This window comes from Haliotis rufescens, unplaced genomic scaffold (genome assembly GCF_023055435.1).
Source record: "Haliotis rufescens isolate VD_foot unplaced genomic scaffold, xgHalRufe1.0.p SCAF_6, whole genome shotgun sequence".
NCBI classification, from domain to species: domain Eukaryota; kingdom Metazoa; phylum Mollusca; class Gastropoda; order Lepetellida; family Haliotidae; genus Haliotis; species Haliotis rufescens.
Window position 1 is genome coordinate 31,209,228 of NW_025964334.1, and position 60,948 is coordinate 31,270,175.

Here is a 60,948-nt window from a genome sequence, read left to right on the forward strand (position 1 = left end):
TGTGTGTACATGTGTCACTTTATATAGCTACGTTGTATACTAACATCCTAGGTGTACATGTGTCACTATGTATAGCTACGTTGAATACTGACATCCTGTGTGTACATGTGTCACTATATATAGCTATGTTGTATACTGACATCCTGTGTGTACATATACCACTACATACAGCTACGTTCTTACTGACATCGTAGGTGTACATGTTTCAATATGTATAGCTACGTTGCATACTGACATCCTGTGTGTACATGTGTCACTATATATAGGTACGTTGTATACTGACATCCTAGGTGTATATGTGTCACTATATATAACTCCGTTGTATACTGACATCCTGGGTGTATATGTGTCACTATATATAGCTACGTTGTATACTGACATACTGGGTGTACATGTGTCACTCTATATAGCTACATTGTATAATGACATCCTAGGTGTGCATGTGTCACTATATATAGCTACGTTGAAAACTGACATCTTGGGTGTGCATGTGTCACTATATATAGCTACGTTGTGTACTCCCATCCTGGGAGTGCATGTGTCACTATATATAGCTACGTTGTAAAATAACATCCTGGGTGTACGTGTGTCACTATATATAGCTACGTTGCATACTGACATCCTGCGTGTACATGTGTCACTTTATATAGCAACGTTGTATACTGACATCCTAGGTGTACATTGGTCACTATGTATAGCTACGTTGAATACTGACATCCTGCGTGTACATGTGTCACTTTATATAGCTACGTCGTATACTGACATACTGCGTGTACATGTGTCACTATATATAGCTATGTTGTATACTGACATCCTGTGTGTACATATACCACTACATACAGCTACGTTCTTACTGACATCGTAGGTGTACATGAGTCACTATGTATAGCTACGTTGCATACTGACATCCTGTGTGTACATGTGTCACTATATATAGGTACGTTGTATACTGACATCCTAGGTGTATATGTGTCACTATATATAGCTCCGTTGTATACTGACATCCTGGGTGTACATGTGTCACTATATACAGCTACGTTGTATACTGACATACTGGGTGTACATGTGTCACTATATATAGCTACGTTGTAAAATAACATCCTGGGTGTACGTGTGTCACTATATATAGCTATGTTGCATACTGACATCCTGTGTGTACATGTGTCACTTTATATAGCTACGTTGTATACTGACATCCTAGGTGTACATGTGTCACTATGTATAGATACGTTGTATACTAACAACCTGGGTGTGCATGTGTCACCATAGATAGCTACGCTGTATACTTACATCCCGGGTGTACCTTTGTCACTATATATAGCTACGTTGTATACTAACATCTTCGGTCTACATGTATCACTATATATAGCTACGTTGTATACTGACATCTTAGGTGTGCATATGTCACTATTTATAGCTACGTTGTGTACTGACATTCTTGGTGTGCATGTATTACTTTATATAACTGCGTTGTAAACTGACTTCCTGGGTGTGCATGTATCACTATGTATAGCTACACTACTGCCTTGAAGTTCATTCTCCTTACACGCATGGGAAACGCGTTACGCAACCCGTGTGCACCCCGTTGGTCACTCGAACCCGTCCGCGACGTGTGTGATACCCGTTTGCAACGCGTGACACACTCATTAGAGGGAGAACAAACTTTTGTCCAAAGTATACGTAGGATCCATGTCTAGCTGAACCTGGACGTTCTCTAGAGTTTATTTCCTCCAAGTTTCAGGCCATAGGCCCATATAACATACGTGATATCAATAAAGTGTATGCATAAATACATGAAATTAATATAATACATAAATAATATGTCAGTGAATTGTGAGTGACTCGCGTAATCTTAAAGCGTGGTAGATATATTTAGCAAGTTGTGTAATAGTGTATTTACATTTAGAAGACATAAGATTTACAAATGTTTCATATGATGGATTAGTGTGAAAATATGTATCAATAAAATGTAAACGTAATGTTGAATATGAAGTACGAATAAGGAGGAAATGATATTCATTTTCAATGTAGTTGAAGTCCAATTTTTGACATTGTGGGCAAAATCTTTTGTTTTCTTCTATATTGGTATGACGTCCAGTTTCGATCATAAGTTTATGGCAGCTGCATCGGAATCTTGTAGAGGTTTCTTTATAGATCTTCTTGTTTACTTCCTGAAGGTACATTTCTATTGTTAATACCGATTTGAAAGTTAAATATGTTTTAAGTTTTGATTTTTGAGATAGGTTTTCAGTCCAACGTTGTTGACCACAGTCCACGATACGTTGTTTGAATTGTGAAATGAATATTTGCGGATCTCCAACATCTTGAATTATCCAGGCGTAGCCAAATCCATACTTGAAAAGAATGTTTTGTATATATGTTGCCCATGATATACGGCCAGCTTCATCTAATTTGTACATCATTAAATACGTTTGCTTCGGTAGACGATCAGTGTTCATAGAGATTAATTTTGTCCAATATTTAATACATTTACTAATATAATACACATATAATCGTTGTCTTCCAGTTTCACCAAGAACAGCGTCATTGCTTGCATTATTTGGTAGGTAAAGAATCCGTTTGTAATATTTAGTCTGTACCATCTCTATAGTTTCGTAGTATTGGAAACCCCAAACTTCAGAGCCATATGTTAATATTGGTAAAACCATGGATTCGAACATCTTGATTGCAGTAGTGATTGATAATCCTCCACATAGTTATTTTATAGATATAATGACATACTTTTTCTGCTTGTTGTGAAAGTGTTCGCGTCGCGTTCGAGATTATTGCATTTACATAGCTACGTGTATGCACGTGTGTGTGTGTGTGCGTGCGTGCGTGCGTGCGTGCGTGCGTGCGTGCGTGCGTGCGTGCGTGCGTGTGTGTGTGTTTGTATGTGTGTGTGCTAGACCATGCCGCAGTTTAACATGAATACCCCACTCAGACACAGTATACTAACTCCGAGCCGACCAGTCCTTGTTATAGTCCCTTCAATGCCAAGCGCCAGACAGGGTAACAACAAGTACCATCTTTTAACGTCTTTTGGTATGACGCGGCCAGGAATCGAACCCCCGACCTTCCGCTCTCATGGCGGACGTTGGATTACTAGACCACATGCAAATTGAGGCGACATGACGTCACAGTGTAAATGCCATCGGTTCACAAAGCGACCGTGGTGATCAAAACTGCCGTAACAGTTTACGATAGTCGTCGCGCAACGCAGGCCTACCTACCAAATAATATTCGTTTTCTGAATACATCATCAATCCGACTCAACCCATCCAACAGTTTTAGTGTGCAAAATCTACTCCTATTTCTGCCAGTCGATATTTTATTGTGCAAAATACACATTTCTGTTTTTGAACACACGTTATTTTTTTCTGCTTGGTAGGCCTGGTACTGTGGCGTTGGGATTAAGCGCCCGCCGCGTGATTTCAGCGGGGTTGTTGAGTACGTCGATACACGCTGACACTAAACGTGAAAAAAATGGAAAATCGATAATCTGCAACATATCTGCACACGTATAAATCTTGTTGCTACCAGAAAACCTGGACTTATTTGAACTGATAATTATATTCTGTCAAATAATACTATGTTATTTATGATTAAATAAAGTCTGTGACGTTACATTCCTGTTTGAACGATTCTTTATTTTACATAAGTGAACAGTTTGGTTGTCATTTCGTCATGCCTACACGATCTTGAACCCGTTAGTGTGCGTGCGTGCGTGCGTGCGTGCGTGCGTGCGTGCGTTTATATCTGTTATCGAAGGTGTTTTATCTTGTTTTTAAACAAAATATTTGTTTTGAAGGATCGTTATGTCTGTTGTGGAGGGTGTCAAATTCTGTTATGAAAGGGTCACAGCTGATGGTTTGTGTTTGGTGTCTGATATAGGGTGTTTGTTACGAAAGGTGTTTATATCTGTTACGAAGGGTGTTTATATCTGTTACGAAGGGTGTTTATGTCTGTAACGAAGGAAGTTTATATCGGTTACGAAGGAAGTTTATATCGGTTACGAAGGAAGGTTATATCGGTTACGAAGGAAGTTTATATCGGTTACGAAGGTGTTTATATCTGTTACGAAGGTGTTTTTGTCTGTTACGAAGGGTATTTATATCTGTTTCGAAGGAAGTTTATATCGGTTACGAAGGAAGTTTATTCGGTTACGAAGGAAGTTTATATCGGTTACGAAGGAAGTTTATATCGGTTACGAAGGTGTTTATGTCTGTTACGAAGATGTTTTTGTCTGTTACGAAGGGTGTTTATATCTGTTACGAAGGGTGTGTGTAGCTGTTACGAAGGTGTTTATATCTTTATTGGGGTGATCTAATCTGTTGGACAGTGGATATATCTGTTATGCGATGTTAACATATGTTTTGAATGCTTGTAGGTGTTTACTCACTCACTCACTCACTCACTCACTCACTCACTCACCCACCCACCCACCCACCCACCCACCCACCCACTCACTCACTCACTCACTCACTCACTCACTCACTCACTCACTCACTCACTCACTCACTCACTCACTCACTCACTCACTCACTACGCAAGCAGAGAGTCTACACTCTCCTACACCCACCACATCCAGCCGTTGCTTTTGTCCATAGCAATTTAGCAGTGACAAATAGTCCCAAATATTTATAAGATGAAACAGTCTCTATCTTTTCTTCTCTGTAAGTCCAATTTTCATAGTTCCTTAAACGTCCACCATTTCTAAAAACGATTATCTTTGATTTGTTCATATTTAGAGACAGTCCCCATTTTTTTTACAAAATTCACTTATACATTTGATCTGTTGTTGTAATCTTCCAGTGGTATCGGCAGTGTTGGCAACATCATCGGCGTATAATAAAGAACAAATATTTGGTGCTTCTTCTGAGATGAATATTCCACGAGAGTCAGATTGATTTAGTTCGTTGACCAATTCATTTATAAACAGGCAAAAGAGTGTCGGGCTGATCATGCATCCTTGTCGTGTTCCAATAAAACAGTTAAAATTATTCAGTTAAACCATTATCAGTTCTCACACAAGCTTTTAGTTTCGAATACATATCTCGTAGAATTTTTAGAACGTTTCCATGGATACCATATTTCATAAGCCGATACCAAAGCCAGTTATGGTGAACAGTCAAACGCTTTACTGAAGTCAATGAAGAGACAATAAAATCTTCCACCGGTTGAGTTTGAGAGGTATTTCTGTATCATTCAATACATTGTGAAAATACTGTCGACTGTTTAGCGTCCTTTTCTAAAACCAAACTGGTTTTCATATAATATATTATTGTCATCACACCATAGCTGCAGGCGTTCGTTGATCATTTTTGTGAATATTTTCCCCAAAACGGGTAATAATGAAATGCCTCTATATATAATTATTCACACTGTTCGTATCTCCATCTTTATACATCGGACATATAACTGCTCTGCACCATGATTCCGGATAAACACCTGATTTCATTATCTCGTTAAACAGATGCACACATATAGGAACAATAATATCCAAAGAATTCAGAAATAGTTCAGAAGAGATCCCATCACATCCTGGTGCTTTATTTGATTTCATGTTGCTAATGGCTGTCTTCACTTCATCACTTGATATCTCTCTGTTTACGTCTTCGGGCGATCCACGTTCACAAGCCTCACATACATCATTGTCATGCTGTGATATGTCTGATTTTACTAAATCTTCAATAGATGACTTCGAACGGGGAGAATTTAATAGATTCTGGAATATGAAAACCATCCCCAAGAACTGATACTGTTTGTTTTCCTGCAACATTTTATTTTCTTGATTTCCTTCCACAGTTTGTTGTTATCACTTTTTATCTCATTAAATCTATCTCTGAGTGAACGCTGAAATTCATCTTGTTTCTGTTTGCATAATTCTTTAAAGGTTCGAATGTGCTGTTTATATACTTATAGTAATCTTCATCTCTATCCGTGTCTCTGAATCTATCCAGTTCAAAATACTTCTCCGACTTCAGTCTATCACACTCTGCGTCCCACCATGCAGGCTAAACCTAGACGTGGTAACAAGGCGATAACGTTTTGATTTCCTGACGAAAAATGTTAACACACATTTTATTTTATGTACTTGCTGATGTCTCATTTTAAGATGTGATTTTGTTGGAAAATATGAGGAGTACTGTTGTGGCTTCTACATGATGTTTTCCGATGGTGTTAAGAGAATACATGATCCTGTTAAATGTTATTGCTATTCAAATGTTTTTTTTGTGTGATTTGACATTAAAAGTCTGTTGTACGACTTTCAGTGATCATGTTTATGAGGTTTGGTGGAGCATTGTTTTCATTGGACCCTAATTATTTTATGATGGTTGGGTCTCTTTGTCTCAGCTCCATAGCCGTGACGCTGGGAAAGGGCAGCATTTAATTAATGAGAGTAGGTTATATCATGGAGGATACACTTGAGGGAGAGGGTTCTACTAATTACCGTACCACAGGAAGAGACCTGTAGACGTGAGCACGGGGTTGTGTGTAAGATGGCCGTTGCATAATGGCCGCCAGGAGTGCTAAACATTGAGCTAAAGCAGTGTTGTTTTCACAGGCCTGTTGAATAAATTCCCGGCGCTGCTGTCCATATATTTTCTACTTGATCCTGGATACATCATTTTGGCATTTTCAACGTACATTAATGGTTTACTAGTTATATCTTTTAGAGTATTTGTCAATTGTGTCGAACGTACAAGCAATAATTGTAATTTGTAGTGACATATAAATATAAAACGTCTCTTTAAAAACATGAAGTAAGTACGATGGTAAATAATAATATTCAAATCGCATTGAAATACAATGATAACAAGATTCATATGTAACCCTAAAGCCTGTGTTCCACATTCATAGCCAGGAGGACAGCTGCTGACTAAACAAAGGGAAGAAGCTTGCCTTTATATATACTGAACCAAATTATAAACTTCACAATCCTAAAATTTTAACATTTTGACCAGTTATCATTGTGGGCCCTTATTGTGTATTTAAACAGTAATGGCAACGTATTGTCTTCAGATAACACCCGTTTTTGTGCAGGTGAATCGATCAAAATCATGTGCACAGCACTATAGTGGCAAAAGTGGTTTTCCACGTGCAACTGGTCACGTGGCCATAATACTGCACGTGTTTTCAGCCATACTTGTTAGCAGTCATTAATAAAACAAAGAAAACCACACAAAAAAAGAGTCTTTACGGCCATTTGTCATGCCACGTCTTTCAAATGTGCAACGTGAACGTGCCATCGGCATGTTGAAGACGGGAACGTCCGTAGCTGAAGTCGCAAGGACGATGGGTTGTAGTCGACGGACTGTTTGTGATTTACAGACGCGTCTACAGCAAACGGGTACCACCGCTGAGGGCCAGGTCGACCACGTGTGACGTCACATGCAGAGGATCGATAGATTGTCTTTACGTCACCTCCGTAGCCGATTTTGGACGGCTACATCAACCAGAAATGAACTGTTGAGGGGTAGACTGAGTGCGCAAACTGTTCGAAACCGTCTGAGAACTGTTCACCTTCAAGCACGACGGCCATACTGCGGGCCGATTCTGACTCAATTACACAGACGTCAACGTCAATTGTGGGCATAGCGACACTTACGATAGACTCAGAGGAATTGGAATCAAGTCGTCTTCAGTGGAGAATCCCGATTTAATCTTCGATTTGCTGTTGGTAGGGCGAGGGTGTGGAGGCGACGTCATGAACGTTACGCCCAGTGTTGTGTGCAGGAAGTTGACAGATTTCGAGGCGGAAGTGTCATGTTGTGGGGTGCTTTCTGTGGCAATGCACGTTCCAGGCTTCTTGTCATTCGTGGCAACATCAACGCTGCTGCTTACCGGGACCATGTACTGGCACCAAAACTTCTGCCTTGTATGGCAAACCCGTGAATATTCCGGGGTAGAATAGGTCTTCAGCAACCCATGTTTGCCGTAAAAGGTGACTATGCTTGTCGTAAAAGGCGACTTACGGGATCGGGTGGTCAGGATCGCTGAATTGGTTGATGCATGTCATCGATCCCAATTGCCTGGATCGATGCTCATGACATTAATCACTGGATTGTCAGGTCCAGACTCGATTATTTACAGACCGCCGTCATATAGCTGGAATATTGCTGATTGCGGCGTTAAACAACAAACCAACCAACCAACCAACCTTTTATGACAGCACATGTACATGGACCCGGTTTGATCTTCCAACACGACAATGCCAGACCCCACACAGCAATTTTGACAAGGAATTTCCTTCAGAATGCGGGAGTCAACGTCATGGACTGGCAGTCATGGTCTCCCGACCTCAATCCCATCGAACACGTCTGGGATGTTCTTGGCAGAAATCTGCGCACTCTCCAGAACCAACCACAGAATTTGCAAGATCTTGGCACCATTTTGCAGCAACAATGGCGTCGTCTTCCCAATCATGTGTTCACGAGCATCACAAGGTCCATGCGGAGGCGTTGTGTGGCAGTTTTCAACGCACATGGTGGCCATACACGCTACTGAACTTGTGTGCCATCAGATTCTCGTGCTTGGGACTTATGATTTAAACTGTTGATGTTATTACCGAATACTGTAGGTGCTTGGAACAAATTATGGTTACCACCGTTAATTAAAATCCTTCTTTGGACATTAATGATTAAACATTACCTTCTCTGATACATTTGTCCGTTGTATATCATATATGGGATTACTTTTAAAAATGTGAAGTTTTTAATTTGACTCAGTATATATGTAGGGACATCATCTGAATATGACTATATATGCAAATGTTACGATACTGTATCTATCTTCACGAATTATTAAAAAATGGGCATAAAGCTCACGGAGACGAAGGCTATAGATACAATACCACATTTGATTTTTTAGATGATAAAGTACATTTGATAATAAATTCAGTTATTGATATCTAAAAACCGATTTGCCATATTGATAAACATTTCATGATAAAACAAAATCAAAGGTGTGATATAAATTCATTCTTTAGTATCCATATATGAATTATTGATATCATATAACGAATAAATAGTAAAAAGGCGCCCTATATATTGTTCTTTGTGGACTGTATTAAGTAACGCATTTGCATCACGGCTATAGTGTTAATTGCTAGTCTGTTTTTCTGCACCATCATTTCTTTCATCTTATGAAAAACTGTTTAAAAAATGGCAACTTATAATTAACCAAGGTAATAATACTTACCCGACCTGCGTTTATTTATCTCTCTGTCATTATTATCGTTAACATGTGTCTACTTTTAAGTGTATATACTTATGCCATACATCGTACTGGTTAAGGAATGACACATCATCGTGAGATATATGTACTCCATACACATGAGCACAACGGTACTTTGATTCTATAGCACAGAAATTGTTTCCCCGAGTTACTGTGTAAAGGTTCACACCTTGTTTTCAGGCGTCTCATTCAGACAAATAAGTCATGATCAGGTGTGACAGTTATCACAATAAAAAGATTTTATACCTGGCGACTGACACTCTTGATGGGTCAGTGATTAAGACAACAGATCAATACACACGCTTCCTATTCAGCATGTACGTATGATTACATGGCTGTGTGTACGCATGGTATGTATGGCTGTATGTATGATTAAATGTATATATATTATGTATGAATGTAAATGTATGTAAGCCTAGATTACAAAATAAATGCTTTGGTCGTTTGAAGCCAGAAGGCAGAGGTATTCCCGCGAAAGAAGCCAACTCTCGGAGTTGGTCCCTAGAGCTGAAACTTCTCTCAATCTTTTTGAATAAGGCGAATGGACCAGAGTAAGCTTAGGGATTATGTGTGAAAACAATACTTTAGAAAGAACGACGTCCTGTCCCAATGAACAAACCTACAGATTACGGATTGAACGTCAAAAGTGTCTGTCAGGTTTCTTAATGCTTAATTACTTTTCCTGGAGAATAAGTTTCTTATACAAGCGCTATCAAACATGTTAACATACAAATATATCAATGTTGAAGCTAGGCTTCACTTCAGTTTATATTACTATATCCTGCTGTGCTTTACACCTATCAAAGCTATACATTACTAATACATATGTGCTTAATTTTATCTATATTGCAAACTTTTATACATCATTTATAATTAATAGTCAACATATATACCTATAAATCTTTACTATACTCAATAATGTAACGTAATGTAATAAATTTAACCCCCCTTTCTTTCTCTGTGTGTAATTCTGATGGAAAGAAGTCACTCAACCAGTTCATGCATTCCATGGTAAAAAAAGATCAGACTTGGTTAGAATCCGTGTTTATCTCCGACAACTTCCCACTGGTGACATTATAGTGAAATTGGATAGTGGTGATGACTTTTTATATTTATATTATTATAATCTGCCAAACTGTATTTAAATGTGTGTGTGTTAAATCATAAAATTCAAAGGGACTGTTCCCTACACCCATCAATATCATAATGAATGAACATTAGTTTATTGTATGGATTATAGAAAGCTCTCACTAAGTATATGTTTTACATGCATGAAAGATGGGATTAAGGGAGAAAGGAAATATTTTCCTGAACGTTTCCAATAACTAGTGGAGGAAATTGGAAATGGCTGAACCTGTAGATAGCGTCAAATCCGTGAAGGATTTGACAGATCTCACAGGGTAACATTCAACAGGCTCATTACCTTCGGATCGTGTTAACATTTTTTCTTAACAGTTTAGCAAAAGAGAAGAAATTTGAAGTGAACTACATTGGAAAATGAGAGAAGAAATTTATTGTCAATGTTTTTATCATAAAAACTCTCTGTTCAGTAAACAACAGTTGTTATTTTAGTACTTTCAAGAGGAATCCCAAACCTTCTCTTACTGTTATGAATGTCTAAGTGAAAGCAAAAAACATTAAAGTGCAACAAAGCATTTTCCATGGACTTGTTTATTTGTAATTTGATATACATGTGTTCAGACTGATTGAAAAATATACAATATCAACTATAAATTTCTTCCGTGAGTGAATGCGTGTAATACTTGCATATTGGCTCCCCAGTTCTCATAATGCTTCATATGAAAGCAAAATTGTGTGTTATATTAACAGTATCTCTTATGTCAGTGACTGATTTCAAACCGCGTGTCTTGGTGTTACACAGCCAGTGTCCCAACTCTCGTGTATCTACATTAATGTTTCGCCCTCGCGATCTAACGTTATAACATTTCAGGTCATAGACATCCTCTTATACATAGCAGATGCGTTCTGGACATATTACCTTTCGGCTCCATAGTCTGTACTGTCTTAAAATTGACTTTATTAGTCTTCGGATGTTACGTCTAGTACACACAAACAAGACCGTTTAACCTATATAAGGAATGTAGCAGACAGTGGATCTTCCAGTTGGCTAACTTTCTGTTGGTAATATCCGTTTTCTTTTAGCAAATAAGAGGTTAGTTAGTAACAAAGACATACAACGCATATTTTCACAACTATCACAAAACCATTCGACACTGACACCGCATCAAACCCCGCGGTAGACTGGACACAGTTATGTGCTCACCGATTAGATATACCCTACCGACAGGGTGGGGATTGTGGTTCGAAGCTAAACAGACAACCCTGTCTGTTGCCTAATAAATGCTGGGCGGCGCCTTTGATCTTGCCTCTAACCATGCATGAAGTAGGAGTAAACGATGATCAGGATGGCCTGGAAATAAACAAGATTATTTCTTGTTGAATATCAAGGTACCAATTCGGTTCATTCGCGTTACGCCGACTTTCAGAAATAAATTATTCGCGTTACTCCGACCAGCGTTTTTTCTTTGATAATATGTGCGTGTTATGTTAACACAGGTGGTTGTTACAAGCACGCAATGAATGGTGTTTTTTTATGGTGATCAGGACACATTCTAACAGTAGAAACATATAACAGATTTATGATACATGCCTTAAAGAGAGTTTAAACATGTCAAAAGTGATTGACCCTACAATATAGGGTCATTTACTCCAAAGTTCTAACTGTCAATCGTCTTAATAGGACCATAACGTTTGTTATATATCGACTGCCTGTCTCTATGTCTTAAGTTGTTAATCGGTAACTGCGGTCCAGATTTATTTAATTTATTCATCTATTGTTGCAATCTTGACTGATTTGTATACACAATAAAAATTATAATTGATCATGCACTACTGAGGCAGTCAAGCACCAGTATAAGAAATATAAAAGCAGCCATGTTACATGTAGTCCCAAAAGCTGGCAATTATTTCGCCGCAATATAACTGAAAAAAATGCTGATGTGACGTGACATATACCCACAGACAATACATTTTTCCAATGAGTGTAGCACAATTTTATCAAAGTTTTATTTACAATTTGAAAAACTATAATAATATGAATATTAAAATTCGTCATCACTTTTCAAGTTTACTAAAATGTCCCCAGTTGGAAGATGTCACAGATAAACAAGGATTCTAACTAAGTTTGATCGTCACAGGTTTATCCCCAATTTGCCAGCACAATGCAGAGGATTAACAGTTACTGTGAGTGAGCATGGTTTTACGCCGCTTTTAGCAGTTACTGTGTTTATACAAGCACAAAAGTCATGCAAAAATCGCTCACAGTAGTTAGTGAGTAAACTCAACTGAGGATTTTATAAGTATCCATCACAACCTTTGAAAGCTAACATGTGAATAAACTCAGTTCACTGAAACTAAAATAATTAAGGCACTTGCAGTGACCAGTTAACAAGTAATCAGTGAGATAGTATATAAATACTGGGAACGCCAAACAACTTCATTGTAAATAGACAAATGCACCTGTGAATGGTCAAGGTTTTACATACCGAGTGAAACAAAGACGAGGTGCCAGCCTACACTGGAAATGCTGTATGCTGCATGTCCAGCCTCCATCAACACCTCTAGTGATCTTTTCTTGATTCCGAGCCTTGCGCATAACCATTGTCATGACCTGGTTGAGTGACTTCCTTCCATCAACGTGAAAGGATTACCCACAGAGAAAGAAAGGATTAAAATCCTAAAGATATCCTATCCAAATGGTATAAGTACTCACAACCAATTTCCTCTAATAGTTAACTGTCACCTTTGGTATCCCCAACAATCCTCACCATGGTCATTGGGCAAATGTAAAAATCACAAACCTTAACGAGATTCTGCCTACATGGTCACACCCGGTCATTGTGAAGATCTAAAATTCTATCAACAGTGAGACAACATGGCTGTTCATAATCATTTCCAATATCCTCTTAGAATTAGTGATAAATATGTTAAGTCCCACACTAAACATTCTCTTAATAATTCTTACAAAATACCAAACAGAAAGTGGGGTGTGGGAAAATGGGACATATTCCTACGTGAAATAATAAGACATAAGTAGTGATGACTGTTCTATCATAATTGTACTATCTAAAGCATGAATTTGGCGAACGAAAAACATTATATTCATAGTCACCCTCAATGACTAACGTGGGCAAAACTTAAAACGAATATGTCCGCAATTCACAAACAATCACTTCACTAATGGCGAGCATTTACCAACCCGCGACAATCGTGTCAACTCGGGGATTCCCCTAGCAATAAACTCGCTTCTAAACTCACTGCTGTTCTACTGTCGGGTAGCCACAATGGCTAGACTGGACCCTTCTGGAATGGTTCATGCCATAAAAGTCCAACAACGGAACACTAATTGTTAAGCCGACCTTGTGTTCATGGTCTGGTGAACACAGGTCAATGGGGGCTCGTTAACTCAAGATTCACATCTCACTATTTTGATTTATCTCACAATTCTTTTAATATATTTTCCAACTTCAACTGAAACCCGGTCCCGTGTTACACGCATGGCACACGCGTGTGCAACGAGTGACTCACGCGTGCTCAACGGGTTGCACACGCGCTGCACACCCGTTGCACACCAGTGTCATATGCGTGTTACACGCGTTCTCGACGCGTGTTAGGGGAATGAACTTTTAGGCAGTAGTGTATGTCGTCTTCTTCGGCGTCCGCAGTAGTATATGGATTCAGAAAACTAGAAATAACCCGCGATCTATTGTGTGTTTTCATCTAGGGGCCGAAAACGTGTTTATCGGCTGAAATGTTTGGACAGATTTATCATCAACTGACAGTCAAGAGCCAGAGATCCGACTTTGTCCAATTGTGTGCTGTGTTTGTACACTGTAAATATCCAGATCATACGAAAACTCCAGACTTGTAGGTCTAAAGGGTTAAGGATAATAATTAAAAAACCCTTTATTTAATACAACATAGCCTACCCTGCTCTTCGTTTCTTGTTCCTTGACATATATATCGATCAGATCGTCTTGACTGGGCGCCGCCATTTTGTTTGAAGCAAATGCAAGTGATATGAGAAGTCGAATCTGACTGGTCAGTAGAAGGGACATAACTCGTAATAACCACGGTTGGGCCCGGAAATTCCAGCCCAGTTCGGCAAGGGTAGAAACTGGACCTTCACAGTCAGTTAACTCCCTTGCCTCGAGAAGATTAATGAAGCAATGATCTGGTGAGATTTGATTTGAGTTTTTAAAAGTCCATTACATTGTAAACATATATCTTTTTGTTGACAAAGACGAAGTAACAATTAAATTCAAATACCATTACTAACTTTGTGACATTTTTCACCCAGTGCCTTGGAATTTACAATCATGCTGACTATGCTTTTGCTTTGAGGTTTATGTGTTTTTTCCGAGACAGGACGTTCTATACATAAAGCCAGAAGCATTAATACCTATATAAATTGAGCTACACTGATAAAACTTTCAATTGAAAAGTGTTAGGCAAGCAGACGGAAGTGGAAGTGACATCATCCAAACTAGAAGTACTTATAACTAAATTAGAAAGGAAGCTACGACCATAAGCTATTTTCTTGTTTGTAGTTCTAATGTAGTCAGCATCTGCTTTCTGTATGTTGTTATGATTATTCAACAGCATGAGCTAGTCAAAATCTATTATAGTCAATGTGTAAAATAACAGAAATTTTCACTTTGGCCATTTACAAAACGCCAAAATATTTCAGTCATTTTACAAAAAGATTTTACATCAGATTGGCTAAAAGTTATTAAAAAGTTCAAAAGGACTTAAAGCATCACAATAATTCACTGAAACATTCATACATCCGATCTTATCAAGCATCCGTACATCTGATCTTATTAAGCATTCACACATCTGATCTGATTTTAAGATATTTTTTAGAGTCTGGACAGACGATGATACCATTCTTTCTTTTCTGCTTGGAGGTTTACCTGAACAACTTGAAGATGCATTAGACTACAATGTATTGGCAGAAAGCATGATAAATATTGGCGGTGCAGTTAAAAAGTGGGATGAAGTCATCCGAAGCTGCTTATACTAAACAATGTATATATTGTAAGCAAGTGTACACTTGTGAATAACACATGCTAATTGTCCATTTAATTACACCAAAAATCAGTATGATACATGTGTATAAGAACTTCTTTCGATATATATCATGTAATATACACGTGTGTGTGTGTTTGTGTTCTCAACTTATGTTTGTTTGTCGTTTAACGCCGCGCCCAGCTTTATTCCAGATTATGATGGCGGCCTGTAAATAACATGTGTCTGAACCAGACACGCCATCGATTGGTATTTTGAGCAACGATCCACATAATTGATGTCATCCAACGTTGACTGCATTAAAAAACCACTTCGCTATATAGGTGCATTAATCATGAACGCGACCCCTTTTCACTTCACCCATCTCGTTATGGCGGAATAGCACTGATAAATAGAAATTGATTTGGTTTCCATATGTTACATCCCAACGAGGTCTCATTAATTTACAGGAAGGCAGAGTTTGATCCACACCATGAATAGTGCTGCTTTATAACAAGGAACAATCCAACTAGGTACATTATTTATTGCTCTTTCAAACGTTATTTTCATCTCGTTGAAACACGACTGCCACAATATCGATTATGGTGTTTTAACACTAACACAATTGTTTTATTTTACTATTTCATTTGTCATGATGATACTGCCTACAGGCGTCACAAACTCCGTTACAATGATTTATGAGTACAAAAAGCGCAGTGACTGTTGTCGCGTAATTCAATTCTCGCAAATCTTGCTGAATTGGATAAGAAATCTGTCATTGTTCACACTGACAAAGCGTCAAGCAGCATCACATTTATTTCTCAGTTTGTTTGTTGTTTAACGCCGCACTCAGCAATATTCCAGCTATCCAGCGGTCTTTAAATAATCGAGCTGGACCTGGCAATCCAGTGATTGACATCATGAGCATCGATCCACGCAATTGGGATATGATGACATGCATCAACCAAGTCAGCGCGCCTGACCACCCGATCCCGTTAGTCGCCTCTTACGGCAGGCATGGGTTGCTTGACACCAATTCTAATCCGGATCTTCACGGGTCCATTTGGAAGTAACATTGTGTGAACTGTATATTCAGAGAACTTGGCTTTGGGGGATATCTAACAATACAACATGCAAAGTCAGGTGTTTGTGACAGTCATGCGTTATGTCTATCTGCTCGTGGAACGTTTGTAATATCTGAGAATGAATCAATTCGTTATTCGAGATATCGTTCAATAATGGTCACATATCAAATTCCCTTCCACTAATTTACCAAACTGAGCTGGAAATAAAAGAGACCAGTGTAACCGCTTGGTCTGTTTCATATTAAGATCTATGTATAAAGATTCAGAGGGATAAAATACCCACAAGACTGTATGACAGGAGGGATGACTTCAACTTTCCATTTGTCGGCTTTCCCCTTGTGTCGAGCATTATATTCCTAAGCTTGATAACGAGGTGAAGGTGAGGTGAAATTGGGTTTAACGTCGCGTCCAAGATTATTGTACAAAATATGTGTGTGTGTGTGTGTGTGGCTGCTTGTACCAGTCCGGACTGATGCCGATTTATAGTGCTAGCGCACTGAGATACCTTGCCGCAGTTTAACATGAATACCCCACTCAGACACAGTATACTGACTCCGAGCCGACCAGTCCTTGTTTTAGCCCCTTCATACCGATCGCTAGACAGGGTAACAACAAGTTCCATCTTTTAACGTCTTTTGGTATGACGCGGCCGGGGATCGAACCCCTGACCTTCCGCTCTCCGGGCGGACGCTCTACCACTAGACCACGGAGGCGGTCGCTTGATAACGATCCATATTGAGAAAGATACATCGCAGGGTCCAGCATTTGTTTCATAAATTCCCTGTCAAACCTGCTGACAATAATTCTGACAACAATCAGGCAAGTTCTAACTAAATGCTGTCAGAGAATATAGGAGACAAGTAATCAAACGTTGTACATTCTCCACAGACTGCCAACCGAGACAACTGCCACAAACCAGACAATCATAAATAGACATGATGCAATATCTGTAGCAGTGGCGCAGTGCATACCCAGGGAATCAGGCTGCAATAACTGTTACAACCCAGGTGGCAAAATACATTTGCCTTCATGCGATCAGAAAATGTTACACGTTACACCTGTGCACCTCTAACCGTGATGTAAATTGGCGTACCCTGCAAATTTGTCCATATGGGCATTTGCGTACCTGCCACCCCTCGCCCCTTATACACACCTGCGCGAAAAAAACCATACAAGAGTTATTATACTAATATATGTACAAATACGTACAAATTGCAAAATTACAATTTTTGTGCTTTATTTTATACAAATGATTTCAACAAATCTTTTCATAAAAATACAAAAAATGCTATTCAAAATTTTAGTATACATGAGGGGCGGTGGGGTAGCCTAGTGGTTAAAGCATTCACTTGTCACGCCGAAGGTCCGACATTTGTACAATGTGTGAAGCCCATTTCTGGTATCCACCGCCGTGCTATTGCTGGGACATTGCTAAAAGCGGCGTAAAACCATACTCAATCAATCAGTATACATGCATGTATGAAATTAGTTTCTTCTAGTATTTATAATACACGGGTGTACACAATTCAGCATGCAAGGACTCGCCATAACACGTAACAAATAATAACAAAGTCGTTATCTATACAAGTTTCATGTCTTCGTGTTTTCCAATGTTTAACTGGTTATAAAAGACTTAATTGTGGAGTCGTGTGAACATGTATGATGGCAAACATGTTTCTAAGTCTCGCCGGCCTCGATTATCTAGATTCCATTGGGCGTATAAAGGAAAATAGTTCAATGATATCAGTTGATCAAATCAATGATGACACAAGGTGTACCGTCAAAGGGTAAGCATGTCCTGCCCCACCGGTAGCACCTGCCATTTGTTAGTGTCTGTTAACATGATATTTACGCAGAATATAATGCACTCATGCAATCAGTCGCCTATGTGCTTCTACTAAAAGGCCACATCCCCATAGTACACAATACATTTCAATGGCGTGGTTGATGTTGATTAATTACATTTAGTTCTGTTTAACACTGTATGGTGGAAAATATTGAAACGTATTGTAGTTTGTAGACATTAATGTTAATTTACAAACGGGGTTGCAAGGTAGACACAATTTTATGGATAACAACTTCTTTAATACTGTAAAAAGCGACGTTTCGGTATAGATCCTTATACCATAGTCTAGCTTGACTACAGTATAAGTATCTATACCGAAACGGCGCTTTTTACAGTATTAAAGAAGTTGTTATCCATAAAAGTGGGTCTACCTTGTCATCCGTCAACTTCTAAGTAATGTCTATCAAACAATTTACAAACGGGGTTCACAAAGAATTATTGCTCGATATATTTATGATTGTGAGTTTAGTATTTGGGACAAATCAGAAAACCAGAAATGTGTTTTCAAATGTGTTCCCAATTCAAACACTTGTTTTCACTATGTAAGAAATTTTGTATTGAAGAATAAAATATTGAAGCAAAACATCATACCGATTACCTCGTTCTTTATGCTGATTCAGATTGCATACGCTGTGCACCAGAATCCAATGATCACAGTTTTTCATGATAGGTTAGAAAAGGTTACCACGTTCGTTTAATCATTCTACAACGTGCATTCAGAAATAAATATGATCAATACCGATGTCTTGTTGTGCAATGTGCAACCTTATACCTAACCTTCAGCAGTTGTCACCGTCCACCTTTTGTGAAAGGTGAACAGGACGCTCGATCCTCCAACAATCATATCTGCGTCTAATCTGGCATGTCTGCGTATACTCATTTTGTATTTGTGGATGTGTTGTTAAAAGTCTGCAAACATTTTGCTAAAATACTCCAATTATTAACATTGCGTTAGGTTTTCTTGAAGAATCGATGCCGCCTGTGTGTTATACAACCTCATTGCCTGGTTACAGCACGGGGTTAAGATGAACATATGAAGTTTGAGATGATTTCAACAATCCCTGCAGGTCAATGAAACGTTTTGGGACCATGCATGTATGTTGACTTCTGTTACCAAGGCAACGATCGAAAGGGCCAGCGTCGCCAATAACAACCCAAACAGTGCACGGGTGCTTTTGCCTTTTACGTCCAATGAAATCTGTTTCGGCGGACAGTTTAGACTGGTTCTTTCTGGCTTCGACGTCATATAATGACGTGTTTTGTATTTATGCACAATATATGACGGACCCGTGATCAATGGGTGTTAAAACAGAAATGTCTTATTTTAGTTATATAGCACAATATTCTTTTAATGAGGACTGGTGTAAAAGGCTTGAAATGTAGATGAACCACAGACGTAGGTATTCCGTCTCAGAACTGGTCCCCAGTAATCTTGTGTGAGGCGGCTAACACATGGGGTAGTCAGTGCGGTCATCGTGCCCCGAAGGCGCATTACGTCGCTTTTATTTGGTTGGTTTTGTCTGGACTCGATTATTTGCAGGCCGTTGTCATGTAGTTAAATATTCCCGTGTCTTCATAATATCAACCACTGGCTTATCTGGTCTATACTCGATGAAGTACAGGCTGTCGTCAGATACCTCGACAATTCCCGGGTGCGGCGTTGAAACGGAACATCGATCCATCGATTATGAATGTAAACTTACTTGAAAGATGGGTTACATACCTCTCAAATAGTTCAAGTTTCCTTGATCAGTTCAAGTGTCGAAACTTTTCGTTGAGAGAGAGCGCATTAATGTTTAGGCACGGACCAAAGCTGGTACTGGCTCGCCATGTTTACATAAACTTGGCTACGTCTGTACTTGTAATTCGTGCTAAATCATTCGCAGCGCTGTCTTATGGTCGAACCATCACAGAGTATAACCTCTAGTACACGCACGCCCCTGGTGGATTAGTACGGCTGTACTCGCCATTGGGATACGATACCATGCAATCAACCTAGTCACCGAGCCTGACCACTCAATCCATTTAGTCGCCTCTTAAGAGATTGCTGAAGGCCAATATTCTTCCTGGGAATACCCACCTGAAGATGGCCTTTTGTGAAATCAAGAGTTGTCTTTATATCTTTCCGTTGCTACTTTAATAATGCTCGACCGAATGACAAACAGTCAAACACGGTTGTGTCGAACTTTGATGTGTCGAACTTAAGGTTGTCTCGAAATTAAAAGCTTTGCCCCTGCGTATTCCTCCTTTATTCATCATGTTTCGGTTGTGTCGAACTGCGGATAACTCGAAGTATTAACGTAGGTCCCTTCTACTTCGACACAACGATGTTTGACTGCAATTTTGTTTGTTCGAATATGTCACCTTCTATACCACGCGGCCTGATATTTGTGCAGCCCGTCATGATAAAGTTAACATTAGGAAACTACCGAGGCGAAGAAAGATTGGGAAGTTATATCGATAATATTGATCTGTGATTATGTAATATGTGTGGAGCCAAATTGACTGAGAAATGAAAAGTGCTGATCTCTTTCGGTTAGTGCTACGGTTAACAAGAGAAAGTCACAAATCATTGATAATGATCACCGACTGCTTCATGGAATGGATTCCTTTCATGTCTTTTGTTCTGTCATTACTAATGTTCTGTCCTTCAAGGCAAAACAGTTGCTGAAAACATGGTCGAGTTGGAGAGAGGGGTCAAGGTCGAGAAGGCTGGGTTTGTTTGTTGCATTTGTTTGAATGCACTGTGCTAAGACCAAGGACACCCTTGAAAACTTCTCCCCGCGCGCGCACGTGTGCGTGCGTGTGTGCGTGTGTGCGTGTGTGCGTGCGCGTGTTGGTGTCGCTGCAACTGGTCTTTGCATCTGAGCGAAAAATTTCACACGCAATAACAACATACATATTTGTGCACACACATAGTCTACGCTTAAAACTTGCCTGACTTCTTGTAATTAACGTGACATGATGTCGTGTTTTAAACACTCATTATAAAGGGGCCGGTCTTACGTTTGCAATAATCAAAACATGATTTGAGGTATTCACTCATTGCCTTTCTTATTTCGCACGTTGTTTAACGCCGCACCCAGCAATAGTTGCTGCTATATGACAGTCTGTAAATAACCATGTCAGGACCAGACAATCCATTGATTGACATCATGAGCATCAATATATGCAATTCAACTTCCCGAGGCAAGGGAGTTCACTGACTATAAGTCAACTGGACTTGTATAGTGTGTTAAGTCCCTTTCTCGCCCCATAACACAAGCTCCTTCAAAGCGCGTGACACCTTCGTTACACTCTCGGTAACATCGCTGCCACCAGTCACCAGTGTGGGCGCGGCCATTACAAGAATCTTGAAATGTGCCCTCTAACCCCAAATGTAGAACGAGATTGCGTACTAACTTCTCCCTTACATTCTTACTATATCAATTAAATGATAGTTTTAATGAAATAGAAATTTGAACTTGACAAACAAACAAAGTAATTTGGCAGGGTTAAGTGTATTCGGCGTCACGACAGTCGTCACGTGTGTGTAAACATAACGGTCAGTCGGTTGCGAGTTCAACTCCAAGCATGGTTATGGTCATCTATCACTGTGGGGAGTTTTGACTGGTGGCAGCGATAGGGAGCTCCGCGAACAGGTTATCGCTGTGAGGAGCTTATCCCCAATACATTGAAGACGACTCAGTATTCTATGTCATGTGTTTTAAAATGTTTGCCCCCAAATTGTAACATTTTACTGGTATGACAAATATGATGACTTATTTTATATTGGTACCTCAATGCAGTGTTAAGAAGTTAGGTTCGAAACCTTAATATTGAAACACAAAGATGTTTATCATCTAATTGTTGACATGTGGATACAGTGGTTGAGGAATGTTCTAGGTGTTTTAGGTAAAATAACTATGCCCTCACAGTGGCTATGTCAACACTTTAGGTTTCCCTCTCGTGACGACATGGCCGAGATATTTCCTCTGTGGCGTTTATATTCAAATAATTCACCCGTTGAAATTTCACGATCACAGGGTTTGTAAAGACGAAATATGTGTAGGTTGCAGTTTGTTTAACGCCGCAGTCATTTTTGTTTGTTATTTAACGCCGCACTCAGCAATATTCCAGCTATATGACGGCGGTCTGTAAATAATTGAGTCTGGACCAGACAATCCAGTGATTGACAAACTGAGCATCGATCCATGCAATTGGGGTACGATGGCATGCATCAACCAAGTCAGTAGCCTCAGCAATATTTTAACCATATGATGACAGTCTGTAAATTATCGCGTCTTGGGCAGACAATCAAGTATTTCATACCATGAGAAACGTCCCAGACTGTTGATGTACGATACAAAGCAATTTGCCACGTGGTTGAGCGTTGCTACCCGATCGTTGCTAGCCACCCCTAACAGCAAGAATAAGTATGCTTGGTCCAGGTGGCTGGCAGTGGATTTGGCAACCAATATGAGCTTATGTCTTATGCCCCGTTGGTGTGTCATAATGTTTTACTTAATGCTGTAATACAGATTAGGATGGGCAGTTTCACCTCAACTATTATCTCATTTAACAGGTTTGTGTATGTGGACTATTGCACACGCATTAAATTATTTATCCTCTCTTCTCGAACAGTTCAACAAAGAGTAGCTAGCTATGATTCCACTGTAATACAATGCGATTGCATCAGAATCATCGATTGTTCTTTATATCGAGACCAGGGCGGTGGTAGCCTTGTGGTTAAAGCGTTTGCTCGTCACGCCGAAGACCCGGGTTCGATTCCCCACATGGGTACAATGTTTAAAGCCCATTACTGGTCGCGATATTGCTTGAATATTGCTAAAAGCGGCCTAAAACCATACTCACTCACTTATATCTAGACAAAGATGCACAGGACTATTACTAACGGACTTGATTTTACAAAAGTGTGATATCCTGAAGTATATATATTATGACATATAATATTGAAACGTCTTGTATCTTTTAATTTCATGATGAAATTTCCCGCCATTTTGAACTGTTCAGAAACTATTGTTCTATCCAGAAGTACGTAATCATTAACTAGATTGTTTTATATATGGCACTTTAAGAAATACCACAATACTGTTACAAATATTCATCCCGGAGATAAAAAGTCCCATGTACTGAGGGATTAAATGTAATGAAAATAAAAATGTAAACTTGTCTTGAAGGAAATTCTTGGCGAGTGACAGTTTCAGATCCTGAGATAGTCTGTCATACAGACCCTGAAACAAGTATATCCAATACAGCCCATGCAAGTCTATAATGTTTGGCAAGTCTAGATTACTGCAGTATCAGGTTAGTCTCTGGGCTCCTTTTTATTATATTTTATAACTATATTTTGATAACTGTTTTATCTGTAAAATATGATCATTTCAAAGACAAGATATTAGTCCAATCCTGAGACATCAAGATGAGGTTTGTTTGTTTTGCTTGTTTGTTTGTTGTTTAACGCCGCACAATATTCCAGCTACATGGCGGCAGTCTGTAAATAATCGAGTCTGGACCAGACAATCCAGTGATTGACATCATGAGCAACGACCCACGCAATTGTGATCGATGACATGCATCAACCAAGTCAGCGAGCCTGACCATCCGATCCCGTTAGTCACCTCTTACGACAAGCATAGTTGCCTTTTACGGCAAGCATGGGTTGCTGAAGATCTATTTAACCCCGGATCTTCACGGGTCCAAGATGAGGTATTTCTGAACGATGATTGAAAAGAGGTAAGAGAAACCTGTCGTATGACGAGCGTATTATTTTTTTCACTTCTGTAACAAGAACTGCCATTAAACATAAATCGCTAATATATATTTGCAGTTAGATACGTTCATACAAGACATAGCACCTCGACTCACGCCCTATCGTAATCCACCACACCGTTAGACGATATTTGGATGACCTCCCACCTCGAGATAATTAGTTAATGTTGTTTTACACCGTTGTCAGCAATTTGCAAGTCCTAATAAAAACGCCTCACATTATTTGTGTCTGAGGGGCGGTCGGGTAGTCTAGTGGTTAAAGCGTCCGTTCGTCACGCCAAAGACCCTGGTTCGATTCCCGACATGGGTACAATGTGTGAAGGCCATTTCTGGTGTCCCCCGACGTGATATTGCTGGAATTTACTCACTATTTGTGTCTAGAACAGAGGAAACAGCGGCTAGTCGCGGGAGCAACGATCCACTCACTCACTATGACAAAACAACATCGAAATCAAACACTGTAGCTGGTTGCACACCCCGCGAAATAACATCGAAACAATGCTTCTGTTGATGAAAGATGCATCTTTAGGACTCACATATTTGTATATGGGATATAAGTATCTGCATTTCGAGATTGAATGGCGATCATGCCGTAGCGTTTAACAAAACCTAGTTGTTTTTGATAAAACAGATAAGTCCACGTGCGTCCATTTTTTCAAGATTTATTGTCAAGCATGTCATTTAACCAAGGATAAGTGAATCCTATAAAATCGATAGAATGTGAGGATTGAAAACGGGACTGAGTCATCGTTTCAAGCACATGTTTACACCCGTAACCTCCGCAACGATTGATAAAATATGGATATTGACAGGAAGAAGCTTGCATGCATGGTTGCAGGAATCAGACAAACGATTGGTGAGATCACACGTCCCTGATTGTTATATCCAGATAGCTGTCAGGTGGGCTATCCGTCCCCAAACATTTAAATATATTCAACACAACATCCTTGTTTGAAATACTGTCCAATTACTGAGAGGTATTGGCGTAAAGGTATAGAAACATGTGACACAATAATGCAGTGTCATGGTAACGGGGGTTACTTATGGGGATGCGCGCTGTGCCAAGTTGCAGTTCCTACCCAACATTCCACATCAGTGTTTTCCGTCTTAATCATCAATGATGTCGAGACAGGGCGTAGCTGCTCTCCTTCTGGGTGAGTTAAGTTGAAAGATAGTCATAGTATTGTTTATGCACGTGCTAGTGGGACATAACTCTCTCTTTCTATCTCACTGTTAAGTATTATAAATGTCTCGTTTTAAACACAAGAATAATGTAATCGTCATATCTTTTACAGATTTCTTTTTAGTTTATTCCTGCTGAGAAAGTCTCAAGGATTTTAATGATTTTTAAAAAAAGATTATATTTAACAAATTCTTATTTCAGAATTTACATTTGCGTAAAATTAATACTGATGGTTTTATATCAACCACCTTTGAACACATGTTTCCATGGGGACATGATCAGTGTAGATGCCACAAGTACAGGGAATAACCTTCTACTTATCCATGACTATAGTGTTTTATTATTCGATATTATCGTGTTAACATTAACTTTTTTAGGAGCGCAGTAACGTTTGCGCGCACGCACGCACGCACGCACGCACGCACGCACGCACACACACACACACACACGTGTCACGTGTTACATGTAGCAATGACATGTAACGTGCTCACATGTTTAATATCCCTTCTGAAGTAAGGTCATTATGAGACAGAACAGTGTTTTCATGACTCATCATTTGATTTGTATCAGAGAAGCATATTGAGATTCGCCTATGTATATATATATATATATACAGATTATTTAGACCCGATGTCATACACGGCGACTAAATTGGATCAGCTTGGTGACTATCGTAACCCGAGGCGGGGCGTTTCTCAAAATGTCAACCACAGCTATATCTAGGCCGCAGTGATGCAGCCCGAGTACTGCTGACTGTGACTAACATTCTTTTGTAATTTTTTTGTAACAGATTTCATTTTGTTTCCAGTTTTCTTTCCCGTCGCCTTGTCAAAGACTTGCACTGTCTGCATGACAGAGTATGCCGGAGACAAGACTAATGCGGGTACAAACAACACTCAAAAATGCACGTGAGTGAATTTGTTTGCGCAATAAGGGTGTATACCCCAAGGTAAGCAGAGCTTTAATTTGTGTTCTAGTATGTTGTTAAATGTTTGAAGGCGAGATTTATTTTACAACTTACTCTTGGTTTTACCTTTAAATGAATCAGTTCCTGATGTCCAGGTTTGAATATTTACATGTATCCTTAACTGCTGCTCTGTGTCAAAAGTTCACAAGTGAAACATTTTAACCATCCTCTCTACTGTCAGCAACTTTTTGATGCTAATGAAAGACGAAACAATGAAAGTAAAGGATACTAAGGGGACGAATAGCTGGCTTAGAGTTAGACGTTAACATAAAAACTCGCTGGAGTTGATGAAGTGAGGTGAGGTGAGGTGAGGTGAAATGGGGTTTTACGTCGCGTCCAAGATTATTGCACTCACATAGCGACGTGCATGTACGTGTGTGTGTTTGTGTGGCTGCTTGTACTGGTCCGGACTGATGCCGATTTATAGTGCTAGCTCACTGAGATACCATGCCGCAGTTTAACATGAATACCCCACTCAGACACAGTATACTGACTCCGAGCCGACCAGTCCTTGTTTTAGCCCCTTAATGCCGAGCGCCAGACAGGGTAACAACAAATACCATCTTTTAACGTCTTTTGGTATGACGCGGCCGGGAATCGAACCCCGGACCTTCCGCTCTTCGGGCGGACGCTCTACCACTAGACCGCGGAGGCGGTCCTGGAGTTGATGAAGGAATAATGTTTAAGGTCTGCAAGATGCATCATCGACAAAGGATTCCTACGTGCACAGATAAAATGTCGCTATGATCACACCCGTGGGATTTCGGGTGGGAATTTAGGTACCCAGCAAACTATGCATTGTCTGTGTGAAATGATATACATTATATACGTACCCGAGGAATACGAATTTTAATTAAATGAGACTAATTAGTATGAAACCGAACTGTGATGGATAACGTTAGAAGTAATCAAGTTCTGTAATAAACTTCACTTGACATTTTCCCATTGATTTGCTCTAGGTACAAGATAATAACTGATTATAAAAGTTCATCTGAAACAGCTTGACCGACAGCATGTTTTACAGTACTTTAACACCCGTGAAGATTCCGGGGTAGAATAGGTTTTCAGCAACCCATGCTTGCCGTAAAAGGCGACTATGCTTGTCGTAAAAGGCGACTAACGGGATCGGGTGGTCAGGCTCGCTGATTTGGTTGATGCATATCATCGATCCCAATTGCGTGGATCGATGCTCATGATGTCAATCACTGGAATGTCTGGTCCAGACTCGATTATTTACAGACGGCCATCATATAGCTGGAATATTGCTGAGTGCGGCGTAAAACAACAAACAAACAAACAAATGAAGGCCGACTTGTGTTTCGTGTCTTGATGGAGTGGTATTTGCCAAAAGGCACGTACGAAGACACTAAAAGCTCAAATCGTGGTCGAGGGAAAACAAACAAACAAGCATTACTTTAACGCAACGATGTGGTGTTTATTTGTAATATAATCCGGGAAAAATGAAAAATATATGTCACTCACATGATGCAACCTAAGTAGTGCCGTAAGAGGCGACTACACATGAGTCGGTTACTAGTAGTGAAACTCGGTGACTTGGTTGATTTTTACACCCGGGTCAGAACTGGTCTTCAGCAACCTATGCTTGTCGAAATCGGCGTCTAACGGGTTCATGTAACCGTATACTAATTACGTGACCATATGCTCATGACTCCAGACGCCGTGATATAGCTAGGATGTTGAGGAGTGCGGCGTTAAACAAACTAACAAACATGCATTTGAGCGGTCCAACGCGCATTCATTGAATTATTTGAACTCATATCTGGATAAAGGAGGAGTTGTTGTTTCTTCTGTTTTAGTGCCCTCAGCACCTACCTGACTTGTCTCGAGACCTCTGCTAAAGGTGAAGCTGGGTGTCCACTAACAGGTGCTGACGCAGGCGCCATCGAGACTGATTACACAGGCGCCGCTTGCTGTAAGTCCCTAGACATGTATATGGAAATGCATTTGAAAAATCTGGGTCTTTTAGCGGGACCAGTGATGTTGTGTCAATGGAAAACTGCATTGTGGACTGTGGCTACGATAAAGATTATGTAAACAATACTGTTTCTTCTCAACTAACGAGATCGGCGGGTGAGTCAAGGTGTTAAAGCGAAATCTCGTCACGCCCGGGTTCGATTCACCGCATGTGATGCCCCTAATATGATGCTTCTGGAAGCTCACTCTTGTTAATTAAGCTTTGAGCTTTGGTGAATTAATAATTGTGTCATTTCTACGCTGTTTGTGTGCACTCATCTATATGACGGCGGTCTGTAAATGATCGAGCCGGAATTCCCTCGTGTCAGGATGGTTGGGTAGTCTCGTTGTGTGGCTGTTTGTACTAGTCCGGCCTATTGCCGGTTTTATAGTGCTAGCCCACTGAGCTACCATGCCGCAGTTTAACGTGAATACCCAACTCAGACACAGTGTACTGACTCTGAACCGATCAGTCCTTTTTGTACGTACCCCCTTGATGCCGAGCGTCAGCTACGGTAACAACAAGTGCTATCTTTGATCGCCTTTTGGTATGACGCGGCCGGGGCCCGAACGCCGGCCTTCCGCTTTTCGGGAAGAAGCTCTTTCCACTAGACCACGGAGGCGATTAGTGACGTCTAGAGTATATAGAGAAGGGAAACCGTAATTTGATGACCTCGGCCTGTAATTAATCGACCCTGGTCCAGACAATCACGTCATTGATATTATGATCAACGTCCTACGCCATCGTTGAACGACGACCCACAATCGACCAAATCACCGGGCCTGGCCACCCGATTATATACATTCTCCTCTTACGACCAGCATAGGTTAATGGGGAACCATTCTAACCGCCCGCCTCCGTGGCCTAGTGGTAGAGAAACGCCCGGCGAGCGGAAGGTCCGGGGTTCGATCCCCGGCTGCTTCATACAAAAAGACGTTAAAAGGTGGTACTTGTATTTACCCTGCCTGGCGATAGGCATTAATGGGCTGAAACAAGGACTGGTCGACAGGGAGTCAGTGCACTGTGTCATTTTAAACTGCAGCATGGTATAAAATCAGCATTAGTCCGGACTAGTACTAGTAAACGCACTCATAAGGTACCCTGTATCTAAGCGAAGCTCAATTGTTGTAACTACATAACAAATTATTCCATCCTAGACGCAAAATGTGCTTTGTTATTCATTGGCAAGACGACTGATGAATTAAACTTATTAGTAATGTATAATTATCACCGAATCCTACAATTAGGCTATTAGAATGGGATGTTGTGTTCATATTCGTAATATAAAATCATAATCAGTTAACAACAGTTCAGTTTGTTGTAAAATGTTAAATCCACAAAAACTAAAAAGAAGTTATGGTGTGTGTTATGAAACATATTCTTTGCACACCCTAACGCTTGATGAGTGATGACGTATGGCAACAGTGACACAGGACAACAGTGGACAAGTGTCCAATATGAAGACATTACACTGAAAATGACAAAGTCAAGAACATGAGAACTCTGTCAGCCGAAGGATTTCTACAGAATAACTTTGGGTTGTCACGGCAAATAGTACTACAGGATTGGGAGAAAATCCCACATCATTACGCTGCCACCGTTTTTGTTGGCTCTCCCATCAGTTCAGTACCGCATAAATCGCTATACTCAACGCTGTTCTAATACTGTAAATATGGATAAAACAAAGTTCTTGTTATAAAACGGTTGTAACGTATCAATAAAAGACAAAATGTCATTATCAAAAGAGTATCTAAAGATATTTTGTCATTTTATTAATACGTAGGTGTATATTTTATAACAAAACTAACTTGGTCAAATAATGCACGTAAACAAATAGTAGGCATTTTAAAATGTCTTAGAGTTTTTGACAATATTACAATGCTGACGTTCAAATATTTGATGCAAAGTAAGCCTGATTTATATTGTATGGATCAGATACGTGGGGCCTGAAACATTGATATATATATGCATGTAAATAGCTTTCTTAAAATCTAGCACACAGCACTCAAGGCTGGCATGATGATTGTGGAAGGGTTCTCATGTACGAGGGGCGTTCAGTAAATTTTGCAACTTCAATATAAGACCAAGTAACAGCATATCTTTTGCACTTGTATTTTTCAATATAATCTTCATTCACCTCAATACACTTATTCCATTTGTCCTTCAAGCTTTTAATACCACTTTTATAGAAATCTGCAGATTGGCCCTCTAACCACACCTCTGTGGCAGCCTTTATGTCCTGGTCATCCTAGAAGCGTCCTCCACGTAGTGCAGATTTCATTTGCCAGAACAGGAAATAGTCACTAGGTGCTAAGTCTGGGCTGTAGGGTGGGTGATTTACCTGTAAAAATCAGTTACAGTTACAGTTAACTGTAACTTTGCAGAATTGGATAGATCGTAACATCGTTTAAGTAAATATCGTATTTAAAACATCGAACACGGCGCGTAAGTATGGTTTATTTGCACTTTAGTCCTGTCTGTCAATTTCAAAGGCAGAAACGAAATACAGCCTGGCGGATATAGGATTGAATATTTTGAAAAGGGAATTTACTTTATTCTGTTACAGCGGAAACGTTCACTGAAACCTGTGTTTGTCAGAAGACCTTCTGGGGGACTGTCCAGGCAGATGAAACTGCTACCTGCACGTGAGTATGCCAAATACATGTATATCTTCACGTCAAAGCAGCGGGGCACTGGTGTCCCTGTCGTCTAAGGCGCCGCGATTCGCCGTGCAGAGTTGCGTCCCTTGGTAGACACGCCAGAAACCTATGATTGTGAGTTCGAATCCCGGCTCGCCCCGATTATGTTTCTAGGTTTGTCAGCACCATACCCGTGCTCTAGGATTTCGACGAAGTGGTAAACGTCTGAGACCTGCATCACTTAGGGCTTTCCTCCCACATTAAGCTGACACGCCGTGATATAACTGGAATACTGTTAAAAGCGACGTTAAATCCAACTCCCTCACTCACTCACTCACTCACTCACATCAAAGCATAACTGGTGAGCATAAGCGACCATAACACAACCTCTCTACATCAACTTCATCAATTGTCACGTTCACTTTCTGATACATGCTTTAAAAAATATGTTTTAGCTCTTTCTTGAATATGAGCAACTGCATGGATAAATAGTGATTATTTCATGTAAGTCAAGGCGTTCTTGAATTGACGTGTGTAATACTTCATGGGTTTAGTCTTGTCGGATATACCTTTGGTTTTATTCATGGGCAGAATGAGTACTAGTATTTATCTCGACTAGTCTAAACTGTTTAATATTTTCCCCCAATTGGATCGAGGATTTAAAAAGGAATTGTATATTCCGTGCCTGGAATCTTTCAGGCACGGAATATACTATTCCTTTTCGCGATCGAATTTTGCTGCATTTGCCTGCCATATGTGAATTGTGATACCATGAATGGCAACTTTGCACTCAAGATGATGAATTAGTTTTTGGCACAGAGAAAATAACTGATAAAATCACTGAATAGCTGAATGAATGTGCACAGTTACGCCCCTTAACCACCAGGAAGCGCTGGGTGTGGTACTTGATCTCTCAGCACAATATCCGTCTACGAACTTCGTCACTTTGAACTTTCCTCGTACATTACGCTGACACGTCGTGGTATTGTAACTGAAATGTTGTTGAAAGCGACGGTTAAATCCCAGCCTACTCACTTCTGAATTTCTTTGGGTTAACAGTATTTCAGTTATGTTAGAGCGTGCCAAATTTATGTTGGGGGAAAACAAAAGAGACGCAGGTCGTGGACGTTTGCTCCTTTGGTACAATCCATCAACACCACCAACAGCGGATCCTGACACGGCTAAGGGACACCACTATGAACAACAAATGGTGTCTTTAGACCACTTATACACCAGAACCCCCCACTGTACTTTACCCTTGTCCACAGGGAAGCCAGGAAGTACCTGACTTGTCTGAAGGGGAAGACTACTATGACTTGTGACGGCACTTCCTCTGTTGCTACTCTGACTGCTGGTGTGGAGACAAGGATGAAGGCACTCACTGGATGCAGTATGTACCCTTCATTGTATACTCCCAATGGATAGGAGAATCACATTTGAAAGCACACTGATGGATGGCCTATTATAATACATATGTAATAATTGATTTGAAAAGGATTTGGGGGTGTTTATGTCACTACCGCAAAGACTACCGTCAGTGAGTGCCGAATATTCTTGACTGACTTGTGTGGATCTTAAGCCAGAGGCATTTAAACCAGTCACAAATCAAAAATCAAATCAGTTTTCCAGTTCAAATCTCATACATGCTGTCATCGCTTTACCACTCAACTGAAGGTGTTACCCCACTGATTATGTTATTATAGTACCGACCTTATAGATCATATTTCATTACCACCTGATTGACGTGAACGATTGGTCGAAGGTCGTGTTTTGGAGCTTGTGCAGAGTACCGCCCGTTTGCTGCCAGGCCCCGCTTTCCTGCATTCGAAATAATAATCACTATGTGACTGGGATAATGCACATGCGATTTTTAAGCTAACACTTACACTGGAAACACAGAGCAAAGAAAGCCAACCTTTTCCTAATCGTGTTAATCTGTGATGATGTTTACGAGGATGTTTGGTGTAATTCTTTTTATATCTTGAGATGGTTGTAGAAAGCATATGTAAAATTTTACGAGGGGCGTTCAATAAGTTTTGCAACTCCAATATAAGACCAATATGATCTCCATTCACCTCAATACACTATTTCCATTTGTCCTTCAGGCTTTTAATACCACTTTTATAGAAATCCGCAGATTGGCCCTCTAACCACGCCTCTGTGGCAGCCTTTATGTCCTCGTCATCCTGGAAGCGTCTTCCACGTAGGACAGATTTCATTTGCCGGAACAGGAAAAAGTCACTAGGGGCTAAGTCTGGGATGTAGGATGGGTGATTTAACTGTTCGAATCCACATTCCCATATGGCGGCCTGAGCATTTCTCGACTTGTGAACCGGAGCGTTGTCATGCAAAAGTAGAATACCACGTGTTAACATCCCTCGGCGTTTCTGGCAAATAGATTTTCGCAATTCTTTCATTACATTAGCATAATACTGTCCATTGATTGTAGTTTTTGGCGGCATGTAATCAATCAGTAATAAGCCTCTTGCAACCAAAAATATGGTGGCCATTACCTTGCCAGCCGATGGTTGAGTGCCAAACTTCCTCGGAGGCGGAGAATTGGGGTGCTTTCATTGCATGAATTCCAATTTAGTTTCTGGGTCCCATTGGTGGATCCATGTTTCATCACCTGTCACTAGACGAGAAAGAAATCCGGCTTCATCAGCAGTATAGGGATCCAGGAGGTCTCGGCAACTTTCAGTTCTCTGATGGCGATCTTGAGCTCTGAGGTTTCTTGGTACCCATCTAGCAGGTACTTTGGATATACCAAGATGCTCATGAATAATGGTTCCAACAGTTCCAACTGATATTTGGAATTTACACTGGTAGCATGTGATAGGATGTGACACGCCATGTTGCAAGATGTGTGAAGGGCCTGGTAGCATGTGGTAGGATGTGACACACCATGTTGTAAGGTGTGTGAGGGGCCTGGTAGCATGTGGTAGGATGTGACACACCATGTTGTAAGGTGTGTGAGGGGCCTGGTAGCATGTGGTAGGATGTGACAGACCATGTTGTACGGGGCCTGGTAGCATGTGGTAGGATGTGACACACCATGTTGTAAGGTGTGTGAGGGGCCTGGTAGCATGTGGTAGGATGTGACACACCATGTTGTAAGGTGTGTGAGGGGCCTGGTAGCATGTGGTAGGATGTAACAGACCATGTTGTACGGGGCCTGGTAGCATGTGGTAGGATGTGACACACCATGTTGTAAGTAGTGTGAAGGGCCTGGTAGCATGTGGTATGATGTGACACACCGTGTTGTAAGGTGTGTGAAGGGCCTGGTAGCATGTGGTAGGATGTGACACACCATGTTGTAAGTAGTGTGAAGGGCCTGGTAGCATGTGGTATGATGTGACACACCGTGTTGTAAGGTGTGTGAAGGGCCTGGTAGCATGTGGTAGGATGTGACACACCATGTTGTATGGGGCCTAGTAGCATGTGGTAGGATGTGACACACCATGTTGTAAGTAGTGTGAAGGGCCTGGTAGCATGTGGTGTGATGTGACACACTGTGTTGTAAGGTGTATGAAGGGCCTGGTAGCATGTGGTAGGATGTGATACACCATGTTGTAAGGTGTGTGAAGGGCCTGGTAGCATGTGGTAGGATGTGACACACCATGTTGTAAGGTGTGTGAGGGGCCTGGTAGCATGTGGTAGGATGTGACACACCATGTTGTAAGGTGTGTGAGGGGCCTGGTAGCATGTGGTAGGATGTGACAGACCATGTTGTTCGGGGCCTGGTAGCATGTGGTAGGATGTGACACACCATGTTGTAAGTAGTGTGAAGGGCCTGGTAGCATGTGGTAGGATGTGACACACCATGTTGTATGGGGCCTAGTAGCATGTGGTAGGATGTGATACACCATGTTGTAAGTAGTGTGAAGGGCCTGGTAGCATGTGGTGTGATGTGACACACAGTGTTGTAAGGTGTGTGAAGGGCCTGGTAGCATGTGGTAGGATGTGATACACCATGTTGTAAGATGTGTGAGGGGCCTGGTAGCATGTGATAGGATGTGACACACCATGTTGTATGGGGCCTGGTAGCATGTGGTAGGATGTGACACACCATATGTTGTAAGGTGTATGAGGGGCCTGGTAGCATGTGGTAGGATGTGACACACCATGTTGTATGGGGCCTGGTAGCATGTGGTAGGATGTGACACACCATTTTGTAAGGTGTGTGAAGGGCCTGGTAGCATGTGGTAGGATGTGACACACCATGTTGTAAGTAGTGTGAAGGGCCTGGTAGCATGTGGTAGGATGTGACACACCATATGTTGTAAGGTGTATGAGGGGCCTGGTAGCATGTGGTAGGATGTGACACACCATGTTGTATGGGGCCTGGTAGCATGTGGTAGGATGTGACACACCATTTTGTAAGGTGTGTGAAGGGCCTGGTAGCATGTGGTAGGATGCGACACACCATGTTGTAAGTAGTGTGAAGGGCCTGGTAGCATGTGGTAGGATGTGACATACCATATTGTAAGGAGTGTGAGGGGCCTGGTAGCATGTGGTAGGATGTGACACGCCATGTTGTAAGGTGTGTGAAGGGCCTGGTAGCATGTGGTAAGATGTGACACACCATGATGTATGGGGCCTGGTAGCATGTGAAAGGATGTGACACACCATGTTGTATGGGGCCTGGTAGCATGTGGTAGGATGTGACACATCATATGTTGTAACGTGTGTGAGGGGCCTGGTAGCATGTGGTAGGATGTGACACACCATGTTGTATGGGGCCTGGTAGCATGTGGTAGGATGTGACACACCATTTTGTAGGGTGTGTGAAGGGCCTGGTAGCATGTGGTAGGATGTGACACACCATTTTGTAAGGTGTGTGAAGGGCCTGGTAGCATGTGGTAGGATGTGACATACCATATTGTAAGGTGTTAGGGGCCTGGTAGCATGTTGTGAGATGTGACACACCATTTTGTAATGTGTGTTAGGGGCCTGGTAACATGTGGTAGGATGTGACACACCATGTTATAAGATGTGTGAGGGGCCTGATAGCGTGTGTCAGGATCTAACTCGCCATGTTATAAGATGTGTGATTGCCTGGTAGCGTGTGTCAGGATCTAACATGTCATATTGTTAGATGTGTGATGACCTGGTAGTGTGTGTAAGGATCTAACATGCCATGTTATAAGATGTGTGATTGCCTGGTAGCGTGTGTCAGGATCTAACATGTCATATTGTTAGATGTGTGATGACCTGGTAGCGTGTGTCAGGATCTAACACGCCATGATGTAAGATGTGTGATTGCCTGGTGGCGTGTGTCAGGATCTAACACGCCATGTTGTAAGATGTGTGAATGCCTGGTGGCGTGTGTCAGGATCTAACAGGCTATGTTATAAGATGTGTGATTGCCTGGTAGCGTGTGTCAGGATCTAACACGCCAGGATATAAGATGTGTGATTGCCTGGTAGCGTGTGTCAGGATCTAACATGTCATATTGTTAGATGTGTGATGACCTGGTAGCGTGTGTCGGGATCTAACACGCCATGATGTAAGATGTCTGATTGCCTGGTGGCGTGTGTCAGGATCTAACACGCCATGTTGTAAGATGTGTGATTGCCTGGTAGCGTGTGTCAGGATCTAACATGTCATGTTGTAAGATGTGTGATTGCCTGGTAGCATGTGGCAGGATCTAATACGCCATGATGTAAGATGTTTGATTGCCTGGTAACGTGTGTCTCAATAATCTGCATTGGTAGGATTGTGATCGCGGTGATGATTCACTGTATTTGACCGAACCACCATGTGCTACAGCGTATTTCATGCCTCTGTAGTTATGTTTTCGAACGTATCATCACCACAGTGGACAGGCGCGGCAATATATAGAGTTGTGTCCCCCAACTGTGTCAGGATCCGCTGGGAGATTTCTTTCCCGGATTATAATCCTCGGGTCCCTTAACAAACAGGAAAAAAACACTCTTTAACCTGTAATCCCACCTTCGGCTTGAAGCCGTGATTTAAATGAAATAATATAAAATAATTCCGCGTTGAACCTAACTCACTCACGCGTTGTATATTTCAGCTGTCAGTCCCGCCTGCCAGTGTCAGATTAACGCCATGAAGGCTGACATGTCAACAGACGCCAAGAAATGCACGTGTGTATAATTGAGTTAAAATGTAGTTCCAATCACATCACGATCACTCTTAAAATGAAACATAAAGATGACATATATAAAAGCTTACTACATATGCGTCGCTATAGGGCTGAAATGCGACGTTAATTTTTAACTCAATCACTAGCATGTATGTATTTATTACATATTTGTCAGCGCCTACAAGACCCAGTATGCCTGCCTGTATGGGTTGAGTACCGGGGGCACGTGTGATACAGGGACGACTCTCACCGCTCTGAAGACTGCCGCTGCAGCTTCTGTCACTGGTGCAACATCATGCAGTGAGTGTTGTTGATGCAGGGGCGTTGTTAAGCAACCTTCTAGCTTTTCTATATTACCTCTGATGCATATGTTCACTGACTGATTCAGTAAAATTACATTGACAAATCACATCAGCTTAAAGAAATCGTGACATTTGTTTACATAAAATAGGTTCATTTACTTTAAAGAATAGTTATTGATTTAAGCATCTATTCTTTAAAGCGTTCGATGACACATGTGCATGTCAGAGAAGCTACGACGCGGCCGCCAAGGACAACGCTGCAGCACAATGCACGTATGTAATTATAATAACCATTACCATCTCACCAGTCACAGAAGTATTGTGAAAATAGTTTGGTTATCATTGCAAATGCCTGTGCACTCAAAAACTACATCCATAAAAATTAGGTAGGGGGTGTTGTTTGTAAACAGTTATTAACAGGGAGGGAGTCTTTTGAAAAACACATCCGACTGAAATACATGTAATATAACGTGTAATATACACACCTGAAAACATGTTAAGCACCTCCTGCCATAAGATGTCACCAATGTCAACTGAAATGACAATGATGAGTATGACAAGAATGGTGTTTCATCGTTAAGATGGGACAGTTGGTGTTTGCCAGTGACGTCAGAAATCACCATGGCATATACGTGCAGCATTCCACTCATGCATTTCTCTAAAGTAGGTATTTAAATCCGCAGTCTTGCAATGTTTAGTCAGTCCCTGTGTACAGGAATGCATCCTACAGGGTTGTCCTTCACAGCTATCGCGTGTTAACTTGGCTATCATTACACAGTAGTCTGTTTGGTCTAACCAATGCTGTGATCAGATCGCTGTTCTTATCTCGTATAGCTCCACAAAGATGGCGACCACCACATATAGGCGACGACTTAGTCAATCAGATAACGAAAACATTTGCTATTTCATCCAACATGACACAATCACATAGGCAATCTTTTGGGGTTTAAAAGATGAAAGATTTTCGTGTCAACAAAGGCAGCGGGTAAATCATTTTCATTCCAAGGTGTACCAGTCGTGGATGTTGATTTTGTGAAACGTTCTTTGATTGGACTATAGATATGGGCGATAGTCCAATCATATTTAGCACAGAAATATGGGCTTGATGTGGGAAGGGTGGAAACAAGACTTTGATAAAAAGTCTAGTTGACACTCTTGCCTCGGGAAGATACGATTAGTACAACGACAGCCATATACAGTGAGGAGCTGTCCTGAAGCAACAATGACTGCCCAATCATTATCCGTCCAGCAGAACGTTCCAGAGCAACAGGAAACGCGTCATCAAACGCTCCCGACTGGCGGATCACCAGCAGAGTTCCGTTTGGTATTTTGTTTTTAGCGCGACGGAATCTGAGACCCTGGAGGAAAATCCATTAGTCGGACGAAAGCAGGTTCCCGACGCATGTCTGGGGTTTTGGAGGAGCATACAGTACAGAAATAAATAGAATATGTACATCAAGAAAGTTGTGTGCGTTTAAATTTAGCAGTGGTAAATACAAATAATACATATTTTGATAGACGTTTAAGCTCGTTTAGTAAAGTTATTGAAAATAGGCTTTTTATTGAAAACACATTTCACCAACTTAAATATCTGCTAGGAATAGTGAAAGTCGATTGTTATCAAAAGCTTGACAAAGAAATATATAATGGAATTCATCAGCTATTGCCGTTACAGAGTGAACATAGACGTTGTTCTCTGGTCAGTAATTTCATTCCAGCACTGTTTTCATTAGTCACTGTGGTGCTAAACATTTTTCCAGGCGTATAATTATCTGAGCCTTTATTAAGCCTTGGTGTATTATATATATGTATATATAGGATAAAGCACGTTCGAGGGTTTTTATCTGCGGGATAAGGGTGTTAGATATGATAACAACCAGAGGGAAATGGTTTTATCTAACTTATAAACAGAAAAAAGAAACTTATTACAACATTTATAAACTTTTATATGTTTTAAACACTTTCCATGAACCTTAGGAAACGGGCGTAAAATATATGTTGCTGGCGTGGGAAGGGTGGAAACAAGAAAGATTTTCGTGTCAACAAAGGCAGCGGGTAAATCATTTTCATTCCAAGGTGTACCAGTCGTGGATGTTGATTTTGTGAAACGTTCTTTGATTGGACTATAGATATGGGCGATAGTCCAATCATATTTAGCACAGAAATATGGGCTTGATGTGGGAAGGGTGGAAACAAGACTTTGATAAAAAGTCTAGTTGACACTCTTGCCTCGGGAAGATACGATTAGTACAACGACAGCCATATACAGTGAGGAGCTGTCCTGAAGCAACAATGACTGCCCGATCATTATCCGTCCAGCAGAACGCTCGAGAGCAACAGGAAACGCGTCATCAAACGCTCCCGACTGGCAGATCACCAGCAGAGTTCCGTTTGGTATGGTGTTTAGCGCGACGGAATCTAAGACCCTGGAGGAAAATCCATTAGTCGGACGAAAGCAGGTTCCCGCATGTCTGAGGGTTTGGAGGAGCATGATTGCTGCCTGTACAACCAGAAACATCTCCCTTATTGGTGAGGCTCGGTATTGATTTCCGGGTTGTACCTCACACGATTGCGAGCTGGTCACCATGTAAGGCGACGTCTTAGGTAATCAGTTCATGTTATCAGATGTCCTGAAAACAGTTGCCCCTCCCCATTTCGACAACCACCCACTCGCCACAGAACTCAGTTTGTGGATGATAAAGACCCCATCGCGCTGGGCAGTGACAGCTTTCCTCTAGAACAACGCTAAGACGACTTGGCCCTTAAAGTGTCAAGATCTGAATCCACTTGGGCACATTTGGGACATCCCTGGGCGTCGTTAGAGGCACTGGAGCCTCCTGTACAGAATCTGCGTGAATTGGAAGCAACTTTCGATCGGGAGTGATTGCAGTTCCCCTTTAGTAGATCCGACGTCAGACTGGATGCGTGATACGGAGGCCGTCATCCGGGCACTTGGAGGGTTAACGTTGGACGACGGGCGTCATCTAGGGACTCAAAGAGACATTTTTATCTTGAAATAGCAACCTGAAATCGTCTTTAATCCACATTTAAAGGGGGTATTGTTTTGTGGTGAGAACATCCCCGGTAGCTGTGCTTCAGTATGTTGATTAAAATCTAACTTCAGGTGTTTTTTTATTGTCAAGGGTTGTACTTACAAGATCACATTCGTTTATCCTAGCTTATTTTGCCAGATTCTTTATTTCTCCATAGACCACCGACGGTGGTACAAGAGCATATATACAGTACAGAAATAAATAGAATATGTACATCAAGAAGGTTGTGTGCATTTAGATTAAGCATTCAAAGTGGTAAATACAAATAATATATATTTTGATAGACGTTAAAGCTCGTTTAGTTAAGGTATTGAAAATGGGCTTTTTATTGAAAACACATTTCACCAACTTAAATATCTGCTAGGAATAAGTGAAAGTCGAAATATATAATGGATTTCATCAGCTATTGCGGGGGAGTTACAGAGTGAACATAGACGTTGTTCTCTGGTCAGTAATTTCATTCCAGCACTGTTTTCATTAGTAACTGTGGTGCTAAACAATTTTCTAGGGGTACAATTATCTGAGCCTTTATTAAGCCTTGGTGTATATATATATCTATCTATCTATCTATCTATCTATATATATATATATATATGTAGGATAAAGCACGTTCGAGGGTTTTTATCTGCGGGATAAGGGTGTTAGATATCATAACAACCAGAGGGAAATGGTTTTATCTAACTTATAAACCGAAAAAAGAAACTTAATACAACATTTACCAACATTTATATGTTTTAAACACTTTCCATGAACCTTAGGAAACGGGCGTAAAATATATGTTGCTGGCGTTCAGTACTTGAAAAATACATATAAATTATAATCATTCTTAAAAGCAATATGATTTATCAGGGTCTCTGTAGAATAGTGATACGCTCACTGGGTTACAGATATGAAGGTTCCCGTGTTCCATCCTCGGGAAAACATTTGTCATTGATTTTATATTTTATTACATTGTGTTCACATGCAAAATAAATATCTCGCAAGAAACATTCATATGTTACAATGTAAACGGAAGATGTGTTAATAAAATCCCGGGGATATTACAACATATAACTAGCAACAATCCCCGAGATATTATATAAAATCCCGGGCATATTATAACAGCCCTGTTTATGAGATTTATTCATGGGGTTTTGGGTTAAAAGTCACGGGATAAACCTCGCGCAGAATATAGAATATTAAAACGATAGTCTTTCGTTAAGAGTGGCATGTATGAAGGTTCGCATGTATCGATGTACTGTACTATTTTACTTACATCTACGTATGTGTTTCGTGTAGTGCCTACAAGGCCGAACTGAACTGTCTCGGGGCAGCAAAGACATCTGCTGGCTGCGACGGATCAACTACTAAAAGCGCTATTGCCACTACAGCCGAGACTGAACGCGCAAAATTGACGACTGCCTCAGCCGCTACCTGCCCAGGTAAATCAGCGAACATACACAGACACAACGACGAAAGTTAAGCGTCAATATTTCTATCCATTCGTGACCAATTGGTGTTATTCCGGGACTCGTGCCACTCTCGTTGGCATTTTTTGGGAACTGGGCTCCGTCTAAGCGCTTAGGGCATAGCTAAAAGAATTGTCAACTCGTGAGACTATTTCAAAACCAGATTCACGTATATTTGCCCCATATATCATATATATTGCAGATGCTATTTCAAACACATGGGATTAAAGTTACTATACAGTATCATTGAACACATTTAACTGCATCTTGGGTATAGTTTTAGATACAAGACGTATGTAAAAGAAAGAAAGAATTACCTGATGGATTGTTTGACAAAGTACTTGAAAACATACATGTAGTTTTTTCTTGGTGTTTATTAGCACCAGGCCTTCACTGGTCTTTGGGATTTCCTTAAAGAGGGACTAAACGAGTTGATAATTCTTTTAACTAGGCCCGTTTGCGGTTAGACGGAACCCAGTTGCATAAATGGCCACGAGGACACGAGTCGCTATTCTCCTTGTCCCGGAATAACTGCTGACTCTCCGTGATACAACTATGCACTTTCCACTTTGATGTGATTTTATATTTCAGCTCCGACCAGTACTTGCCAGTGCGAGATTACCACGGCCAAAGCAGACAACAGCGACAATACCAAATACTGCACGTAAGCCCGGCTTCATAACACCATAATCCTGCAATTTCCAGGTTTAATTTATGAGCTACTTTAAAAATGCTTGAAGGATTAGGACTAAATGACATTTTGGTTACTTTTTTGCGGATGTGATTTGGTATTTGGGGAGATGGGGACTGGGGGAGGTTGAGATGGCTAAAATGACATCCAAGTTAACTAAATAATTACTTCTCTTCCCCAGTCAGGCTTTATTTAATGAGACAAAACCCGGAAATTTTCAAAATATCCAGTTTATGAGCAAATCTCTATGTTGTGGTTCGGTGTCATTCCGTGAGAGATAACGAATGTCGTCTCCGTGTTACAGCGTCCTAAAGACCATGGAAACCTGCCTGTCCGCCATCACTAACACCACCGAGGCCGGATGCACCAGCACCACCCAGGCCACCCTGCTCACCAGCACAAGGGCAATGTACAAGACAGAAAAATGTAAGTGTTCTCTTGGACCTTTATGTTATCACTGGAACGTCACTGGGACATGCTATGGTTTTCTTGCCATAACTATCTGCAACCGCAAAACACTTGATGATCTAAACAAAATATTGACATTCCATTTTCAGGTGCTGCAGACCACGTGACTTTTGTGATGACGTCACTGCTGGTCTCCCTGTTGGCCAGCATGTTTCTGTAAAAGCCTCAACCGGTCGTGCATGAAGTCGACAATTTCTCTTTTTTGTCTCTTCTTCAGAATTACTTAAAATGTCATAACAACGAGCATCTATCATATATCCATATCTCTAAGATACTTAAAGATGAATTTTTCTAAGCTTTTTTAATCGCATGACAAATCGGGTTGACTCATGCAAACATTGTACACCTATTGATATTATTACATTACATTACATGATGTGGCTGAAGCTTATGACGTGACCAGCGCTATGTAGCTTGTCACTGACCGCAGAAAACTGACCACATAAATAGAATCTTACGCGCAAACGTTGTAAACTAATATTCCAAACTCCAATTAAAAGACAGATCGACTAATGCTCAGTTAACATAAACTTTATTTAGATTCGTTTAATATCTCAATGGCTTACTGTATACCTCAATATAACAGCAAGACAATGAAACCAATGGAATATTGTTGTTGTTTCTTATTTCGTGCCTGCCTGTAAGGCCTTACACCTTTAGAACATGACATTCACAGCTACAATATACTGAAACACTAGAACATACTTACAATGATACAATTATCCTTCGGATTTCATTCATTTTAGTATTGTACATTATTTGACAAGAATTTCTGAGTTGTATGTTTGTCCTCAGTCACGTGAAGATGTTGGGACGCCATCCCAGAGAACAAAACGGCTGCGATGCACGACGTTAATACCCGTCGTCGTTGCTTATCAACGTTTTCTCAGCATGTAAAACTCGATGACATCGGTATATCTATAAAACTGTCTTGATGTTTGTATATTTCAACCCACGTGGTCCGTGCCCTGATGACGTGTTGAGTTACTGATTGTAAATGTCAGTTGTTCCACTGAAATAAACGGTACTGATCGCGAAAACATGTGTTTGTGTTTATATCTGTTGTTGTTTGTTGTTTAACGCCGCACTCAGCAATATTCCAGCTGTATGACGGCGGTCTGTAAATAATCGAGTCTCGACTAGACAATCCAGTGATTGATATGAACATCGATCCACGCAAAACGGATACATTGACATGCATCGACCAAGTCATCGAGCCTGATCACCCGATCCCGTTAATCGCCTTTTACAAGCATAGTCACCTTTTACGGCAAGCATGGGTTGCTGAAGACCTTTTCTAACACAGATCTTACAATGAGTAAAAATATAAAAACCAGGCTTTGACTGTTGTCAGCAGAACAATATTTATTGCGTAGTTGTATCTAGCCTCCACACAGAAGTCGTAATTCAACATTAAACTAACGTTTTTTGCTTCAACAAAATAAGTAAATGCCCTATCGTATCATTGGATTTTCTGGTTCATCACTTTCTTGACTGGTCTGTTTACAGGTCTCCGTCCCATGACACGCGGCGTCAGGTTACAAACAAACTGTTTTGCGTACATTGTGTAGGACGGGGCATGCTTACCCTTTTCGCGAACACCTGGTGTCATCGCTGATTTTGTGTGATACATTACATATAATTTCCTCCTCTAATTTGGCTTTTACGCCCAATGGAATCTATTTCGGTGGAGATAATCGAGACTGGTTATTCTCTTCTTTGAGAGGCATCTAGAAGTTGAAGTACTTAGTAAGGATACGATATATGGATGAACAAGTTCTTTATAACAACAAGCGTACAGTCGACGAAGTCATCTATGTCCCCCGCCCATTTTAACACGTTATGGTCCCAAACCAGGTAACTGACCCAGCATTTCTCTTAGCCCATGTAGAAATAGCTGCAATGGAAATTCTAAAATAAACATTTCTAAAACTCCTGAATATCAAATGGCACCAGTTCAGTATGTGCTTTATGTATAGACATGCAATGTTTGGCAAGGAAATATTTAACAGTTTATTTGTATACTCCATAGGTGAACCCACCCTATATTAAAACTGAAATCCAACTTGTTGCCATGGAAACGTAAATAATAAAAGTTTATAAAATCCATAAATAGCAAAAGGCACCAGTTCAGTACGTGCCTGGTAGACATGCAAAGTTTTGTAAGAAAGTATTTAACAGTTTTTGAGTTACGCTCCGGAAATAAACACCACCCTTATAGAACCTAAGTCCAACTGGTTGCCATGGAAACGTAAAAAAACAAAAAAATCCTAAATAGCAAAAGGCACCAGTTCAGCTGGTAGACATGCAAAGATTCGTAGAGACATATTTAACGGTTTCTTGGTTATGCTCCGGAAACGATTTCGGGACGCACACACACACGGACGGACGGAACCCATGTCTCTTTCCCCCGCCAACTTCGTTGGGGCGGGGGATACTAAGGAGCGACGTTTCGGTGTAGGTTCTAAAACCGTTTTCAAGCAAATGATGTACAGAGTATGGTTGAAGTTCAACATCAAAAGACTCCAACCGTCAATCAACCGTGCGTATTACAAACCCCCTGCGTACCATCAACTCATCACAGACTCCAATCAGTCTTAATCCTTTTATTTATATTACTATCTTCACCTGTTAAGATGTTTACCTAAAATCACCCGTGTACATCACAGGCAACATTGCAACTACATCCAAATCTACTCTACTGTATAAACACTGCCTCATACCTGTTTATGTGCTCGTCAACCTCAGTACATCACTTGCTTGATAACGGTGTTGGAACCTTCACCGAAACGTCGCTCCTAATTGTAATAAAGTTTGTTGGTTTGTTGTGTAACGCCGCACAATATTCCAGCTATATGACGGCGGTCTGTAGATAATCGAGTCTGTACCAGACAATCCAATGATTAATATCATGAGCATCGATCCACGCTATTGGTATCGATGACATGTATCAACCAAGTCAGCCAGCCTGACCACCCGATTCCGTTAGTCGCCTCTTACGACAAGCATAGTCGCCTTTTACAGCAACCATGTGTTGCTGAAGTCCTCTATTGTAATAAAGAAGTTGTTCATCCACATATCTTATCCGTACTTGGTTATTCTCTGGTGTTGATGTTTTGTATTTTGACGTGTAGGATGTGGCAAGAATTGTTGACAACGTTTTGATCGATAATTGGTTTGAAGACATGTTAGCATGAACATGTACAGATAGTGTGAACTCATCTTGCTTCGAGGAGGAAACAAAAACTATGATATGGCACGTGTCCGAGCACGTGCAAAACGAGGCCAATCGAACTCACTTCTGATTGGTTTGATACCTCGTCGCGATAGGAAGTACAGTAGGGCAGGTTAATTCAACAGCTCGTCGAGGTAGAACGTACACTTTGAACACTGTCATTTAGTTGGGTCGTCGCATAAGGTGAGATTAAATGAGGTTTCAGGTCGCGTCCAAGATTATTGCACTTAAATAGCGACGTGCATGCACGTGTGTGCCTGCTTGTACTAGTCTGGACAAACGATTTTATAGTGCTAGCCCTCTCAGATACCATGCCGCGGTTTAACATGAATACCACACTCAGACACAGTATACTGACTCCGAGCCGACCAGTCCTTGTTTCAGCCCCTTAATGTTGAGCGCCAGACAGGGTAACAACAAGTACCATCCCTTAACCTCTCTTTGTATGACGAGCCGGGGATCGAATCCACCGACCTTCCGCTCTCCGGGCGGGCGCTCTACCACTAGATTTTAACTCACTCACTCTACCACGAGACCGCTGAGGCGGTCCGTCGCAATAAGGAAGCACCATAGAGAGGCGACTAGGCTTGTCGTAAGAGGCGACTAACAGAATGGGGTGGTCAGCCTCGGTGACTTGGTTGGTGCGTGTCATCGTATCCTAATTGCCAGGATCGATGCTCATGATGTCAATCACTGGTCTGTTTTGTCCAGACTCGATTATTTACAGACCACCATCATATAGCTGGAATATTGCTAAACAACGATCAAACAAAAAGCACCATATAGCTAGCTAAGAGAGCTAGAATGTTGATAAGTATGACAAGTGTGACAGCAATAGATTTTGAGAATCAAATTTAGTTAATCTGGTCACATTAACGTTTTTTCATCTTTAGTAAGAGATTCGCGTTTAGTTCCCCGTAATTATTATCTGAAGTACTTCCTCAATTTGTCACGTTTAGTTCCCGTATCACATTGAGGGAAATTCATATTGTAGTTAATTGTTTATATTCCACTGCGTAAGAATAACAGTAATATAGTATCGTCATGCACGGCGGTTTGTGTCAAGTCAGTTTGTGTTTGACACCATGTATGATGACTGGAAGGGATTACTCCGGGTGTCGTTCTGTCGCCACACCATCTCATAGGGGTAAGGTATAGTGGGTTGAGACACTTTGTCCAGTCGTGCCATCTGAAATATATGGGGATCATTCATCACTCACTCATATGAGTTTCACTGGTAAATTATTACCATATGACGGCACTATAACTGCAGGTCTCAAACAAGGCTCATCATTTTCATAGTAAAGGGATCACTTGAATCAGTTCTTGTCAACCTTCTCGGCATGGTAACGTGACCATGCGACGGGTAAGTCCTGACTATCACCTACTCGTCACAGGCTTAGGACAGGATCAAACCACCAGCAGCCCCTTGGTTGTCATCCACCTGTCACAGACTCATCTCCTCTGAGTGAGTGAGTATGGTTTTACTTTTAGCAATATTCCAGCAATGACGGCGGGGGGACCGGAAAATGGGCTTCACACATTGTACACGTGGGGAATCGAACCTGGGGCTTCAGCGTGACGAGCCGACGCTTTGACCACTAGGCTACCCCACCGCCCCTGAAGACAGGGTCCAGCTACTAGCTACCCCCAGGTTGTCACAGCCTCACCACCTATAGAGACAGGGTCCATCCACCACCAGCCCCCAGGTTGTCACAGACTCACCTCCTCTGAAGACAGGGTCCAGCCACTAGCAGCCCCCAGGTTGTCATCCAGTTGATTCAAAGTAGTGGCTCCGATGATGACTGATGGAACAACATCCTTCTGTAGCAGCCAGCGCAGTGACACCTGAGCCATGGACTTGTCTGAGGGAAAAGATAATATGTTATGAAATATAAACTATGTTTACGAAGGCCTTATATGCTGTGCAAAACAATAGGGGGTATTTTGTTTTGAAGTGAAACTACAGGGAAATAACATCAATGTCTTGCAATGAAAGTGAATTTTGAGGCAAGAACATTTCCGAAGAAATCAAGCTCCAAAACAACATTGTAACTGTCATGAATCACGTGACATCGGGCAGCACGTGCAAGGGGTGGTATGCCAGATTTGCGCGCACGGCGTCTACTTGTTATCCCACAACTTACTGCACGTCATTTGAATCAGTGACGTCAGTGGTGTAGGGGAGTGTAAAAATCGACGTTGGGCTAATGTTTTCTGACGAATCGAGGTTCACTCTCTACTTCCATGACCGAAGGAATCGAGGCTGGAGACGTCCTAATGAGCGATACATAGACGTTAACGTCGTACAGCATGATCGTTTTGGTGTTGGTCCATAATGGTATTATGATGACTGGCTGAACTGCGCTCCATATTGCCTGTGGCAGAGTCACAGGTCAATAATATCATTAACATCATTGCACCACTTGTGGTGCCATTTGCACAACGTGTTCGGCAATGTTTCATCTTTCAAGATCATGCACTTGCTCATCGTGCCAGGATTGTGATTTAATTCCTCCAGCAGCAAAACATCCATGTCATGCCATGGCCAACACTCAGTCCAGACCCCCCCCCCCCCCCCCCCATTGAACACGTCTGGGGCGTCATTGGCAGACCTGAATATCAACGTCAAAATCCACAAATGAATTTGGTGTTGCTCTCATTGTTGACTCATTAAAGGTATGCCTGGAAGAATTCGTGCATGTCTGGCCAACATAGGTGGTTTTACCCAATATTAGTGACGTTGGCTGGGAAAAGCAAATTTCGAATTTGACCCCCAACTTCCATAACGATCTAGTGCGCCACCATTACACCAACCATTAGATCTGATCGCCTACTCCCCAGCAGATATGCTCATATCATTTCAATTTGCCAATACGATATAGATAAGAGGATATGTCTTGATGATTCCCACTATCCCCTACTTTATTTGCATAGTATGTCTTACTAGGATTATCCTGTGACCAACAGTCATGCCTACCAACACTGCTAGGTACTATCGCTACTTTTCGTTTCTCGTCTATGATGTGCCCCACACCATGCATGGCCCTTGTCACTACCGTGTGCGTTTGCGATGTCCCGCACTGCATCTATGATGGCCCAGATCTGATCATTCTCTTGTAAAGAATTCCAGCTTCCGGGGTATTTTGTGCTCTTCCAGCCATGACGTCCTGTTGTCGGAGCAGCGTCACGTGTGTACTTCCCAGAAAGAAGACCTCTGTTCAAGAGAACGCCGACATTTTAGTTTATCATAATCATAAAATCCAATCGTATGAGTGAGTGAGTGAGTGAGTTGGGTTTAACGCCGCTTTTAACAGTACTTAGTAGTCCAGTTATATCCCGGCGTGTCAGCATATTGGGGGAGAAAAGCCCGAAGTGATGCAGGTCTCAGACGTTTACCACTTCGGTGAAACCCATAAGCACGGGTATGGTGCTGACAAACCTAGAAACATAATCGGGGCGAACTGTTTGCTTCACGTCAAACAACGCCTTAATAACATGGTCTCACTCACCCCTTCAGGGGCCCCCAGGGCAGCACCCCTAATCCTTCCATCTTACACACTTGGAGAGGTTCGAACTCCGATTCCCGACACGCTAGATTGTACTGTTGCTGGAATATCAAGTGCCACATTGGTAAATACTCTTGTTAATGGTTGGGGATTGATATGCATTATTACCAATAACACATAAGCTCTCTTCTCTTGCTTAAATGCAGTATCTGTGATCAGAATGCGTCATCTACAACGGGGCTGTTGGTGGTATGCTTCAAACCGGTAGACCTCAGCGAGAGGTAGCCTTATGTTCAATGTGTCTCAGTCTGTGATTTGCAGACTTAGGAATAGGTTTCTGCAGACTCACATTCTGAATGATCGGGTCGCACAACACATTCCAGGATCTACTATTCAGAAACCAGGCTTCAAGAAAACCGCCCAAACAGCCAATCATATCGCTGTTCACTTGCGCCAGGTCAACGAGCTCAATTTACTGACCATGCAGACGGTAAGAAATCGACTGCATGCAGCTGATCTGCCTGCTCGGCGGCCACGTGTTGTACCACTGTTCTCAAACGCTTATGGTTTAGAGCGGAGAAACTGGGGGTATAAAAATTGTAAATTATTCAATCTTGCACACTCGTGTCAAAAACTGGACTATGTGGTCCAGACTGGATTATTTAAAGGCCGCCGACATATAGCTGGAATATTGCTGAGTGTGGCGTAAACAACAAACAAACAAAAATTGTTCACCGAAAAATTTGTACATTATTATTCGAAATGTTATTATTGAAATGTTGACTTAGATAATAAATGACAACCACCTTTCGAATCCTAAAAAAATAGGAGTTTTAACATGTAGAATGAAGCCACAGATAAGAGGCTATATTATATAGTAAATTACTCGTGTTATTATGCCCTACCTGTAAGCTAATGAAGGGGTTTATGCCCAACTTGTCTGTGGTACATACTATCTTCTGCAGTTGCCAACCCACCACGTTACTAGCACCGGCGTAGTGCACCTTCCCACACCGAACTAGGTCATGGAAAGTGCGGAGTGTTTCTTCAATAGGAGTTCCATTATCCCAATAATGCATCTGAAACAATCATATGTGGCACATTGAATAAACCTTTTCAAACCTGCATACTGTTACTCCACCCCTGAATATCCGGTTTAGAAATGATACTTACCACTCGAACTTACCACTCGAACTCTGTACGAGACCCGTGAAGATTCCGGGGTAGAATAGGTCTTCAGCAACCCATGCTTGCCGTAAAAGGTGACTATGCTTGTCGTAAAAGGCGAGAAACGGGATCGGGTGGTCAGGCTCGCTGACTTGGTTGATGCATGTCATCGATCCCAATTACGTGGATCGATGCTCGTGATATCAAGCACTGGATTATCTGGTCCAGATTCGATTATTTACAGACCGGCGTCACATAGCTGGAATATTGCTGGAATAAAACAACAAACAAACAAACACTGTTGTACCATGTACACAATTACAGTAGACGCTCAAATAAAGTCAGACTCAATTAGAGAACCCCCTCACCATGATAATAACACATCCTCACAAATTGTAATTAATCGGTGCAAAATAATACCATGCATGAACAAATAATCACTGCGACGTGAACCATCCATGCACTGCAGTCCATACATACCTGTACAGATCCACGCACTGCAGTCAATACCGACCTGCTACAGATCCACGCAGTAGTCAATACATACCTGTACAGATCCACGCACTGCAGTCAATACCGACCTGCTACAGATCCACGCAGTAGTCAGTACATACCTGTTACAGAACCACGCACTGCAGTCAATACCGACCTGCTACAGATCCACGCACTGCAGTCAATAAATACCTGTTACAGAACCACGCACTGCAGTCAATAAATACCTGTTACAGAACCACGCACTGCAGTCAATACATACCTGCTACAGATCCACGCACTGCAGTCAATACCGACCTACTACAGATCCACGCACTGCAGTCAATACCGACCTGCTACAGATCCACGCACTGCAGCCAGTACCCACCTGCTACAGATCCACGCACTGCAGACAATACCGACCTGCTAAAGATCCACGAACTGAAGCCAGTACCCACCTGTTACAGGGCCACTCAGTGCAGTCAATACACACCTGGTACAGATCCACGCACTAAAGTCAGTATACACCCGCTACAGATCTGTGAAGATCCAGGGTAGAATAGGTCTTCAGCAACCCATGCTTGCCGTAAAAGACGAGTATGCGTGTCGTAAGAGGCGACTAACGGGATCGGGTGGTCTGGCTCGCTGACTTGGTTGATGCATGTCATCGTATCCCATTTGCGTGGATTGATGCTCATGTTATCAATCACTGGATTGTCTGGCCCAGACTCGATTATTTACAGACCGCCGTCATAAAGCTGGAATATTGCGGCGTTTAACACTAAACAAAAAAAACAACAGATCCACTTACTGCAACCAGTCCAAACCTGCTACAGCTCCATGCACTGCAGTCAATACCCACCTGTTTCAGATTCATGCACTGCAGTCAATGCCCACCTGTTTCAGATTCATGCACTGCAGTCAATACCAACCTGGTACAAATCCACATAGTCTGTCTGGAGTCTCGAGAGACTGTTCTGGATGTTCTGCACAATATGGCGACGACTCAGACCAACCCCACTTGGCACGATTCCTCTAACCTTTGTTGCAATAACAACTTGGTCACGTGTTTGTCTGAAACAAGTGACAATTGTTAAGTGTCGATAAAACATCATCTGCGAAGCTCATGTCCCTTGCAGGCATTCCTATCTGTGCACCATAAAACCGGTCGACGAAGGACCTGGACATTGAGGCATTCCTATCTGTGCACGATACAACCGGTCGACCAAGGTACTGTACGTTGAGGCATTCTTATGGGTGAATGATACTACCCGTTGACGGAGGTCCTGTACGTTGAGGTATTCCTTTCTGTGCACGATACAACCGGTCGACGAAGGTCCCGTACGTTCAGGCATTTTTGTGGTCGCATAAGATACCACAGCTGTTAACCAGGATCCAAGGTACTTCTCGGACAGTCCCTGTGAGTAGACGTCGGCAGTATCGATGAAGTTCCCTCCCCACTGGACGTAGCGGTCAAGCACCTGGTGGGAGTACTCCTCTGTGGCCTGACTGGGTCTGCTACCCTGAATAAAATAAGACCAATGAGAGAGAGAGAGAGAGAGAGAGAGAGAGAGAGAGAGAGAGAGAGAGAGAGAGAGAGAGAGAGAGAGAGAGAGAGAGAGAGAGAGAGAGAGAGAGAGAGAGAGAGAGAGAGAGAGAGAGAGAGAGAGAGAGACTGTTTTTAGATTTTGAAATTGAATTTCAAACAAACTCGAATTTTAATATAAACTTGAAAGGTGAGTGTATTTTGTCCGTTCAAATGTTTATCCCACGGCAGCGAGAGATAGACGATAATTTTGACGGAATCAGTCGTACGGGCCATAACTGTCGTTCGGAATACCCCGTGTTTACGTTTTCGAGGTTGCATGATTAGAAAACACAGTCCGACTGTCACTTTCATGATCTGGTAAGCGACGCTTTGATTGGTCGGATGAAAGGTCGTTCTGACGTGACCCGTAATGGGATGTCCTCAGATCTTTGTTTTGCCATAGCGAGAACTTAGATATAATTTTAATAAGATTGTTGCGATTTATACAGAAACACGACTTTCAAAGAAAGTTTTTCGTGCATGAATAGCAAGAGTCATTTTCCGAGAAGACATACCTCCACAGTAACATATGTCCAGGGACATCAAAGATTAAAGTGATGAAAGATAAAACTCAACACCTGCAAACTGAAATTGAAATGTTTCGACGCAGTATATCTGCGAAAGGACAGCAACTAAATGAAACTGACAATGTTGAACTATGAAACATACAGTTGACGCTGAAAAAGCCTTTCATTATGAGGACCGCCTCCGTGGTCTAATGGTAGAGCGTCCGCCCGGAGAGCGGAAGGCTCCGATCCCCAGCCGCGTCATACCAAAAGACGTTAAAAGATTGTACTTGTTGTTACCCTGTCTGGCGCTCGGCATTAAGGGGTTAAAACAAGGACTGGTCAGCTTGGAGTCAGTATACTGTGTCTGAGTGGGGTATTCATGTTAAAATGCGGCATGGTATCTCAGTGCGCTAGCACTATAAATCGGCATCAGTCCGGACTAGTACAAGCAGGCACACACACACATACATAAGTTGCATGATTAGCAAACACTGTCCGACTGTCACTTTCATGATCTGGTAAGCGACGCTTTTATTGGTCGGATGAAAGGTCGTTCTGACGTGACCCGTAATGGGATGTTGCTATATATATAACATAAGTGCAATAATCTTGGACGCGACGTTAAACCCCATTTCACCTCACCTCACCTTTCATTATGAGCACTCACCACCCAGGCTTTTCTGGGATCAGCAGTTGAAAAGTGTTAGTCTGACGGTTGGTTGATTGCTTTACGCCGCACTCAGCAATATTCCAGCTATATGACGGCGGTCTGTATATATATAATCGAGTCTGGACCAGACATTCAAATGACTGATATCATGAGCATCAAAGCACCCAATTGGGATCGATGAACACTAACGGGATCGGATGGTCAGACTCGCTGACTTGGTATCCCAATTGCATCGATGCTCAATCACAGGATTGTCTGATCCAGACTCGATTATTTACAGACCGCCGTCATATGTCTGGAATATTTCTGCATTAGTGCGGCATTAAACAACAAACCAACAAAAAAATCTTAACGTGTGTACTTCTCTATACGTTCTATGGTTCACGATTGTTTTGGCGGTGAGTATATTATAATCGTGCATATCGTTACTCAGTGATATTGTCTTGTGAAGTTGCGACGTACCCTATAAACATTAATATTTTAAATATAGGCGATTACTTAATTATTGTTAATTAACGTCTATTTTTACAACACACTGAGAAAGTCAAACAAATCTGTCATCGTCAGTTAAGCCAGAGGTATATACAAAACCGACCCGGAACTACTGTCGATTACTCGAGAAATTGTTACCAAAGTCGATAATTCCAGAGTAGATTCAGATGATACTTTCTTCTACGTATATTACATTATCATATACGTAGATGAAAGTATCTTCTTCCAAGATGCGAGTAGTATGATCTACATTTAGAATTTAAGAATGTGGCAGTAATACGTTTCCATACCTTGGCAACTGACATTAATTATTGTATTAAATGGCCTAATTCAATATGTGCCCAGCTGATTGTTGGTTATGTTCCTCCCGCATCAATTTGTTTTCAATAAAAATATAAAAATAAAGTCCTAGAAAAGTGTGCCCGAGAAACATTTACTGATTTTGTTTGTCTGTCTGTTTATCGTTTAAAGCCACAATCAGCAATTTCCCCGCTATATATGACGGTGCGATCTGGACCAGACAATCCAGCGATTGACATCTTGAGCATCGATCTACGCAACTGGGATAGAATGAACCAACCAACCAAGTCAGCGAACCAGACAACCCGATCCCGTTAGTCGCCTCTTACCGTTACAAGCATAATCGCCTCTTTTGTTAATATTTTTTATGCAGCCCATGACAGTTAACAAGAAAATGCAGCCCGTGAAATATGATTATACAAAATAATAACTTCTGTTAAACATTTTGATAATAAATGTATGTAAACATTAACTGTTATTTACATTGAATATGTATATCACACACGCCATGACACCTCTATTAACAAAATCCGCTCCGACTCTCATAAAAGAGGTTTTAGGCACATGTGTCGCTCCTTCACTCACCCCAGGATTCCCAAAGGTCCCCGTGCCGAGACACATGTTGGCCACCTTCAGCCCTGATCTCCCCAAGAAGTTGTGGGGAAGTTTGCACTCCTCGGGTACAGCTGGCATCTTCGTTGTTGGACGGGTGACTGCCATCCAACTCGCATACTCGTAGGCTAAACTATTGTCAAAGGGAAGTAACTCTACACTGCGTGGTATTCCTTCCTGAGAAAGTGTGTGTAAATCAATCTCATTAAAATCATATCTTAGTTTTCGCTAACGCTAAAGATCTGATTTTAATGAGATTGTGTGTAAATGAAATTTACAAAAAACAGCTAATGTCATGTTACTTCTTATACAATTACCGAATCCTATATTAATATATATTATATAGATGCATGTTTTCCCATATACCTCTATAGCAATGTTACATCGATGTTCTGAATATTTCCTTATTGTACTGCCAAAATGTAGAGGTGTACATTACACAGTCAAAGATTGCAATAAACCACAAAGTACCTAGAGCTACCCTCCCAGCTCGTATTCGAGTACAGTATGCACAACACACACCACAGTTCTACACCAAATGACACTTGCTTGACTTTCTTTGAGGTCACATTCGAATTCAGGTGTAACTGAAGATATGACCAATTCTTCAAGGAGCATATATTAAAAATCAGTTTTACACAGCAAAAAACCCGAATTCTGTTTAGCTTACACTTTCTGTTTATTGATTTCCTGATGGTTTCTGTTTAGTTTACACTTTCTTTTATTGGTTTCCTGATTGTTTCTGTTAGTTTCCACTTTCTGTTTCATGGTTTCTGTTAGTTTCCACTTTCTGTTTATCGGTTTCCTGACGGTTTCTGTTTAGTCTACACTTTCTGTTTATTGGTTTCCTGATGGTTTCTGTTTAGCTTACACTTTCTGTTTATTGGTTTCCCGATGGTTTCTGTTTTGTTTACACTTTCTTTTATTGGTTTACTGGTGGTTTCTGTTAGTTTACACTTTCTGTTTATTAGTTTCCCGATGGTTTCTGTTTAGCTTACACTTTCTGTTTATTGATTTCCTGATGGTTTCTGTTAGTTTACACTTTCTGTTTATTGGTTTCCTGATTGTTTCTGTTAGTTTACACTTTCTGTTTATCGGTTTCCTGACACCTACATATGTAAAGTTTCTTACTGGTTAAAGTCTAGTTATGTTTGGTTTCCTGTTTGTATCCATACTTCTAGTCCTGGTTCGACTATTTACAGACTGCTGTCGCATAGCTGGAGTGAGTGATTGAGTAGGTTGGGTTTAACGCCGCTTTTAACAGTATTACAGTTATATCACGGCGTGTCAGCTTAATGTGGGAGGAAAGCCCGAAGAGATGCAGGTCTCAGACATTTACCACTCCGGTGAAACCCACGAGCACGGGTATGGTGCTGACAAACCTAGAAACAGAATCGGGGCGAACCGGGATTCGAACCCACAATCATAGGTTTCTGGCGTGCCCAAGGGACGCAACTCTGCACAGCGAACCGCGGCGCCTTAGACGACTGGGCCACCCGTGCCCCCTCGCATAGCTGGAATCCCTTGATATTGATAACATATATTGCACTATTACAACTAAGGTTATTCAGTTCATATGTACTATGTATCTTGTATCAACCCATAATGTTACTGTGTACACCTAAACATCTAACATCAGCATCACTTCAGGCGTTCATCCCACATCAAGCTGACACTCCTTCGACATGGCTCACAAACTGTTCAAAGTGGGTAAACAAAAACACACTCACGAGTGTGAACATGGAAAATCGACTTTTAGTAATTTGTTAATATTTTATCACAACAGAGAAAAAGATTAGGGTTACACAACACTTTAATCTAATAAGTAAGCAAAGACAACTTGCATGGTATTCAAAATAAAACATTTCAATAAAAAATCTCTTTTCTTGAATGCACTTTTCAGTTGACAACATACTAGGTAGGTGTTCATGCACTCTCTTCATAATATGAAAAACAAAGGCAAAGGTGAGCGTGGCTCTCGTGTGTCAGTAGTTTCAAATTAAATAGTTAGGATAGGGTTAGGGTTTAAAAAATTCATAAAGAAATGGAAAATTAATAAAAACAATTTTTTTCTATAGTATATGTACTAAGTTTGAGATGAATCCACTGAATAGTTTGAGAGAAATCATGCAGACAAAGTATTCGGATTGACGGACAGACGGACGGAACCTTGGTATAACTATATACCTTGGTATAAATAACTTGGTATAAAAAACCTGTTGTGACTTGTAATTCTCTTTCACCTAATAATATGGAAAATACATGAATTTCAGGAAAACAGGCAACCTGGAAAAGAAAGTTCATTACAAATACAGCTCATTTAAGTGGGTGCAGCAAACATATTCAACTTGTAATTGACAAAGCACACATTTTCAATATTTAAAAGACCAACTCCCTCACTGCATGTGCTGATGATTATGTAAATATGTTTTCCCCTTCGCATAGACTATAGACTTCCTCCTGCCATTTGTGAGTGTCATTGATCCCCACCCTGGTTTCATGAAGGAGAAAAGTTTAATCGGTTTAAACGTTTTCCAGCAGCCACATCCCTTCTATCCGCTGCAATTCTTTTCACCTGTATCTTGAAATACTTTGTTCTAAAGAGACTACATGAAACAGTCAGTGAGCCATACTTACCACAGACAATCTGTCTGTACATTTATGTACCACATTTACAATAGCTGAATAATTTAATTAACATAAACATGCCCCAACTACTTCTACAGTAACCTTAACACTGATTCTTTCAAACATTAAGCAGTGGAGTGAGGTAGCCAGATGTTAAAGCGTTCACTCATTACATTGAAGAACATGGTTTGATACCACACATGGGTACAATGTGTTAATTTCTGGTGTCCCTCTTCATGATATTGCTGGAATATTGTTAAAAGAGGTGCAAATCATACCTACTCACTCAAACATGAAGCAAAATACACATACCATGTACACTATTTGTTCTTTGTGGTAAGGGGCGGTGGGGTAGTCTGGTGGTTAAAGTGTTCGCTGGTCACTCCGAAGGCCAAAATTCGATTCCCCACATGGGTACAATGTGTGAAACCTATTTGTGGAGTCCCCTGACATGATATTACTTGAATATTGCTAAAAGCAACCATATAACCATACTCACTCTTATTAATAAGTCATCTCTCTTGAGAGTGTAGGTAGGATACAAAACCGAGGCCTCAAACATCAAAGTAACTGTTTTGGTGGTCATGTTTTACATCAACATCAAGTTAGTCCCAATAGTGACCTCTATTTTCCTAACACATTGAACCATTGAACAAGTTGAAAACACTTAGCAACTGATGCAAATCTAGACTGTTTCTAATAATTCTATAATCTCCAACTGCATAGAGCCAATCTATACCCTCTGACAAAAAAAATAAAAATAAAAAAACATTGTTTTCGACAAAAAAATATGGTTAGTTATAATATGTTTAAGAACTTCATAATTCTGCTATATATCATATTCAAACATTCGATTAGTAATTAACCATTATTATTAACCTGGACATTTTATTATTTTTCCTTTTGACTAATGTCTAAGTCATCTTAGACAACTGATGAAAGAGTGTGGTAAACAAGAGACATCATTATTCAGGCCTATTCAGGCCTATTCAGGCCAACTGTGGTCCCTTAGCATGTTAAATGGCATGTTGACATTCCATCATTGAACATGTTGAACTATATCCTGAATATTGTTTCTTTGCAGCACTTATTGCGATAATTTATTGTTGATGATCAGGTTGTTCCAACCAACACGAGCAATGAATCATTCTAAGTTTAGGTTTTAGTTAATGAAGTAACATTTAATGAGTGAGTGAGTTGGGGTTAACGCCGCTTTTAACAGTATTTCAGTCATATCACGGTGTGTCAGCTTAATGTCAGCTAATCATAGGTTTCTGGCGTGCCCAAAAGGACGCAACTCTGCACAGCGAATCGCGGCGCCTTAGATGACTCGGCCACCTGTGCCCAAAGTAACATTTAAAAAATATATGTTCTAAACATAATTGTTTTTGGTAAAGACTGATTACTGCCTGGTCATTCTGATAAAGTAATTACTGAAGCATGTGGTTGAACACCTAAAACAATCAACACTTGTATAATTATAGAGTAATTTAGGAAAAGACATAATTTTATCCCTCTCTTCTATCATCTCTATCAACATGACCAAGTCTTTGCAGTTTGAAAATTACTTTCAAATTTTGTGTTTTGAAAATCAGTATGCTAATTTTGTTGCCACTGAAACAAGGAGCATTAATACGCATGAACATATTCAATGTAATGCAGATTGAACAAGTACATGGTGTTGTTTCCTTAACATGTTAAACAGAAGTGTCAAGCTATACCACTACATACATGTACAGCTGATTGCATGAATTAATAGAACCTGTTACCACAGTTAACATGGTCAGGGTGAGGGATTAATATGAGAGTTATTTCCCCTTGAGGAAAGCAATGCTCACGATTACAGGATACAAAACAGTGGCCTCTCTACAGTGCTCAGTTCCAAACTCAGCTTTGTATAACTTCAAAATCAGGTATAACGACATCAGATATGTATATCATATACCTACAGGTCCTGCAAGCCTGTGCTGTGTTTAGTTTATGTACATGTAGCAGTGAGGGAATATGGTTATAGGAAGTATTTGCAGAACTGAATAATTGCATTACCATGGCAGATGGCAAGTCATCACGAAACTATATAGTAGGGACGGTCCCATCCCCTCCAAAAGGACCCCCCCCCCCCCCCTTCCAAAAAAACAAAAAAACAAAACAAAATATACCAAACATACCTGGTAACATTTATTCATGACTCCAACAACCCCCCCACCCCTTCCCTATAATAAATAACCAGTCCCTAAATAATGTTCAGATACATACTTTTTTTTTAATAATTTTAAAACTAGTACTGTCATATTTTCATGCCTTATAGCATGTAACTTTGAAACTAGCTACAAGAGATGACATGGGCCTCTGTGACTGCGAAGTTTGAAGTCCTAAAATTACATTTTAAAATAAGAAGAATGCTTGAAAATAAAATCCCCAGGAAGATTAATATATTGAGTCTTAAAAAGGCATTAATAGGTGATACATATAAGGAAGAGAATTTATGGATGTCAACTTCTTTATTTTGAGGAACACAACGTTTTGGAGTTTATGCTTACTCCTCCATCAGGTGAATGTATGCTAAGAGTCAGTGGGCATGTACATGTAAGAACAATAAAAGTAATAAGATAATATATTGGTCTTTAAATCTCCAGACAGCAGAACTGTTAAACTCATCAACACATTTGGTGTAAAGCTTGATGTTACAAGAAGATGATACATGGATCATTAAGGAAAAAATAAAACTTTTTGAAGATATTTTGTTGCTAGAAGATAATGTGAGTGAGTGGGTTGGGTTTAACCCCACTTTTAACAGTATTCCAGTCATATCGCGGCAAGTCAGCTTAATGTGGGAGGAAAGCCCGAAGTGATGCAGGTTTCAGAGGTTTACCACTTCGGTGAAACCCACGAGCAA

The 60,948-nt window shown here is 41.0% G+C and overlaps 2 protein-coding genes across 2 annotated transcripts; one reads left to right on the plus strand and one right to left on the minus strand.

Moving 5' to 3' along the window:
* The first annotated feature begins 25,066 nt into the window (after nucleotides 1-25,066).
* Nucleotides 25,067-43,911, plus strand: LOC124119159 (G surface protein, allelic form 168-like). Its single transcript, XM_048386332.1, has 12 exons — nucleotides 25,067-25,187; nucleotides 26,025-26,124; nucleotides 28,001-28,116; nucleotides 30,725-30,803; nucleotides 32,066-32,187; nucleotides 36,838-36,910; nucleotides 37,085-37,209; nucleotides 37,412-37,484; nucleotides 41,543-41,685; nucleotides 42,304-42,376; nucleotides 42,708-42,829; nucleotides 42,961-43,911. The coding sequence occupies exons 1-12, from the start codon at nucleotides 25,151-25,153 to the stop codon at nucleotides 43,029-43,031; spliced, it is 1,134 nt and encodes a 377-aa protein (XP_048242289.1). The 5' UTR covers nucleotides 25,067-25,150; the 3' UTR covers nucleotides 43,032-43,911.
* A 2,508-nt stretch (nucleotides 43,912-46,419) lies between these two features.
* Nucleotides 46,420-55,505, minus strand: LOC124128797 (1-deoxyxylulose-5-phosphate synthase YajO-like). The gene is made up of 8 exons (XM_048386378.1): nucleotides 55,398-55,505; nucleotides 52,637-52,776; nucleotides 52,186-52,330; nucleotides 50,521-50,694; nucleotides 49,619-49,716; nucleotides 49,166-49,323; nucleotides 47,832-47,971; nucleotides 46,420-47,295 (listed from the first exon to the last, which is right to left on the minus strand). Exons 1-8 carry the CDS (start codon nucleotides 55,503-55,505, stop codon nucleotides 47,173-47,175), a joined length of 1,086 nt encoding a protein of 361 aa, XP_048242335.1. The 3' UTR covers nucleotides 46,420-47,172.
* Nucleotides 55,506-60,948: the final 5,443 nt, after the last annotated feature.

What these genes read in the sequence shown, in the direction of transcription:
- LOC124128797 (XM_048386378.1), bottom strand. Translation starts at nt 55,505, where the DNA reads ATGCCAGCTGTACCCGAGGAGTGCAAACTTCCCCACAACTTCTTGGGG. An exon ending in GGACCTTTGGGAATCCTGGG is followed by an intron (nt 52,777 to 55,397) that starts GTGAGTGAAGGA and finishes TATTTTATTCAG; the next exon opens with GGTAGCAGACCCAGTCAGGC. An exon ending in TACCTTGGATCCTGGTTAAC is followed by an intron (nt 52,331 to 52,636) that starts AGCTGTGGTATC and finishes TGTCACTTGTTT; the next exon opens with CAGACAAACACGTGACCAAG.
- LOC124119159 (XM_048386332.1), top strand. Translation starts at nt 25,151, where the DNA reads ATGATGTCGAGACAGGGCGTAGCTGCTCTCCTTCTGG. An exon ending in GAAGGCACTCACTGGATGCA is followed by an intron (nt 32,188 to 36,837) that starts GTATGTACCCTT and finishes TGTATATTTCAG; the next exon opens with CTGTCAGTCCCGCCTGCCAG. An exon ending in CTCAGCCGCTACCTGCCCAG is followed by an intron (nt 41,686 to 42,303) that starts GTAAATCAGCGA and finishes TTTATATTTCAG; the next exon opens with CTCCGACCAGTACTTGCCAG.